Source organism: Eutrigla gurnardus (genome assembly GCF_963514095.1).
Source record: "Eutrigla gurnardus genome assembly, chromosome: 10".
In the NCBI taxonomy this organism is placed as follows: Eukaryota; Metazoa; Chordata; class Actinopteri; order Perciformes; family Triglidae; genus Eutrigla; species Eutrigla gurnardus.
The window spans coordinates 19758665-19830753 of record NC_139924.1 but is presented as its reverse complement, the minus strand read 5'-3'; positions in this window follow the sequence as shown (position 1 = coordinate 19830753).

Sequence of the window (72089 nt, the reverse complement as noted above, 5' to 3'; positions counted from 1 at the left end):
CGTACGAGGCCGCCGGTGTATTCAGCAACACGTTCATGATGCACAGCAACTTCGCTTGTGGTTGAAGAGACATGTAAATATGCAATACGAGCAAAAGTTCACATTTCATAGTTTTTTTGAAGCCTCTAGATATTCAGATTTAAAACACGCATTTAGTCACGTGGCAGGAGCCACTGTAACGGTTCCACAAAGCCGGAAAAGCCGGATTTGTTAAAAGAGACACTGTTGCGGCGCTACACTGCAAAGCAAAGTCCTTTATAAACGGTGTGATCGCAGCATTTTTTTGACTCTCCTTTCCGTGATTAGGATGGAATCTTCTGTGTAAAAAGGTCTAATGTTTCACTCGGGAGGGACTACTGTGGCAAGTGTGACACTTAGTGGTTAAATTCGGTATTCCGGTCCGGTGTTTGGCTTAATATCAAACCGGTTCAACATTTTTAACCGACCCAAGCCTAATCACCTGACACCACCTGACCCAAGCAAATGTGGACCCATGCACCAAAATATCCACTAAACGTATTGTACGAAAACACCAAACCTGTATTTTTGTTTTTCAACCTTTATTTAACCAGGTGAGTCAATTGAGAACCAATTCTCATTTGCACTGTGGACTTCTGGAAATGCAGGTTCATTCATGATGTGTGCATTCTATGTAGCTGCACCAGTTCCAGTTGGAACATAGGCACCATTTACGCTACAAATTGCATGTGTGCCTTTGTTACTACAACGCAAGAGGTCTGCTATGAAAGTACAACTGCACTACATTGTATTAAGAAGGTGAAACAGCTGCAAATGTGGTTATAGAAAGAAAAACCACCATGGTCAATACTATCATGAAAACAGCCTATGACGCGTAGCAGGGCCTATGAGACAGAAATGGAGCTGACACCATCGTATATCATGGAACACAAGGCCCTGCTGAGCAACACAAAACAAACAACACCAAGAAAAAAACATATTGACACATGCAGTGTATAAAGACAGTCAGGTGGGCGTGTTAATAAATCATAAGCAAAGATCATAGGCGGCGGATAGTCCGAGTCATCAGTTTATTAATGCTATTCAATAGAAACCGCCCCACAACAAAGCCGATGACTGTGAAGCTTTCTGTATAATGTTCAGTATTTGCTGACAGCGTGATAAAGAGATGTTGATCCACCGCTGTAGTGGGTTTTTAGCTGCAGTAAGTGGTGATGCTATCTTCGACATTATATGAAAACAGTTGCTAAAGAGTAGTTAGCTGTATGTTAATAGAGAAAACAAAAGCACTAAACCCTTAATAGATATACATTAGAGCCAATATGCACAGATAGTGTAGAAGTGCACTGTAGTGTGTTCCCTGTTGGTATAGTCATATGTCCAGGAGAGTGAAATCTTTGCTACTGGCCCTGTGGGAAATAAAGAAGTTGCCATGGGACTTATACATTAAAATTAGGAAGCACTTGTTAAGTCATTGGGCAAGGAAGTGGAGGAGGAAGAGGAAGTTACACAAAGAGGTAAATTACAAAAAACATAATTGCTTGAATAACTGCTGGAATGTAATCAGTGTCACAGGATAAACCTGGAGTGTTTTTCCTTCACAATGTCAATTAGGATACCCAAACTTGCATAAGACGGTGGTATAGGATAAGCCACAAACACACTCAAGCATCATCTCCTGCCACCAATGATTTTGGATGCAGCCATCGTTAGATAGAGATAAGATAACGATCCTAAAGTCGCCAATAGCCGATCTGGCATTTTAGGCATTTCCAACACTATTATCGGATCAACTCCCCATGTCTGCATCCCTATCAGGGACAATGACATTACAATTTCGACAATATATATTCCCCTTGTGTCACTTCCATTTTCTTAAAAGTTATAGAAGGCTTAAGTAGCATTGTCAAGAGCACTATGTTTATGTAATTACGCAGCGCTAAAGCATAAATAAGGCGTCAGCGTGAGCATGCGGGCGAGCGTTGCGGCTTGTCTAACTGTTGCTCTGCATGTAAACTGCTGCTGTAGCCAGAACCCATGAGGGAAAACAGGCATCATTAGGCTGCCTGACAGCATCCATCTGGGATGATGGGACATCGTGACAGCATGGGGAGGTGCTAAAAAAAAAGAAGAAGACATCTGCTCCCTGACAACACAGCGGTGTGTCACCTCAATATATACCATTGTCTCAAAACCTCATAATCATTTACCTCAAGGGAACTGAAGAGACACACATTAGCTAACTCATAAAACAGGGAGCAGCCAAACATGTATGTGTGTGGAAAAGAAAAAAAAAAAAACGATTTAATTGTTCTCTCATTTCACAGCCAGCCTGACCGCTTTGACTTCAGCATTTTCTATCTCCCCCTTTGCTCCTGTGTCTTTCCGAAGAGACCGGAATAACTAACGGCTGGGCGGGTGTCCCAGCGGAGGCCCTCTAACCCATGAACACACAGGCCTGTCGGACTGGCTTTGGTCCACTGAGTTCAGAGCAAATCTCTGGCTCTAACGCCCACTGGAGAGGGAGAAAGGTCAGCGGCAATAAACCCTACCTGGATCAGAGATGATGTGATGTGTTTAATCTTGTTATCTTTATCTGCACTTCATTATTCCTCCACAAAGACCTTGGAGAATCGCAACTAGCAGAGCAGCAGTGTAACTGCACTGGACAGAAGTGCATTAACTTGTTTTACTTTCCACAGTGCAGCTCAATTTGCAATCAATAGCAGTTTGTTAATAGCGCCAGCAACAGCAGGAAGAAGCATTATTTGCATGTTTTTTTCTTTTCTTGCCACCTTGTCAGGATAAACTAACAACTTTGTCAGTTCAACATATCATTATGTCCAATCCACTGCTTAAAAAACACATAAAGGCAAAAACAAATAGTATTCCCAAGGGCCTTTACTTTGTGTTTAGTTCTAATTAGCATATGTTATCATGCTTGGATGCTAAACTAAGACCCTGAACATGCTGACACATGCTCGACATCACATTGTCATTGTGAGCATGCCGACCTTAGTATTAAGCTCGATACTTAGGTGAGGCTGCCGCGCAGAGCAGCTAGCATGGCTGCAGACCTGTATTCTTCTTAAGTTCCCCCCGTGAAGTATTTCCTGACAATGTAATGTGTCAATATACAGCTGTTGCGTCTTAAAGGACATAGTACAGAAGACATTAGATGAAATGCACAGTTTCTTCTTATTATTTCTATGCAAATATGTCAGTGCTCATTTAAAGAGATTAAAAATATGTGAGAGCATTAACACCCAAGCAGTCAGTATGCATTTTTCACAACTGCAAGAAATACAAATGCAAAAACAGTTATTGCAATTCAGAATCAATGGATTTGACCACAGATTTCACTCGCTACTCGGCCAACTGGAGAGCTGGTACGAGAACAAAACAGTCATAAATCAAATGCTCTCTTCAGAGCCACACATAATCACCTCTGGGTCCAAAGTGATGGAACACGCTGAGATGAAATATACATTTAAAAAAAGGTACTTCATTCAGGGCGGACACTAACAAGGGCACTGGAGCTGTGAAATCCTTAGCATCAAAGTGGAACAGTATCTGCAAAAGGTACAGTTCTGCTGGTTACAGCGTTAAAATGGCCGTCTGCTGTGTAGATGTGATTCAATCAACCGTGTTCTGATTTTGTCATTTATTCTCATACCATCCATGACAAAATGATGAAACAATGTGCAACATGAAATCCGTACAAAAACCCAAAGTAACTAAAGTCACAGGTCAGTAATATATGCATCTGCTGTCGTGAAGAGTAGGTCATGAACCCATTACCTGAATCCTAATTGAGAAAGGAGAACAGAAAGCTTTGGATCAGCATGTGAGAGAGAACGGGAGAGAGAAAGAGAGGTTGGAGGGGGGGGGGGGGGGGGAGTCACTTCACAGCCACAACACATCTCGCTACTGCATTGCATCACGTTTTATACAATATATGTCTTTCATATCTTATGTTGCTCCTGAATGTATGGTCCAATATTGTAACCGTAAAGGCATGCCTGTTGTGTATGTATTTCAACAAATATACACGGTTACAAAAAAAAGTGGGTCTGATGAGAGGCACACTGCATCACTTAGCGTGCGTGTGCACGTATCGTGGCACACCGCTGAAACCAAAGTGATGCAAATGTCTTGGCTCTCATGACAAGGTCAATGCGGAGACATCTCTCTGGAAAAAGACATGCTGTGAGCTGGGAGTGCTTCCATCTGTCAGGGTGTCACTCTGCTCCTTATTTTCATCCACTGTTCTCCCTCTTGGCATTCTTTTGTTGTTGTTGTTTACCCTGTAACACAGTCTCACTATCTTTTTCAGTTGTTAAACCTATAGGTGGTCTGAAGATATTGACACACTTAATTCTGACATCTCCGCAAATGCATTACTTTATATCGTCATCACTTTGTGCATGATGCCATACCTCGCTTTGAGTTGCCCACGACTCAGATATGACATTCGGGGTGTTGCGAAACTGAACAGCCACGTTATGAAGCAAACCTTTTGTAACTTGATGAAAGAACATCTTTTATCTTCTTTGTGAAGCAATTTCATTTTTGTACTATTGCTAATTCCATACAACTTCACATCAAACATGGAGCAGGCCATCTCACCACGGTACATTTGTAGCTCTCCATGTTTGTGTGAATGTGCCTACTCTAAATGAAAGGGATTTCTGATGTCAGCTCTGCTTTGATGGAATATGAGCTCTACGGGGCCCAATGCCGCTGGAGTCGAGCAGCGACTGACACACTTTCTGCTTCTGAGAGCTCATTTGGCACCGTGCATGTCCCAACGGTGTTGTGCCCCCAGGGGAGCCCTGTGTGTGTGTGTGTGTGTGTGTGTGTGTGTGTCTGAGTGAGTGAGTGAGTGAGTGAGTGAGTGAGTGAGTGAGTGAGTGAGTGAGTGAGTGAGTGAGAGTGAGAGAGAGCACACAAGTGAATGAGAAACTCATTATAAATAGAAATACTCCCGTTTAAATGTGAAGCGCACACTGCTGCCTAAATCTCTGCTGCCTTAAACAAATAGACGGAGAAGGACATGTTGCTAAAATATTGACTAAAAAACATTAAAAGAAAACAAGTGGTTGCATACAATAGAAATATGATAAAAACATCAAATAATTGGAAGACAAAAGTCTTGGTTCCAATTAGAGTATTTAGAAGAACAAGCTGATGATCAAAGAGGCCCGGATGAGTCCCATTAATTCACTCAGTGTCTCTGATTCTTATTTTAGATCCAGAAGTCTGACAGTCCTGGTGTCAGAGAGACAAAAAATCATTCCTCTCTCCAAACTTCTGAATAAATTATTCAGCATCCAGCCATGAGCTCATATATATATATATATATATATATATATATATATATATATATATATAATATTTCTATAACAAAAATACCCAGTGGAAACTTTTAAATTACTTTTGTGTGAGATAAGAAAAAGAAATAAAACTAAGAAAACACCACACTGACTGGATTACGGTCTGTGATCATGTAATTTAAACTCAGTAGGACTTTTTCATCTTTGGGGAAACCAGTAAATCAACCGCTTTCTTCCCTTCAGAGCTGAAGTAGAATGACGCTTCCGAATCAGTTTGTTCCAAGGAGTCTTTGCAAATGGTTGGACAGCATGAAGATATCAATATATTTGATTTGATTTGATTACTTACATGTTCACATGCTTTGCTGTAGTTTACTAGTTGTATTTGCTTACATTTTCAGGACAGAAATCTGAATAATGGATGAAGCAACGTTAGCACTTGCTAGCACTAGTTCACTTTGACAGATCTATGGCGGCATATTAAGGCCACTGTAGGGGAAAAAATGGAACTAAGAAGTGAACAATATTCAGAGAAAAAAAGTTGCACATTTGCAAGTTTATAAAGTGGCAAATTTGTGAGTTTATAAAGTCATGTATTTACGATGTTAACAACCAGCATTTATGCAAGCTAACTTTCCCATGAATGCATTTCATTTTCTAATTAATATATCATATTGTGTGACCGTGCATTGTTAAGGGGGCATGGTTGATGATCGTTATTGTTGGTTTTATTTATATGGGCCAAATTGTCATCTTATGGGTTTTATTGATTCATAGCAACAGCAAACGTCCGGTGTTAGTGGAACCAAGCAACTTGTTTATATCGGCTACATGGACACGTTTGACATTAGAAATCATTTTCTAGTAGGCCTACATCAAAATAAACAAGTCTCATTGCATACACCTGTAAACATGAATATATGCCAAAAGGAAATGGAGGCGAGAGAGGGGGGCAATATTACGAGAGAAAAAAGTTTGCCACGTTATGAACATAACATCGGGATGTATAGCCACTTAATGTCAAAAAAGTGTGATTCGGCGAAAGCCTGGATTGTATTTGATGACATGTCTTTCTTTATTTGTATGTAATACCAACTCGACATACTATATAGTGAATGCAATGTTAAGGGCAGGCGACTAAAGGGAAGATTGGGAATGTGGTTTGTATAGAGAGTATATCGAAGGTCTGTGACAGGTGACAAACTCAATTCTGACATGCTACAAGCTCATCCATCACACCCAACTCCACCACGACTCCCTTCTGCTTAAAGGTCACACTACGTCTTGCATTGGCACCGACACAGGAGGCCAATCGTGAGGTGCAGAATTGTCCAATTAGGATGGAGTTCCTCTGCAATAGTGGGCTGCTTTAAACATGGTATTTTGACGGTCGGGCAGCCCTTTTGTCTGAATTTGAATTACAGATTGCGCGTTTTAAAAACATCAGTATCAGCATGGGATCGGAAATGCAGATTAAGTGAAGGGTAACACGGATCTAAGTATGACGATATGATAATGTGCCGCGCTGCAGCAGTGGGAGCTCTTCCTGAATCCTTTATCCTAACAAGCCCCCGAGCCGAAACAAGCCTAGGTGGAACCAGACCGTCTATTTGTGTCCCTCCCTTGTCTGCCCCTCAGTGCTTCTATTTATGTGCACGGACTTCTGAGCTTTGTATATCTGAATAATGAACCATCGATTATCTCCACTCTCCCTTTATTGCCTATGTGGTTATTTATCACCAGGCATTAATACGGTGGATGGCACACAGCGACTGAGATCATGTCACACAATGTTGAGTTTGAAAATCGTACATAAAACACACTTCATGACCGTTGCTCTATGACATACAGCCTGACAACATCACCATTGATATAAAGTTGCGACTGATGCTACTATATAAATCTACAATATCAGCGAGGAAATCTCAAACTTGACCCGTCCTGCTGCAGTCATCGATCGCCCTGCTGTGGAGAGACATTTTTCACATGGAACCATTTCTTCAAGTGAGCGCGACCCTCAGGTGACACAGCATTAACAGCACTCATTACTTATCCCTATTCCTCAAGTTTAGCAGCTCCCTGAATTCCGCTGATGGCGTTAAATATTAGACGTTTCCCTTATGGATCCATGAAAGAAGGATTATTAATGTGGCATTAATTATGCTAATGCTTCTTTAGTTCTAACTAGTGGGGAGTTTAGGCATTTAACTTCTTGTAGGCGTGTGTGTGCACCTTTAAAACATGGCAGCCAGCGATTGTATCACGCTAATCTGCATGCATAAACGGCCGTGTACGGCTTTGTGTATCTCAATCATCCAATCAGCTGAAAACATCCCGGTTCCAAAGTAAACAACGCTGGAACAAAATGCATCGCACTGGCAGCTCCACGCTTACCTGAAGGCATTCAGAGCAGACACATAATTACATTCATCAAAAGGCGAACGCAGATTGCGATTGTTTCGTTCCCCAGCGTGGCCGTGGGCTGTTCAAATCTCAGAAAGGACCATGTGTCCTACTTTGCCGAAACGCAGCAGTCGAAACTTTAGTGCTTTTGGACTGTGATTATAAAACAAGTAGATTGCTTTCAACAAGCTGACTGAAATCGCACTTCTGTTTACCAAATTCCCTGTATTCATGTACCACCAGGTCTATTTCTTCGCCTCATCGATAGTCTGACAGAGAGCCCAATGAAAACATGCAAAGTACCACACTCACAGTAAACAGGCTGAGAGGCATTGGGGTTTGTTCAAAGCTTTGTTTCATTAAAAGCCTTTTTTTTTTTTAAATAAATGACATGAATGTATCATGTAAATGTTCTTTCTTATTACTTTCTGCTTTTGGAATATATGCACTCTGCACACGATGCTCCCCTGGGAAAGCCTTCTTTGTTTATTTTTTTGTTTTGTTTTCTGACTGGTCCAATTTTCTCGGGGAAACCAGAAGATAACTTTTTGTACTGTTTTTCAGGGAGATCGTTTTATGTAAGCACAGCAGTGAACTAATGGCTTGGACAGACAGACAGCAGACAGACAGACACCCTTCCTTTCAGGGAAGGCAAATTCAAGAATAATGATCAATACCTTGCCGGCACAATATGGCAACCTCTCCACCCCTAGTTGTAAATAATAAATCGATTTTCAGATTGGAGTTCTAAAAAAGAAAAAAGGTGTCAGCTTGGTCCGATGAAAGAGCAGTATGTGAGGCTGAATTTAGTAAAGAAACTCAAGCATGCTTCTCTTCCACGTTTATGAGGTAAAACTATTAACAGTGAGTATCACTTGTCTCCCGAGAGATGAGCTAAATGGTAGAAATACAAGATGTGTGTGTGTGTGTGTGTGTGTGTGTGTGTGTGTTATCCCCTCTTGACACTCTGCTAGCTAACGTGTTATCTAGGAAATGTGCATCTGCCAGAAATGTCGCACAGGGTCCGAGGTCTCAATCCAACCGGGCTTTTTCCTGGGAAACTTTTTGTTTGTTATTTGTTTCTTTTTTTGTAAAAACTTGAAATCCGCCCTCTGACTGTGACAGAATGGATGAGACTCAAAGCAGCCGACATCACTTGGGGCTTTGCAACTCAACTCTTGGCACTCCGTTCTGCCAAATAAAACGCCCACCAGGTGCACTGCCTTCCGAGCGTGCTGCTCTACTGATTGATTTTCTGCAGGAAAACAGGTGGTGGCTGTTGGGTGGAAAAATAAACACATGCACTCTAATGCATACTTTCTTAATTTATCTTACTTTGCTCATACACCGTGTACACCGTGAGTTGTTTATGGAGACAAATTGACTTGTGTTTTTCTTCTTTTTTTTGTAAACTGGGGCCCTGATTTATTTCCCCCTAATCAGTTTGCTCTTAAAGAGCTCTTCAAAACACAGTTGATGAATTAGCAGTCAGCCTTGTTATAGCAAGACGGAGTAAGTGGAACCACTACCTGTGCGACTACAGCGATGCTCGACAAAAAAACAAAACAAACACTTGTAAAATAAATAACAGCTTATTATCCACTGTAATGAAAAGGCAAAGGAGACATGATTGCACAGTGATGCTTTACTGCTTTTTCAGTCATTTCTGAATGAGCCTTCATCACCTATTTAACTTGCATGCTTAAATTGTATCTGTTCACAGTCGTTTCAGCTGCATTTCTTTTTTTCTTTTTTTGCTCAAACTAAATTATTTTCAAGAGTCTTTAAATTAAATTGCAATATTAAAGGATGAATTGAGACTGAAGTGAGAAATTGATTCTACTCTATTAAAGTCTGAAATTATACTGACTACAATACCAAAATAAGATTAGTAGTAAACATCCTGACACCAGTATGTTCCAAACTCGGAAAGTGGTTGGACTCTCAATTAACCACAAACACCTGGGGGTCGATCGTCATACTGCAATTTATGAATCGACAAACCCTCGGTTTTATGACCCAGCCTTTCTAGTTTTTTTGACCAGATTCCTGAGGAAACTTGAAGAAGCCTCTTCTGTCACTCGGCTTCTAATATGCTGCAACTTAAACTAGAGAACTTTGAATCCTGCCAGACCTCCCTCGCTACTCTGCTGGTCCCGCCTCTAGTTCTGGTCTTGTGTTCCCGATCTGACGACTACTGCCATCTCAGGTACCTCCAGCTTCAAACTGTCATCAACCAATGTGCTGAAGACTTGTTCAAGCAGCTATAAGAGACTTAAAAAGAACACACTTTGAAATGAAAAGACATTTGAAGATGCCATTATGATCTCTGCAGCTACAAAGGAGGGTGATGAGATTAACGAGAGATGATCAAGGTCTGAAAATACCAGAGAAAGCCGAATACACTGCCTCCAGACTCCAGAGTGAGCTTTAGACCTATAGTTGGATCTTTCTAAAGTAGGAGTTTTTCCTAAATGTGTCCTGAATTTAGTTGAATGTTAAAATGTACTGTTGCTTGGACTTTTAAAATCTGAATGACATTGGGGAGTCTTATCTGATCAGCGAGACGGGATCATTGGACTGCGCCTCCCAAAACCCATCACAAAAATTCAGTCAGATCTATTATGTGACAACGCTATGATTTTATCTCGAGATTGTTGTTTGTTTAAAAAAAAAAATAAACAACTTAATTACGTTAAGGCAGATATGGTGGTTTGAGTTAATTTGACTTTGTCGCTGAGGATAAAAAGAGAATCACTTCGACACACGAGGGAACTGCCATGATGAAAACAAATAAAACTGGGAAATGAACAGCGGTCTGCAGTGTTTAAGTCTATAATACTGTCACCTTGCATTCTCCTTCATTTCAGTTATAACAACTACGGCTGACAGAGTCATTTGAATGCAAACACATGTTGTCTTGGGTGCACGACTGATTCTCAAAAAATAGGAAAAAGCACATTTTCACCTTGTCCATTACATCCAGGACACTTTATTATGTGCTTTAAATAAAAAAAACAACTAGATTGAATGGTAGGTGAGCCTAAGGTTCCTTTTACTGAGAATCAGAGCCCATTCTGCTGTCCTGATTTTTTTTTAAAAAAGCATTATGCATCGAACACATAAACCCTGAGTCTGTATGCCTCAGCAGTCCCAGTCATTTAGAGAAAGAGGTAGCAGAGGATCAGAGTCGCAGGCAAGAAACCCTCAGCCTCTCATGGCACACTCATTATCTTCGATGGATCTCGCAGCAGTAACTAGCATCACCATCAAAGCGTAATTCATTGGCCGTGGCTGTTGTGTGTGATTTGGCTACAGAATTACAAATCAAGTCGACATCTGCAGGCGGAAAATAATTTGGAAATGTAAGCCTGAGAGCCTGAACAGTAATCAGGATGGAATCAAGAACAGGAAACGAACGCAGAGGTTTTACACACAATGAGTCCCGGGGAACCTCGTGGTGCTCTCTGGGATGAAATGTGAAATGAACCGGTCTTTAAGGATCTTATCAATCAGCAATCTATTTCCATATAACGTGTAACCGGGGTTGATCTAAGGCTGAGTGGGAATCCTTCCTGTTAGTAGGGTCAGAGCAGCATCTCACTGTAATTCCCCAGGCCCGTGTTGAGGCTGGTGGAGTGTCGCTGGGTAACAAGGGTGCCGGTGAGGAAGTGGAGGAGGATGGAAGCGAACACGTCCGTTACTCTCCGGTGTATTTTTAATCAGAAGCGATGGCTCAGTGCTCACAGAACCATGTTTCCACGAACCAGATTTGAAATAATTATTTCATTTAAGAATACAAAATTCACCTTATTCTATGTTTGTTTTTGCACAACTGATATCCTACGTCTGTATTTCCATCGCAACATTAACAAAAACAAAGAAAAAATCAGAGCAGATGATGTATTAGTAGTAGCACCACTGGAAATACCGGCGTTGGAGTACTGTGCTCAGTGCAGTTTTGATGTTTTTAACGCTCCTTGTTTCATCATATATAAAATTAGACCTCACCTGGCTATGTTAACACATTCATACATAAAGACTTCAAAAAGCACCATTCTAGGAAGTAGCCATCTCCATAGTGGCATATTATATTTTCACAGCAATTTGCATTTAGCTTTTTTTCTTTGTTAAGAACTAGAGGGACCATCCTCTATGCAGCCAATGCAGAGGATACAATGGCACCTCAAATAGCACAACTGCTACTTGATCAGTGAATACAAAGACAAATCCACTTCTTGTACTTTACAGAGCTAAAGACAGCTCACGTTCCCTGTAATCATATTCACTAAGGGACACAACTGACACATTGCGCACTCATTTTACAGCCCACATGACGCGTTATCAAACTATGATGAATGGGTGCTTGAATGGTAACGGGATTTACTCAATACACATTTCTTTTAGAGGATTTATATTAGCTCCTTTACCTGCTATGGGGTATAACTCCATATGTTAATGTTCAAAGCGGGGGAGAAAGGAGGTTGGTAGGTCTCACCGGAGAAAGTCAGTTATCTGCGTGCATACAAATGTGGCGTTTTCCCCGAGAAATCCTGACACTAGATTTATCACACTGCCAGGAGAGCTGGATAAGCTGTTGCTCTACTTTTTTTTATGATTCGCTTTAGTCTGGTTATTGGTGCGGGCATCGTGCAGACCAGCTAATAGCAAACAATACAGAATGTATTAGTGTGCATTACCTATGCTGAATACTGTGTGTGTAGATGCTGATCACAAAGAAGAGTCTAATTAGAAAATCAATGCAAAGAGCAGGCTTTTCTACTGATCTGAGGCCTTATTGATTGGTGTTTTTACCCCAGATCTTCCCAATCCGTTGGGAGTAACAGAAGGTATGTTCTTTTCTATTTGTTCCCTCAGTTATTCATGAAGGTGTTTCTAGGTTGCGATGTGTGTTTGCACTGTTTCATAAGTAACCAATAACCAGATATATTTTTGCAAAACAATTTCACCCCCACTAAGGCTGATAGCAATGTAACATTTCTGAATCATGAGCTGCCGTTCTGAAAAAAAAAAAAGAGCACAACTTCAATTTGGAAATTATATTTCTCAATTTTACACATGGTTGGACTATGTATCCGACCGACCTCGCAAATGAAGACATTGTGTTTCTATATATTTTCATGCACATTTTTGAAGAATCGCATGAGAAAAGCTGAATGGAGACAGCAAACACTTCCTCAATTGCACAAAAAAGTTTTAATGCTCACTTGAGCTGGTTTTTGCCTTTAAAAAAAGAAAATAGGTGATGCGGTTGCTGCTGTCTGAGTCTTCTCACATATTCCCATAACACACACACACACACACACACACACACACACACACACACACATTTTCATCTCTGGGCAGCATGAAACATGGCCAAGATTAGCTGACATGGAAGGACAATTGAAACTTGCTCGCAACTTGTAGATGGAGCAAATAATAGATGTATAACCGTGTAGATGATCCAGGCTCTGGTCACTGGCGGATTATACACTATTAGTGTTGTCACGATACCAACATTTTGGTACCGGTACCGGTACCAACATGTGTTTCGGTACTTTTCGGTACTTTTCGATACTTTTTCAAATAAAAAGTGAACGCAAAAAATGTCATTACTGACTTTATTTTAATAGAAAATCTTAGAACAATAACATATTAATCAGCAAATAATATAAAATACCAATACCAAAGACAAGCTTTTCTAATGCACACAATTTTAAAAATGTTAAAATATAAATACAATAATATAATATAAAATATAATAATATAAATAAACCAGCTCTATTTGTTTTCTTCCAGAGCTACTTTTGTTAAGAGTGAAGGGCGGTGGCGCTTGCTTTTAGCACTGAATGTGGCTTTTTTTCATGAGTTTAAATGACCTGTCGTTCCCTGAGCTCAGTGTGGAGGTCTGGGGGCTTGTCCTTTAAGTGTTTGGCTAAGTCGGAGGTGTTTCCGCCGTTAGCCATGCATGTGTTAAACACCGTTTACACAGTGGTGCATCGGCGTTAACTGCCTCGCTTTGCGCATTTGTTTTAAGCTAAAGTACGGCCATATCGCACTTCGCGGCGCTGGTTTGTCCGCAAGTTGCGGCGTGGTGACGGTTGCAGCAGCCAGTCTCCTCTCCGTGCTTCGCTCTCTCGCGCCGCGCGCGCTCTCTCGCTCTCTCTCTCTCTCGCTCTCTCGCTCTCTCCAAGCTTTCCTCCTGCTCCGTTTGTTGTTCCAGTCTACGCTGCTCGCTAACTTGCTAGCGGTTTCCTCCGGCTTGCCTTTTATCTCCCCAAGCTGCGGCTCGCTCCTCGTCCTCTCAGCTGTAGTTACAACGCGGTGACGTCACGTGGCGAGTTCGCCGCGCTGTTGCGGGCGCTGCCGGCGGCGCTGCAAGTACCGGTCCCGTCCAAATGCAATATGGTACCGTTTTAAATGCCTCAGTACCCCGGTACCAAATTAGTACCGGTATACCGTGCAACCCTATACACTATGCAGTCTGTTTTCACTCCAAACCAGTTGATGGAAACGTGTCTTTTGTGGAACGTAAGGGAGTAAAAACCGGCTCATGCATTTATAAGGTGATGTCTACTGTATGAAAACAAAAAAAAGAAACTGTTGCAGACAGACCGCTTGGCACTTCTCCAGCTCCCACATGTGACCCCGCGATAGTGAGAACAAATGAGAGCGCAACAAAAATGTTCAATGTGTGTACGTACGGCCTTCAGGAAAGAGCCTCACACTACGTCCAACACAGATAAAGACCCTCACACCCTCCGGCCTCCACGTCTTTTATAACCAATTTATTTTATTTCTAGCTGCCACCAACAGCAGCGGAAGGATTAAGACGTTTAGATCGCTTTACAGGATGAACGGTATTGACTGATTGATACAGTTGATGCTGATATGAGCGCTAGTAGATACTCACTGCGACCGACTCTTCCTGTACATGGCAAGGTGCCACTTGTACACCCAGTAATACAGAGGAGAAAGGTTTGGGGGATCTTACTGTATTTCTGCTACCTCATTCGGTAGAGTTTACTGGAAAATAGATAATACACACAACAAATTGGAAGTGTAACGCAACAAATTATGCTGCACTTGCTGGACTGAGAGGTGTCTAATACTACAACATACTAACACTAAACATTCAATATATATTAGGTCTGGACGTGGTTAGACAACTTTGTGGTCCATTAAAATAAACCCATTGCATATTCTGTACTCGTTGTACTATTCTGGAGACTCTTTGCCCCTTCCACATCCGCTGAGATTTATAACCCTGGAACACTCATCGCTTCCCACACACATAGGGAAGGGAGTCTCAGGCTAAATGTTCAGAACGTGGGAAATACATGGGGAAAGGGAAAGTATTATTTGCCAAGCTGACAACAGTATCATGAATAAAATGTGAGTCCATGGTGTATTTGTTTTCTATTTTGCAAAAAAAAAAAAAAAAAGTTACAGCAAAGAAGGAAAACTGGATAAAAAGATGAAGAAGAAAACTTGTGGACTTGGCTGGATGGGTTTCAAATTGTGAAAGTACTGTAAAAGTCAAGGTCAGCGACTGCACTAGTGTAGTCCTGAAAAAACAGTCAAAACAAGTCATTTCATGATCGATTAGTAGTTGTCGACCCATACAACAGGCGGTGCAGCAAAACATGCCAAAAAGCAACCACCGTTAATTATGCGACTAATTATAATATAACAAACCTTTCAATCAGAGGTCTAATCCATTTCAAACCTGGCCGAGCCAAGTCAAGCAAGTCGGCAGGGATCAAAAGTGTGGGAGCCTTTCACGCTTAACACCTCCAAGAAGTTGTGTCTCTTTACCCTTGACTCTTTCAGACTGACCAGCTGATGACACCATGATGCACTCCTTTGATTCACAGCCCATATGACATCGTCACATTGCGGACTTTTTATATTTTTTTAAAAAATCATTAAGGCCCAAACCACCGACAAATTTGTTTTTTCATTTCAACTTAATTGGAAGAATAAATGACAGACTAATTACTTATCAAAATAATCGCTACATGCAGTCCTAAAGTAAGGAAACTAAATTAAAAATGAAAAATCTTCAATGAATGACGTGCAACGTCACCTCACACATTGAGCTTTTTCTGTATAATTTGTGAATAATTCTATAAAAACATAACTCCACGACTGCAAAAGTCAATCTGCATCATGGAAGAAGAGAAAGTCCCAACAGCTATTTTCCAGTTTATTCCAAACCAAACATAACAAGCACTTTAGGGAGGACATGTCTTGTTAATTCAATATGTTTTTTGTTACAATTGTTTTCTTCTCAATTTGGTTGTCTTTTTTTCCCTCTTGAGCTTTTTGCGCAAGTGTATTGTTTTTGGGAAGTTAATTCACGTTCCCCGCCCGTCTCCATCGCACAGCTCATTTGTATTTTGGGGCCCAAAGCAAAAAAGAACACAGTGCTCAGTATAATGTGCCAACAGCAATAAAAAGACAGAAACAAAGAAAAGGTTAGATTGAATCCATTCAAGATATGATGAAATAAAATGTAAAATGTAAAATGTAATGAAATATACAGTTTGCCGTCAAATACAGAGAAGATGAAACTGCTGAACACCAGTCGGCTCTCATTTGTGTCGAAATCAAACCCTGTAATGGCCATCAGACACGTTTAGGAAATGAAAATGATTCCTGCCTCGGTATGCAGCGCTGCGTACTTCAATACGTTATTCATGACACGGTACTGACACGTGGACATTCACACATTGGGGGTTTCACAAATCTAAGCATAATCGTTTCTGAACAACACTACGCGTTGATGCTTTTTTTCTGTGCGGAAATTAAAGTATATGTTGTTGCCTTTACATGCTGCTAATAAATAAAAAGGGAAGACTTTCCTTGAATAACCCAGAGAAGGCAGGGGAAGCAAATGGATAAATGTGTGAATCAGGAAGGGTATCTACACTCGTTCACATCTCCACCTCTGTCTCTCTTCAACTGTATGTACTCCCTTTTCCCAGGAATAGCCTTGATGGAAAATCCCAAGACAAGACGATTCCTCCACTCTGCTCCGAGCATTTCACCTCAGCTATCGTAGCTGCCATCAGTCTGCTCTACTCTGCATTCCTTAAAGTATGCTCTGAGATGTGATTTAAGACACGCCACTGACTTAGTTTGACTGGTTTCCTCTGGCTGTTTGTCATCAGAGCCCCGGGGGCCGTGATGACAAAGACCCCAGCAGCACACTAAGACAGAGGCAAGAAAGGCAGCTATGAGCTTCCTATAGGCCGTGAGCCTCCTGTGGACTTATCAGGCTGTCTCTTCAACCGTATAGCACAGTTCGGTTCAGCAACAGAATTATTGCTTCAAGCCTATGGGTTCATTTCTCAATAATGCACACATCTATCATATCACACAAACACTAAGCCACGTGTCCATTTAATTACAACAAAGCATGGCTGGTTCAATGGTACATCTCGTTTTGCTGGCCTTGCAGAAAGCACGGATTTGATCCTGAGCCATATTAGGAGTTTGGCTAAAAATCTCAGTAAGACAGCCAAGTGCAGTAAGAATAGCCAAGTGGCAGGTGGTGTGCTGGCTGCCGCTTCCATGTTTGTTGCTGCTTCAAATGCCTAAGAGCTCATTTCAGTGATTCCTACTTGCTCGGAGATGTAAACTCTGATAACCCACGGCTCTGCCACTTATAGATACTGCCTGTCTGAGCCACATATTACAGTGCACACATTCAATTTGATCAAACGCTGCAAAAACTGCAGTTGGGTGAAAGCGGTCTGAATCTTCACATGCCTTCACAATTCAAATTGCAATTCAACTGCCAACGATTCAAAGCGATTCAACTACGCATGTTAATGCATCCCGTTGGCTACTCTTTTAAGGATTATAAAGAGCTGTCAGATAAATCTGCATTGTAAGCTCCGCCCTCGGAGACATGATGAGGACATGTGACATAACTTCCGAGGATTCTATCTCCAAAATGGCTTTGGGGACGGTAATGTCAGTCTTTAAGTTAGTGGATCCACCACTTTGGTCCAGTCGGAAATAGCTCAACACCTTCTGGATGGCTTAGAAAAGCAATTTGTACAGACATCCAGGTCTCCCAGATAATTAATCAACTTTTGCACTCGCACCACCATAAGGCTGTATTTTAGAGTGAAATGTCAAATATATAATTTAAATATTTAACATGGTAAATAGCGTACATGCTAAACACTAGCCCCTTAGTATGATGGCATTGGGATTTAGCTCAAAGCACCCCATGTACCATCCTAAGATAGTCTCTAGGGTGGCTTCAGACTCTTGTTAATGACCGTAATCTGACGTCACTTAAAACTCCACAAAGCCAACTTTAGCAACACAAGAGTCCACAGACCTACCACAGAGCTCCACGGGACTCTGGTTTCCTTCCTGCCTACTGCACTGCGACATCACTGGCCATAATTAACTTTGACAGGGCAGCTGACCATGGCTTCCAAGACTCCAGTTATGCTTAACGACTTACGTAGCACCATGACAGAGGCAGTCCAGCTGTGAAGCCGGGGCGCTTGGTTCACTGCTGTTAAAAGCAAAAGACAGCTTTATTCACTGCAGCGCATGAGCAATTAACAGTGTTCAACTATTCTGCCCTACTGTGCATTTCACTTTACTCAGCTTTTTCTTCAAAATTGATTACGTCTCAGTTATGTTCTATTCACCCTCGTTTAATACTGCTTCCCCACATCAAAGTGCTCCATCTCCCCATGCTAATACATTCTGACCAGTGACATCTACAAACTCACTTTAAAAGTAAGCATTCTCCTCTGAAAATCACCTGAAATCCACTATGCATTGATTTGTCAGTCAGACACATCTTTGGTACCAAAATTGTCATTACTGGATACATCATATGCAAATGGTAAAGCATTTCATACAGAGACAACAATATATTGTTGCATTGCACGTTGATGGTCTTTGTTTAAATGGAGGACCTCCAGATGGCTGGAAGCCAACAACTCTATCATCCACTTTGTCCATCTTCCCTGCACTCGCTCGTTTCTCTTTCTGCTCTCTGTCAATTACATTTTGAAGTCATCTTCCCCAAGGAAACTTGCATACACGACTAGGAGACAAGACAAATGTCTCCCCAAGTGGATTTCATTAAAAACAAATGAATAAACAAAAAGGGGAACAAAATTATTATTACGCCGATTCTTTGCTTCCACAACAACAGATGGAGAGGCTTTAAAGGAAAATGTGATTTATGAGCTTGAATTGTTTTCCATAACTCTGACTCTTCTGTGTTAGTTATTTGCTGTGACCTTTCTGGTGTAGAGAACTGCAGTTTATCATCGAAAACTGGGGGGAAAAAATGCATAAAAATTATTCTTAGAAAATCTTCAGTTGTTAAAATAGTTTTCTGTTTATCACAACACCAACTGCGATCACAAAAGACAAAAGAAAGTCCACTCAGAGTCCAAGACATCAATGCAGTGTGCTGTGGAAATAATAATAATAAAAAAAATGCTCAATTATCATAAGTTATTACATCTTAGGTTTGTGTTTGTTGTTTTATCTAAATGCCAACATCAACATACGGACGTGCTTGCAATGACTATGCTGACATAGTGATGCTATCATTTTAACCATGTTCACCATCTGAGTTTAGTGTCTAAGCAGTAGCCTGGTAGCCCTGAACAGGAAGAAAAGGTGGGGCTGATGGGAGCACAAAACAGCTTATGTTTTCAGAAGGTTTCTGTGACATCGGCAACTGAGTGAAACCAAAGAAAATGTGTGTGTGCGTGTGTGTGTGTGTGTGTGTGTGTGTGAAATGCTGCTGCCACTCAATAAAATATGCACTTCACACTCTCTATCGAATTGCAATTTGCTCTTTTTCAGTCTAAAACCAAATTGGAAGGACCAGCAGCACATTATTATGATGATAATGAACATATATATAGGAAATCTGCTACAACGTTGGTGATTTTACGAACGTCAACATGTTAAGGGGTTTGATTAATCTGATGAACGTTGTGCATCAAGGATCACCCTTTGGGCCCCTGCCTTTTCTCATTTCTATTCATGGTAAGTGTGATCTCTCTATGCAAATGCACACATTGACTACACACGGTCCAGCCGGTTTAACCTAGGCTTGTTCTACCACATCTGGAGAAGTCAGACACATTGATCATATTTCAAGGGTAAAAACTGTCTTCTTTCTCTGCGTGACTCTCTTACAGTACCTCCTCCTCTTCCTCCTCCTCCTTTCTGTCTCGGATAGCTCTGCTAGATACCCGATCATGACAGTCTAAAGTCTATAAGAGAAGCTCCACAGAAAGCTTTTAACTTGATTAAACTGTCACAGCAGCATTCTTCATGCAGCTCACTGACATCCAGGGTTTAACATGGAGGCAAGAGGACTCTCTCTCTCTCTCCCCCTCTCCCCCTCTCTCCCTCCCTCCCTCCCTCCCCTGGTTTACAAATTTTCCATTCTGTGTCACACATTATCTATCTCACGTGTTCTGTTAATAGTCATTGCTGATATATTACGCCATGATGACATTAAATGCCATCATCAACCAAATCACTGTCATTTAATGCACAATGTTGCACTAATGTATGTTACAATAGTTGCTGCTTAGACAACTTTTCCGGTGCTTCTGAATCTGACTTCATCGGCTTGAGTCAGCAAGAATCTGGTGAACTCATTGGCTAGTTGCTGATGTTAAAATTATGAGTTTGTGTTTGAACCCTTGCTGTTTTCCATACTTCCACGATTTGACACACACACACACACACACACACACACACACACACACACACCCACCCACACACACACACGCACACACCCACCCCCTCTGAGAAGAAGTTCGGATTACAACACACACAGAGGGGGGGCAGCATTCCCTCTGCTCTGGTAGGTATTACTCCACATTATCTTTACATTAGGCGTAAAAATAAAAGTTGGTTGTTGCTATATTGGTGCTGAAGTGATAAAGGGCGCTAGACAGCAAAGGGTGCTAAACACTGTGGGGTCTATGTTGGTAAGGCATGTCCTGATTGTCCAGCTACACTTGGAAGTGAGTATTGCTCCTGACTGACTTTGGACCATTTGGCTTATCCTGTTTGTGTGCTTTACCTTGACAGTAAAGCTGCCATGGCATTTTTTTTATGCCGCAGAGTGTCCATAGGGAAAAAAGGAACGACAAATTACTGCAGACAGAAAAAAGAAGAAGAACTCGGAGTGGTGGAGAGAGAGTGTTTGTTTGCCCGCCACGTGGATGTAAACCTTTGATAAGGCCGTTTTTAATGCAACGGTGTAACACATCCCTGGGCTAACCCACATGAAAGGCTCTCGGTTCTCTGAAGCAGGAAAACATACACCTGAGTCTCAAAACCACCTCTGACATGGGTTTGAATCACAACCACCAACTTCCTCAGAGAAGATCTAGCTTTTGACATATTGCTTTTGCCAGGTATTAGATGTATCTGTCGACGAGCTGCACAGAGTCACTGCTGTGCATATTGTGAATGCAGATCTGTCAGGTTTGAGCTGCTGAATTCTCAACGGAATAGAAAAGCTGTGCAGATCTTTAACTTTACACTCTGAGCAAATAGACAAGCCGATGGCCCCTCGTTCTGTTCTTTAAGTTCAGAAAAAGCTTTGCAGGCAGACGCCAACCTTTTATAGTATTTCCTTCTGCCTACACAGGGCCTGTCTCATCTTTCTCTCTCCTGCATCCAGCTGCAGGATTCAGCTGGATTTCTTGAACTGACTGAACAGAAAAAAAGGAGAGAACCTCATCTGTTCCCCCGAGGGTTCTCCTGCTGAGTCTCTGCAGACTTGTTAGCTTGTTCAGATCCACATTTCCTGTCAAGCCGAGTCCTCCCTCCAGATTGAGACCATCGACGATGCCGGTCATGTCAGCCATGTCTAACTGTGTTTCTGATGCGTGGTGTGCTGGGCACCGTCAACCAACACATCTTTTCTTTTCCAACACAGGTAATAGTCCTGTGGTCCACAGGATCCTCTTAAAGGAATATGATCAAATATTATGTTTGCATGCAGAGATCGCCATGTTATGAATAGTGCACTATTCTAACTACTATAACCTCACGTGTCCAATTAAATCAATACAGTTGCAATGCAGGTACTGTAGGCAAAGAATGCGTACAGAGTAGAACACAATGCATTTTTCCCATCCCAATACAGACTGCTCCGCATTCATACGCCAGCTTGTTAGGCATCATATACAGAGGCAAAAATCAAAAATGCTTGTTGACCAAAAAAAAAAAAAAAAAAAAAACTAAACCTGGCCTCCTCTCATGAATAATGACAACCTGCTGCGGTGGCGCTGTCTGACTTGAAACCAGCTACACTGCAGCAGGAAACACACAGACCTTTTAGCATTCTGACAATGTGGTCTGGTGTGCAGCCGCTATTATGATCTTTTGGTTCATGCTGTAAGCAGCTCTGCCACCAAGGCAGCTGAACCTGACAAATGCAATTCATCAGCAAGCAAAAACTAACCATATGGCCGTCCCTCCATGGGGCGAAATGCCACAAACAAAGAGCGGAGAGTTAAAATTGACACAGTCCAATGTGGGAGGAAGCTGCAAGGACTGCAATGATTCAGCAAAGGGAAGCAGTCTTTTTAATTCCATTCCTCAAAACAGCTCCTAGCAAAGAAGAGCCAGTGGGGACCAACTCTGCCTTTAGCAGGTTGCAGCACTGATCAGTTATACACAGCTCAACTCACAAGTAGACCCTCAAACACACACAACGGCTCATCTGTCAGTTACATAAGAAGTAGTTGTGTTTTACCTGAATTTCAAAATCCACAGATGAAGGTCCAGGACGGAGGCGGTCAGGAAATCCCCAAAGGAAAACAGAGAGAGAAAAAGGCAAATATTTAACAACCAAACACCATACATGAGCCGAATCATCGGAAAGCCAACACACAAACAGAACAATTAGGTTCTAGGCTTCGCCCTTAAAAAGCTGCCGCTACTGGGTTTATCCCTGCACATGTCATTTATATATAGCTCAACATAACATAGCAATTGAAGTGCTTTTTGTTGGAACATCAGTTTCTTTTAGTCTTTATTCCCAGTTGGATGCATCTCTGTGTCTTATCTGCTCCCCAGGAACGTAGATAGTCATGAAAGGAGAGAGGCGGAGACATAAACTGAGGATCTCTGACTTCATAAATCGATCCGAGTGTCTAGATTGACCCTAACTTGTGGTGTCTCCGACCTGTGAGTCTCTCAAGCAAAGTGGTAAATTGAGAGTCCAACCACTTAGTGGCCTGTGGAGGTCATGTAATAAGTTTATGGAATGACTTTATCGGTTCGAAATGTAAGGCTTAAAAATAATTTAGCACTGTGACTATGGGTTCGATCATCATCAGTACCAAAAGAGCCAACAAATAGTCAAATGAACACATTACTGTCTATACAGATACCTATTCTCTCTCTGACTTTTGTTCATATGTGCTTATCTGTGAGAGACCACAGGACAGAGCCAGGCTGCTCTTATCTCTTTATCCTTCTCTCAGCCTTTGTCTCATTGCTTATTGTTATTCAGTCTTCATTTCCCTTCTGTTTTCTCCCCGTCATGTATTAACATGCTTCTTTCATTGCGTTTGTGATCCTTAATCTACAGCATGTCCTTCATATCTCACTATCTCTGAAGCAACCTCTTCTTCCTCCTGAAATGTCAAACAATTCTGTGGACTCCCAACGTCCCACAGCACAGATAAAATCCACAACAGATGATTAATTTTGTTCCGTAGTTTCAAACAAAGCCACAGTCAAAGACAGTCAGTCCTCCTCTCCTCTTTTGTCTCTTTGTGTGTTCTCTTTACAATCAGCAGGCCGAGTAGTCAACGCCTGGATGAACTACTTACTGTGACCTTTTTATTCACTACTGGATGTCATTCGCAACGTGTAGAAGAAACTGATGAAGAGCTCGATGAACTGATCTCAGAGCCGTTGTGGGATCCATTCTGGAGACCGGAAAACAACAACAGCTCAACTCGACTCAAACGGCTGCAACCAGACAAAAAGAAATAACATCATCCATTGTAATCCATCACGGGTCGTTCTTCGCATGACATCAGCGTGATGTGTTTCACTATTTTAAGGAGGACAGTGAGACTAGTGGAACATGGCAATCACCCGAAAACTCAATGATGATAAATGAAGCACTCTGAAAATATCAAGGCTGGTAATAGAACAGGTTTTTAGTCTGCGGTATTAAAGGTCTTCATCATCTCATCCAGTCAAGCACGTCGTGCAAACAATCAATTTGAATAGGAGTACTAGAGTCAAGGGAAAGTTTGGATATCTTAAAATGGACACAGTCTGTGTTGTTACCATAACAATGATGCAACCAATGTATAATTTAAATCAGGGCCAACTTTAAAGTGCAACAGTGGATTTCTGTGTTATGCTCAGTTCATTGTGTGGAAGCTTCACAGAAGGTAGTACCGCGTCTGTTCTGTCGCTAAAGTAGTTCTGCTAACAAACTGAGCTGCTTTGATGTTTAATGTAAATCTCATTTCAGCTTCCATGGCCAAAAAAACATTCAGTCAACTCGGGAAGAGATCAGTTCACATCAATACACTCATTTACATACACATGCGAGTGCACGTGCAAATCCTGACAATTCAAACACTACATTCTGGCACAATCCAACACTCTCGATCATGGAAGTAAACAATATTTAAAGGCTGAAAGCTGCTTTTAGTGAACGTGAGACGCAGAGAACTGCCAGCCACTTAGTTTCCTCTGGAGCTGGTGATTACAACATTCATCTTTGTTCCAGATTCAGAGAATTCACAAATAGTGATATATGGAAAAAGCACATTGTGGATAAAAGTAAATTTCTTTCCATTTTCACACTACATTATAGCTTCTCATGGGCCACTGCGAGACAAAGTATCATTCAAAAATCATCATCATGGTCAGCAGCTATAAAAGAGCACGTTGGACTAAATCTTTGACTTCTTCTGTCATGCATCTCTTTCTTTTGCACAGTTGTTATCTAAGTGCAGATGCATATTAATCCTACAATCTGATTAATCTAATATTACAGCATGTCTCTACCTTGAGAGCGTATTTAGAAATGTGGCTTAGATGTTTGATTAACAGCAAACACCGGGTTGACCAGTTACGTGATTTGAAAGTGTTCCTGTATAAACACAACAGAAAAATATGGATTTCAGACCGACTCCAATTGGGTCAGCTGTCTCAATGCATCTTGTGACCCTCCCAACTTCCTGTTTGTCAAATATTTGACTATAAAACACTGAATAGTTTTGGGCCAAAATTCATTTCTGCTCTGCTGCTCCATTATGAACCATCCAGACCTCTTTTAAGCACTAGACACTGTCTTCTTAAAAAGGTTCTATACAAAGGAATTTGCCTTTCCTTTGCACATCCACATAGAGGGGAAATAAAATGATAAAATATGTATCACATATTACTTTGATTTGAAGAAATGATCAAACCCATTATGTCTTTGAAGATAACGTGTGTATTAATATTTAAATACTGTAATAGCTATGAGACGGAGTGCACAATAGGGGACTCATTACAGTGGAAATCATACATTTTATATCCAGTTTGATGTTTTTTAGCAGAGACTATCTTTGAAGTTAATTAAATTGTTGTTACCTACATCAGTGTGCATTCATAGTGACACGTACCAAGTTATTATTTCATGAAGAACTAATTCTATTGAAATACTTTCACAATATAACGGAAATGTGTGATACTATTTCAAGTACAATGTAGCATGTCAGTAACATGATACCAGACTACACAATTTAGTCTTACTATATCGTGAATAGAGAATGCGCCTATCACAGACATATTGGCATTGGAGCATCTACTGGCCAATATGCACAGCAAAAGAACATGCATTTTTAAGTTTCTAATATGGAAAGTGCTGCTAGACTAATTAGGGAGTGGCGTCATAACAGGTTGTCCAGAAGAGTGTACTGCTGTGTACTACCATACAGAGTCAAGGAATGTAACAGCCACCTTGCTAATGGTCAAAACTATAAATCAGCACAAAAAAGAGGCAGCCACAGTGAGGCCATAGTAGACATTAAACCCCATTATTTAATACCTTCACAAATGTTGAACTACATATCTATTTAGAAAGAATAAATTGCCTATCTGACATTAATAAATGGATGATTAATCCTTAATTAATGTTTCAGAGAGCAGAGAGGGCATCTTTTAGATTTTACACTACTTGTTTGTGGAGAAACACCATGAAAACTTCCGCTCAATGCCACAATCCCATACCCACAAAAGAACACAGACTGGGAGGCTGCCTGTGGGATAGCCTCAAGCTAACCTGGCATAGATGGCACCAAAGCAGCTTTGCAGGTAGCCGATGCGAGGGGAGAAAATTCTGGTAGTCAGTACACCAACAAAGACTACTGCTGCAGGTTTTGTTCTTAACTTGTAGACTGCTTGATGCTGGAGGAAAAAATGGTCACACGGCTGTTATACATTGCAAATGTGGATGCACAGTGCAGGGCAAAACACAATTGTGCATGTGTTTGGTGATAAATCCGATGGCAAAAACTCTACAATATGTAACCATTATGTGTGTGAACACAGCATTTGAATTATTTAACAGCCAGCCAACACCTTCCTGTAATGTTAACCTAAATGTAACTCTGTTTGCCCATTATCTGTCGAAGCAGAGAAAGGCCACGTTTGCAGATGATGCATGTACAATTTCCATTGTCAGAGACCATCAGTATCAATCAATGCACAACAGGTACTCTCTCAGTGGAGGAGTGCACCAATGAAAGATTTTTTCAGGCAGGATCAGGATCCACGATCTTATCACGATTGTTTTTCATGTTGATTTGTAAGACTATTTTGCAAGTTACTGAACAGTACAACCAAACAAATTACCCTATTTAAAAATATACTACAATAATATAATAATAGACCTACAAGGTAACACAACTGAAAGAACAACAGACCATTTAGGCCAAAGTAACTTTTCGAACAGATTTTAATCAAATTTGCAAGTGCAGTTCTGCAAAGTATGAACATTCAACAAGAATTTTAAAAGGTAAAACAACACTATAAATAGCTAATTCTTTTTAGGGACCAACTCCTCTGTGTTGTCCTCCATGCCGCTTGCAAGCTGTAAGCTGTCCGTGATCCTTTTTAGCTCAGCGTAGTGGCAGAGGTGTGAATTAGGCGTATTGTTGGACACAGCAACCGCATAATTTGCAGGTGAAAAAAGGTTATAGATTAAAACATTGCAATATATCTTACCACAATAGCAAGCATATTGCAAGATTGTGACTGCAGTTTCATGATAATAATGTAAAGAGGGTCATCCAGTGATTCCCACCCCTTGGAACTTGTAACTCAAAGATAATGCTATGTTGCAGATTGTGATACTATGCAGTTGATGCAAAAACAATACAGCTAAGTACCATGTGATGGCAAGATTATGAGGACTACGTAGTTAGCGGGCTCAGATCTGACTTTAATTCTCTTCACCTTCATGTTCAGCCACACAGATTAGTTCTTCTAGAGTTCTTGATAATATAGTTTTAATGGGAACATTTAATGGTCCATAGGCTATAGTAATGGACCTTTACTGAGTGGATGAACTCTATGAAAGAATAGAGATTAGAGAGGACACAAAGGAACTGAGAGTTCTGGATGGACTTTTATAATCCCAGTGGCAGTGCAATAGGATGAGAACAGACCGACTCAGGGAGGAGACTATGGAAGAACACATGGGAGAGGGAGGCAACACATGACACCAATGCTCAGTGGCTAGTGGAGTGTCGACCCCTCGGCGAGCCAGATAGTGGAGCCAGATCATCACTAAGAGCTGCTACAGGTACAGGTTACATTGGAACGTCATGTGGGATGGTATCCAAGAGAGGCAAGATGATCACGACTGAAGTGTTTGCATTACCAGAAGGCAACAGAGCACATGTCCAGTACAGCTACAGATACCTTGGAGTCCCACAAGCAAACGGAAACCATAAAGAATCTGTAAGATTGTCAGCCAAAACCACATACCTAGACAGAGTAAGGCAAGTCCTGAAAATGATGTCTCATGGAAAGAACGAGTTCAGAGCCATCAAGACATACAGGTCATCAGATACCCTGCTGGTATCATAACTTTGCCAAAGGAAGAGATAGAGGTCACTGATATCAAGACACAAAGCTCCTCACAATGCAAAGTCCAGCACTCCAGGACATTTTACACTTAGTGGAAGGTTGAGGCCAAAGACTAGTGAGTTTTAGGGCCACTATCCAGAAAGAAACAGCCAAAATCCAGGAGTACATCAGGACAATGGCCCCAAGTGGTGACCTGCTAAGTGAATATCTCAGACAGCAGAAACTTGAGGAGGAGGAAGAGGACATTCTGCAAGCCCCTGCACAGCATGTACCACCGACAGATAGAAGAAGTCGCTGATATGGAGAAATCACTCCAGTGTGAAGGAGAGAGGAACTAATCATGGCAGCACAAGAACAGACTCTGAGCACAAGGTCCGGGTCTACGACACCAGACAGGACCCCCAGAGCAGGTTGTGCAAAGATGCATCTGAGACAGTCCAGCACATAACAGACATGTATATGAACAGTAGCTATCCAAAATGACAGCAACATCAGGAAGAAGGAATTTGTGATGTTTAAAAGATACCAAGGGATGAAAGAGGAGCTAGAAAAGATGTGGAGAGTAAAGGCATCAGTGGTACCGGTGGAAATCTAAGCACCCGAGGCTGTAACCCCCTAAACTTGGACAATGGCTGCAGCCGATTCCAGGAAAAACATCCCAGATCTCTCTCTAGGAGAGCACAGTCCCAGGAACAAGTAAGATAATGAAGAACCCTCAGGCTCCCGTGCCTCTGGATCTCCCAGAGGACCCAAGCTTAAAAGGAAGAAAAATAGGGGATATATATATATAGATATATACTGTATGTATCGCCCATAAATTCCCTACATGCCCCATGGGCGTTCTTGTGATTCTTCCTTCAAGCTCGGGTCCTCTACCAGAGGCCCGGGAGCCTGAGGGTTCTGCACAGTGTCTTAGCAAGCTGTTCCTTTAATATATTTAAATATATATAAAGACGATATTTTACCAAGGAATTCAGGCAGAAAATATTTTATTAGTATGATACACCTCCCAGTGAACTTCAGTCTTGAGCCAAACAAAGTTATTTATAAATATGCTATTTGTAGCTCTCTGACATGTTATTAACATTTCCCATGAATGTGTTGTACTGGTTTTGGGATACTGTGCAAATTATCAAACAGACAAACACCGGGGCGAGAGCAAAAACACATCATTGGCAAATAAACTGAGACAGACCATTGAGCCATGCCATATGGGAAATTCCAAAAAGTCAATATAAACAACCATCAATTCCATTTAAAAATATGTAATTTGGGACATTCTCTGAATGCAACATCACTCCTTACAATTTGCATTAATTATAGTAATCATGGACACATATGTACAACAGTAAATACTGTGTGATGTCCATTTTTTTTAAGGGAGAAGTGGGAACTGCAGTGTGATGTTTTAGTTATTGGGAAGAAGAAAAAGAGGAAGGCAGTCTGTGGGGAGAAAGCAGAGACGCTGGAGAGGAGAGAGACGAAAAGAACTGAGCTAGAGTTAAAAACAGAAGATGAATAGCATCCTGTGAGGTGGAGTTAAGACCAGCGGCTCATCTGCATCAGTCAGCCATGCCGCTTCCCATTTTATCCAACTACGTAGCCTGTGTCTCACACACACACAGACACACACATAAACCAAGAAAGCACCTATTGTGTGTATTTCATCCCCAGCAGCTCTCATTAAGCACATGCAGCTCTCTCCAAAGTCCAACCTGCTCCAGTGTTTCAGTCTGATGGTTTCTGTGTAAAACATGACCATCAAGCCTCTGCTGCAGCATGAGTGCAGATGACTTTGACAGCGAGACAATGTGCTCGTCATTTCCTGCACTTCAAAAGATGAAATAGTTGCAACATGAAGTGAAATATTTCGATAGGATTGAATTGCATCTCCCTCTCGACTGTTGAGAGCCATATTTGACATTCTGCAATACTATTACATACTACGGGCATGCCAAAAATGAAAAAAAAAAAAAAACATTAAAAGGAACCCCGTCCAACAAGAATAGCAACATGCCTCCTGTGATGTTATGTGTATCCCTGTGCAGACAAAGAAAAACATATAATATATGATCTGACCATCTATCTGATGACTGGTCAGTGTTCAGCCAGTGGAGAGACATACAAGAGTGATTAAAAATTTGCCTTTAGAGGCTACTTGAACCAAATATCCTTTTGAGGGTGAACTGAAGTTTTTTTTTTTCTTTAAAGCAATAAAGAATTTTTCAATTTCTTTTTCAATTTCTTCTCCGGAACTCACTGCAGAGTTAAGCAGAGATCAGGGGTCTGTCCGGAGGGTTCCAGTGGGATGTCAGAGAGTCAGCCGTGGTCGACTAATCTAATGAAAAGCCTCTCAACAATAGAGGCATGCAATAATCGGTCTTCACATCACACTCCAATATAATGAGATGATTAACGAAGCAGCTTTAAAAACAAGAAATAGAGAGGTTGTTAACTCAAATGGAAGAGTCGAGAGAAATGTTGAGGGTCCTTGCAGAATGTGAGCCGTGTTGCTGAGAGCTTTTATCTACACAATTATTATAAATGGGCAGGATTTCAACCACTCAGAGTAATTCTAAAATTTGCATTTCACTCATTAAGTGATTATGAGTTGAGATTAGATTAAAACCAACTTCAACTTTAGCTTCAGCTTTATTTGGATTAAGAAGGGATTTGATTGATGCAAACTGCTGTTTGACAAATTGTTCACTTGATTTCATATAAATACCAATTCTAACAATTGTTTTGTCAGCACAATTTCAAAAGCAGCTGCACTTAGTAAACCAATGTGATCCAACTGGAAAAAATGAAAGCTGAATGGAAGAGAAATGGTTAACAAAGCTGAGGAAGGGTTTCACCCTTTCTACATCACCCCCTCCATGTAAAACACAGAGAGCACAAAGATATGTAAATCAGAAGAAAAACTGTTTTGACTGTTTACTATTTATTCTCAAGGAGCGAAACGGAGAGAAAAGAAAAACTTTCATAAACCTGACTTATAATTGGATGATAAAAAAATCACCAACATTCGAACCTACAAGCTAAATAAACAGAGTCTATTATTTCAATATGTCCACAACACTATTGGTTATTGTTTATTATGGGGGTTTAATTAACTGACAGCCATCTATACATTTGGTGCATATTCAATGACTGTAATTGATTCCACCAGGGAGGACAAGGCCTCTGGACTCCATCACATATCTCATATGCAGACATACTATAGGGAACATAATGATGACGCTGCTAATATAGCTTAAGGTCATGTGTAAACAAGGAAACTTATGTACTAAGCAGACCGATACAAGCCCTCTCTGATATTTATTAATGTGTTTCTTTTTTTTTTTTACTATGTCAAGTGTGTATGGCTGGATTGTTATCAAACTGCATCATGGAGATACAGAGCAACACGAGCAGAACTGAAGTTGTGTGTCTGGTCACATGACAAATGCAAGTCAACATCTACTGTTCACTGAAGCTAACCTCAGCAATAAAGAAGGCCTTTGATACAACATGTCATACCATCATTCAACTCAAAGGTGAATGCAATTTAGCACATGTTGTAAACCTCACCAACTGCTTTCATGACCCCCAGGTCAGGCAGTGGTTGGACTCAGCAGAGACCACAAATGACGCTCAAACCAATTTATGAATGGAGAGACTCTAGATTTTATGACCCCGCATTTCCATTTACAACCAAGTCCAAAGTCCTGAGGATACAATTGGATAGAAAAACATAGAATTGTGAATAAAGGGCTAAAAACAAACTAATGTTCCAACAAAATGAAAATCCGTATATAATAAAATGAAGATCAGTGTATAATAGACAAACGAGTTAAACAATTAAAAACAGATGGGTTGAATCAGACAAAGAATGCCACGTCTAATAAATATTAACATGAGAGAATCGAGTAAAATGAAATGCATGGTTTTGGATCTTGTGTTTATCTCCTCTCTCCCAGTCATAAGCCGTAGATCAAGCCTATCCTTATATATCATTACAAGGTGCTGACATGGCTATTTGTATACTCACCCAGGTATCATAAACAGTCATTTAAATGCATATTAATGCATGGTCTTGGTTAATCCTTGTATTTTGAATAAACAGTTTTAATCTATTTTGTGTTCCCGAGAATTAATTCAGGTTCCTGGCTCACAACATATAGAATGCATTTCTGCATGCAGTCGAGGTTGACCAAGTCCCAGAATTTGAAAATCTTCCAAGTTTAGATATATGTACAGCTACGCCTCATTGCTCAGTTTATAACACAGAAGCACTATAGTTTCTCTCACCCAAGACACTGATTTGACATGTTGAGATTTATGTTTTCATTTATTTTGTGATGCATATAGGTTGTTTGTATAGCCCATGTGAGGATAAGACAACTGGCATATGATGTGTACTTGTGTAAGTGTTAAAGTGTTTGGTACCGTTCTGCCAAGGAGATAGCCCAATTTTAAAATATGGAAGAATTGAATATTCAAAAAGAATATCAAAGAATCAAGACAGTTCGTTGAGATGGGAGCGGTTAGTTGTCCGCGCCAAGTAAACTACGCACCGTCTCTCTGATGATCAAAGCAAGAAGAAGCCAGGAAAAAAAAAAATATTATTTGACTCAGGACATTTGATACTGAAGTGTGACCTCTGCATGCCTCCCACCCTGGCCTGCTGGAGGCTGGAAAGAGGCAGTTCAATCTATCTGTGGGCTAAATGGCCCACTGCCAGCAGAGACATTTCCACATGCTGAGAAGATATCAAGAAGCTGATTTTTTTTTATGTGTGTGGCACTGTTGCATACAAAGTCAACGCAAGGATGAGACTAGACATAGATGATGTCGTGATTTTAAAACCTATTGAGATTGTCCTTCTGTCATCACTCAGAAATGTGGATAACACATCTTGAAGTTTTCCCTATTTTTCCAAAATTGCTTGGTTTCCATTTAATCCAGGTATGCTACTCAAATTAACGATTTCTCATAGCTGAAGCTGAGTGCCTTCACTCCTTAAATTTGCCTGCTGCACATTTACTCATCGCATGGTACACTGACATTCAGTTATAGCCAAGTGTCTACAAACCAGCCCACTCTAGCTGGTTTGTATTTTCCATTTTAATCTGTAGTGGAGGCAGAGGATCAGTGACTGTATTGATTAGCACATATGTATATACAGTATATATATGCTAATCAATACAGTCACTGACCAGAACTGCAGCCGTTGTCATACTGTAAGCAACAGAGTGAATATAGAGATGTTGGAGGAAAATGGTTCAAGGAAGCTAAATTGTTAACTATCAACTATAACTGACAACCGAGTCCATCTCGATGATCTCTGGAGGATTCTGATGTGCATTTAGGATTCATCATCATCTACTGCCCGACTTTCCCGGTTGACCTTCTAACTCTCAACACATTTGCCTCCAGACAAACAATATGGTGTACCGTTTCCAGCACAGAATCACAATATCCAAATGTCACATTATTCAAATTTAAATTTGCTGAGAAAAAGAGTGGGTGTGTACAGATTTTAAGTATTTTTATTCCTCATTGTGTTTGCATTAAGATTTCCTCCAAATTTCCCCCGTATCATCAATCTAGTGTTGGCATGTTTTAGTGGAATGATGCCTCGGCTCAGGTAGAAAATACGGAGCTACTCATCATATTGAGACGACAAACCACAAGCAGTTTCTAGTAGTTCTTCTGTTTATGGTTGTGTAAGGCATATTTTAAAGCAGAGCAGTAGTACATTTCATGCACATTACATTTACATGTCATGCGGACATGGCATACATAAGCAGCGAGAAGTAATGCATGAGGAAGGGTTGACAGAAGCATTGACAGAACTATCCCTACTCCTCATTTCCTCCCCCCCTCATCTACAGTAGCTAACATCTTTGCTGTAGTCATTTTAAACCTCCATCACTGACTGTGCCAGTCTTGTATTTCACCTTCGGGACAGATTATGTCTCTTTGCTCCCCCGCTGTTCCCATCCTGGCCTCTCCTGCTGTGGCAGGCTGCTCCTTGTCCTCCACCACGGCTGGAGGCTGCTCATGCCATTCAGTAGATTTAATAGTGGGAATCTTTATGCCAACCAACTGAGGAGCCCCGAGCTATATGGCCGTGTGTATTTGTGTAGGTGTCTAACCTTGGCAGCAGATTGTGTTGTGTTTCTATCTCCTGCCTGCTGTGTCTCTCTTCACCTCTTTGTGGGTCACAGGCTCTCCTGGATTCTCTCCTGATACTGTCAGCATGACACGTGACGATAAAACCCCAGACCCTGATGTGATACAACCTGTGGAGAGTGAACCTCGGGTGCTACAAGTGTGTCTATAAACCTGTCACTGTGTCTAGTCCCATTTCTCCTCTCAGCCACTTACAGCAGGAACACATCAGAATACAAAAATGGGAGTCAGCCAACCCGAACACAACAACATGATATATACACCTTGTTCTTTCACGTAGGAAAGAACATAATTTGGAGACATAATGTTGAACGGGGATAAATAGCAGATAATTTGCATCTAAATCTGACTATAAAGAAACATAATGGGACATGTTAAAGAGTTAAAGCAGAGGCATATACTGGATTTATGAATGTTCAGCACCTTTTTAGAGACAGCAGATACATGTATTAGGGGTGGGAGTCACAGAGTAACTCACGATAAGATAATATGATATTCTAACGATGATATCACGATACTGCGATTCTACGATACTCGGTAGATTGCAATATTCTCATTTACAATATACATCACGATATCTGTGTATCTGAAAATGAAAAAATACCAGTGAAAAGTTAGTATTTATATATAGTATATTAATCGTACACTGTTTATTCACTGCATTGTGGTGTCAGTTTCATGGAATTGAGCAACTGAGATTAAACAATGTGTGAAAAAGTGAATAGTCTTAGCTTAGTCCCTCTTTCGCACATACACACACTGACTGAACAACATCATTCTAAAATAGTCATAAACTGGCAAAAGGCCAAGAGGAGGCATTACTCTGGTGAGGCGAAATGAAAACATATCGATGTTTGGTGCCAGTGTATCAAGAACGTATCGCAGCAGGGAATATCATGATTTATCGATATTTCGATATATTGTCACACCACTAGACTTTATGTTTAAACATTTCCACTCCTCACTGCTAAAGCAACAGCATGTGAAGCCCTCAGGCTGGAAGCTGCCAATGAGTCAGGAACAATATGCTGCTGGAAAACTCTCAGTGTGTGTGTTTGTATTTCACATTAAGCTGTTTCATCTCCTCCCACCTCTCATCCCTCCATTGTTAGTGTGAACTCCTACCTCCCACAATCCCTCTCTCCACCCCTGCTGTCCCTCTCTCCCCATTAGGGAGCCGGCAGCTCTGATCAGGTGATGCTCTGCTTGACTCATTTCCTGTGGGAATCGATGGCCACATTTTATCAAATGGCAGGAAGCTAATGACTTCAGTGAGGCTGGGGGCGGGGCTAGAGTGCACTGACTCAGGTCAGCATCAGACAGAAAGGTGAGCGTGGACGTCCCTCCCGGTAAAAAAAAAACACTTGAAGGGCATCATTACAGAGAACATTTCCATCACTATTTGTTGTGGATTAACACGCTCTCGTGGACTCAATGGCAACATAACTCAACTGCAGGAAACCACCTTTAGTTGGGTTATGTCTTCCTACTGAAGAATGCCGAGTACATTTATAAAGTTCAGTTTAGTTTTTAGATAGTCAGTTCAAGGTCATTTGGTCATCTGATTGACTAATGATATCATCCACATTAGGCATTTGAACACATACAATTCCTGATCACCAATTTCAACGAATCAGATTGAAAACATCCCCATACGGCCCCACACATCCACATCCATCCCCCCAATGAGGTGTCATGTATGGGAACCTGTCTCTTTCCCATGTGCCCATCTGGATGAACCACACCTTCCAGACTAAACAATTAGCTAACTGATGACTGCATTACTCCTGTATATCCTTTTAAAAGAAAATAGCTAACAATATATTTTTTTACTCCCTCAGTAGTGCCCACATTCACAGTAGCAAGAGAACGTTAGCATAATTTCAGAACAACACAACAGCAGGCTGACATCACGGCAAGAAGGTTTTCTTTCAGCATACGCAGCGATCACAGTGAAGCAGTTACATGAAGGCCACATTAGTGAATGAAGGGGAGCCCTGAATGAGCAGGAAGGGCTACAGTACTGTCCTCCTCACACTAACTGATAATGAATCTGCTCCAGGGTTGATGAACGGATGGATGAACAGACAGGATGGGTGTATGCAGGTCATATGAACTATTTCTAAAGACAGAAGGAAATGCACTGATTTAAAAAACAAGCTCAGATGTTGGTCCTTGGACAGAACTGAATGTTAACTGTGCTGAGGACTAGGATGTACTCTGTTCATGTGGTACTAAATCTGTAAAAAGGAAAAGCGTCATCCACATGCATTGTGTCACCACTGTTAATCATTACGGGGACACAGACAGGCTGGACAGCCTTCACACACCTCCTCAGCACTAATGATAGAAGACAGATGAGAATCAGAGGAGGTGGGAAGTGGAGCAGAGGGAGAGAGCAGGACGAGATGCAGGACAGATGACAGATGAGGAAACTCACCTTCATCTGTCTGATCCACAGAATGTTTCTTGTCCGGTAATCAAGATTAAAATATTTCCTCTGACCTTCACATCTGCCGTCTCTACTCATGTGCATCACCACTCTCTGTTTAGCCACAATTTGCTGTGAAGCTGCAAAATCATCATCTGTTATATACAGAATTAAACTTTCTTATATGAAATGTGTCCACACAAAAAGGGATTATGAAGGAGGATGACTTTTAAAGCTTAACAATCATGAAAGGGGCTAATTAAAAGCCAGAAAGATTCAGGTAGTCAAAGGTTCAGATGAATAAGGTTGATTGGGGTCAGCAGCTGGATTAGACTTTTGTTAAAACAGTGAACCGCGTCACACTGCCCTGTGAGGTAGGAAATGATGGACATATACACTTTACATACTGCAGACATTGCACAACCTACTAAAGATTACCTGGTTAATACTTTAAAAGATAAAACACCCCTTTTGGTTTTGTTAATTGTACTATTTGGCAATTCAACACCTATACAATAAATGCAAAAGTTTGTTTGATCAACACACTTTATTGAACCTACTGACTTTCTGTGTCGTTGTCTTACTTTGCCCTCTGTTGAACCTGAAGTAAAGACAGAGAGGACAGTGGGATGGGACTGAGATCCCTGAGGGTGTGGTGATTCTAAAGCAGATCGATGAATGTCAGAGGCATTTTGTACGAGGTTGCAGGTCAACATTCAGAATGCAAATGATGCCTCTGAGAAGCCAAATGTTTTCTCCTATTTCCACAATGGAATAATCCGAACCCAATATGAGGCAAAACAAACTTTAAAAGATATTCCATCATGTTAAGATTCTGGTAGAAAACGCCCCCGCCGTATTACAGTACAACCATTCAGGTTGCACTGCAGACACTGATGGTAATTAAACCGGTTGAATCTCTCAGCCTTGTGCTTCAGGTTCAAACATCTTTAAAAGTTCCTCTTTCACAGCTTCCATGTAACAACATCAGAAACATCACAACCACAACAGATTCAGCATTCAGACAAAGAACTGCAGTTGACCCCCCAATCTATAATCCTCGGTATGAACATGAATCAGTCTTGATTATTATTGAATGGAGGTCCTGTTGAGATCAGCAACTGCTTCTGAAGACTTATCTCTTTGCCATCGACTCCAATAAATGTAGTTGGAGAAGTGCTGCTCTGTCAGCTTGTTATGTTTGCTCAGAAGAAATCCTTCTCTCTTGTCTGCCGGCTTTGTTGTGGTCAGAGGAAAGTGAGTGGTTTTAAAATATATTTCTGGATTCAAACTACCATAAAAAACAGCAGAATGCTGAAGGAATGAACCAACCCACAGACCAAAAACTATCTGACCTCCTGTATAATTATTTGCTTGGGTGTCTATAGGGTTTGTATAAACTGACAAGTGAGCTGCTTTGAGAAACTCTGAGTTGGCCTGACAGGTTTATTAAAATACTAAATACGGATGGACGAACGGAATATTTTGATGCCAATACTTTTTTTGTTTTATCATTTTAAAATGTCAACTGAGAGAGACCGCCCATGGGGCGAGTGGGAAGTGATGGATGTGAAACATTTTTTTTTTTTCTCAAATGGTGAAACAGTTAGAATTGGAGATTTCCAGTATAAATGGCAAAATGTCAGAGGTTGAACGGTTTAGCAGGGAGAGAAAGCTTAGTCCTGCATGGCTGAGAAGAGAACATCTTGGCATACAGATGAGACATGTACTTACCAAGTGGGATATTCTGCCATATTGATATTAATAATGGAGTATTTTAGGGGCTGTGGGGATGTGCAGGATGATACACAAGACAGGGGAAGCATAGAATGCATCCATATTTCATTACTATACTACATACCTGAATATACAGCTGCTTCCCCGGGACTATATAAACAAAGGAGCGTTCTCCTGTATAGGTCAACAACTCTACATTCTTTGTAAATGTGACAATATTATCCTCCAAGGCCAGGACCGAGGATTTACCTGGCAGCATGTACAGCACCGTGCAGTTTTGGTGTAAAACTTTCAAGTCAATGTGACGGAACAAATAGCACATGAGACCGAAAGAGCAGAGCACGATGTTCAGGAGCTCCGAGTCAGCCTCGACAAATCTTCTAATTTATTTATTACTTAGACTGATTACTTGGAACGTGGTAATAAAAATGGCACATAATCATTTTCTAATCTCAAATATTTAACTGATAAACTGCCTCCTAAATTCCTCCTACAAAAGACAAAATGGACTTTAATTGATATGTCATGAGGAGCTAACATGGTAAATAATGAGATAAGTGCTTTGCTGGTTTTTGACCTTCTGTTGACCTCTTGTCTCCCATAGACTGATCCCTTGAGATTAAATCCACATCTGTTATTAAATTGGTTTTCTATTTCAACAATCACTAGCTGTAGATCAAGCCGAAGTACTCTGTGCAGTTGTTCATTCTAATTCAACTGATCTAGATTCCTTTCAGTGATTGGTATCAAACAGTTTGGTAACATCCTGAAGTGCCTGCAGCAGCAACCTGCGATGCATCGACGTGCTGAAGACTAAAGATAAACAAACGTAAAAAAGAAAATAAAGTAGAACGAAAGCAACATTTAAGGCGGGTTAAGATGATTTTACATCCCGCTGAGAGACAAATAGATGGGAAGGAAGAAAACTGGGCGAAAGGTTTGAAAGGTACCAGACAACCAGAGCAATTAAATATGCTGTGTCATCCAACAAGATCCAATTTGTCATTACAAACTCAATAGAAATGAACATACTTTCTCCCTTAAATTAGATTAATATTAGATTTCTTCATAATCTTTCCTAGTTAAACTCTCAACTGCTGAACAGTGCATTCATTTGCTGAGCTACACTTAATTGTTACACTTCAAACAATACATTTAGTTGACAAACTTAAATCAACAATATCAGTGAGTGAATACACCTTCACATCTAATTCTTACATTGTCATACATAGTTTATAGTTATTCATTGTTCATTGTACTCATTTATATAAATATACTTCATTCACTTCATTCATATTGCTCCTCATTGGTTGATTGTATGTGGCTTCTTAGTAGGTAAGTGTGCCGTTATGGAACAATTATTTCACTTACAAATAAATTGTTGCCTGTTTTTCTACAATTTGTGCAGCTTGGCAACCCTTGCTCTTTTTTAGAGTGATTCAGTTCAAATAAACTCAGCTTTTAGTGCAGCTGCATTCTTGTAACAAAACTCAAAATTCAGAAAAAAAGAAAAAGTACACGAATGGTTTCACCTTCAGCTTTAAAAATAACTCCTTTTTTTATATCTAAAAGATGGCTGTCACCTCTAAAAACAAGCCTCCTAATGATTATTATTCAAACTCTCAGCTACTTGCAAAGCTTTGAAAGTCAACTGATCAGAGTGGTGGATGGCATTCACACTTATTAGTGGATTATTATCTACCTTTGCCAACCACCACCAACACCACCATCATCATCATCATCACCATCATCATCGGCATCCTGAAATAAATACATTTTCAATCAAGACTTGATTGAGCAAGAGGAAGGAAAACTTAAAATAATTTGCTCAACTATTCTTCTTGTTTCTTGATCAAGCTTTGATGGCATCATGAAAGACGGAGACCATAAAGAACTGTTCAGTTTTCATGAAAGGATTTTGACAAGAAAACATTCAACCAGTCAGAAGTGCATCGCAAGCGACTTTGCATCTGTGCAATCTCTTTTTGATAAAGTCTCTGTGGAGTCAATCAAAGAGCAATGGCATGGCCACCGATGGCGTCCAAGAAGAAAGGAGTGAATTATGGCTAGTCACAGAATTGTAAGAGTCGTTGACAAATGAGACCTTGATCCCAAGTTGCTTGAAGATGAATGTGCATATTGTAAGAGAAGAATTGAAGAGCAAGCAAAACGCAACGGCCACTTCGGAGGAAGTTGCCGGGATGAAAGTACCGAGGATAAATTTGGAAGATGAGAAAACATAAAAACCTGAAAGACACCAGGATTTCCATCAATATAGATTTTACACAGAGTGCGAGACGGAAGCAAAAGGAGCTGCAATCTAAACTGAAGCAAGCATGTGAGGGAGGATATGCTGCATATCTTCATTCAGATCAACCCATTATTCACCAACTACATTCTTCATTAACAATTGGATGAGTGGAAGGAATAACAGCAATAGCATAGTCATTCGTAACAACAACCAACTTGTTGTTAAATGACAAAAAGTGGGTGACCATCAGTTACATCGTTATCTGCTTGTGACATTGCTGAAAAATGTATTCCGGTAAAACAAACGGTATTTCTCTATATTTTCTTCCAGACTCTGATATTTTATCTCATCTCCAACTCATTCTCCTCCTCACACATTCCCCCCAGCGACAGTCTCGTTTGTCTTTTGCCTTTAACAAAGGTTTACTTATAAAAAACAATCTAAATGCAGTGTAATGGACGTGACAAATGAGACGGAACTTCAGCGAGACTGAAGGAAGTAATGGAGCCTTGATGCATCTATCGATCACTGCAGGCAGGAAGAGACAGAGGGTAAATAAACTGCCACTGAGCTCAGTTTCCTCCGTCCGAGTTCATAAAAAGGAAGACGGTTAACTTTATACGTCGAATAAGTGTATGCTAATACATGAAATTATCCGTATTAACAAAACTAAAATGCTGCATCTCTACAAAAAAATATGGTAATGACGTAAAAATGGCGAGTCAGCATCGTTCCAGCAGATGACAGCAGATTCCAGGAGGCAAGTGGATCGGCAAAGATTTTTGAGAGGGGATCAGTATTCAATAATATGTGTGAAAAGGGGGACCACTTGCTAATTGGTGTATCACATAGACCAGTATCATTGATTCTCAAGTCAAAATAGTAGTGCACTGCAACTCATTTCTTCTCTCTTTTCTCCCCAACGTGCCTCTCCTCTCAATGTCTGTCTCTCTGTCTGTCTGTTCCTGTTGTCGTCTCCACTATTGACACACAGTTTCACCCTGAGACTGAAAGCTCTCCTGGATTTTACAGTTGTCCACCACAGTGAGGAGCCCCCACTGAGACCGCAGCTCTGCTTCCACAGATACCAGGTCTTTGAGCCAAATCTCAGGTCGTGTTCTATGTTGCCTTATTAATCAAAATCAATGAATAGTTGTGGTTTGGTACATTATCATCAACCACCACCTTCTGTGATTGCAAAACTGTTTTTCAGCATCTGTTAAACTGCTGGAAGCTTGCGGTTATGGTTTTATTGGCACATAAATATAATAGCAATGCCATCTAAATCATTCTAAGTTGTAACTCAGGTTTCTGTTGGTCCATGTTCCTGTTGCACTGCTTCAGATTAGAATGGTCTTCTAATAGTACTTTACATTAATGCTATTCCATGAGACATCCACAACATCAAGTCTTTCATGAGCATGTTGTGGGATTCATTATTACAACGAGCAGGAGTTTTTACTTCCTGTTTCAGTCCATCAATCTGTCCATTCTCTGAACCACTAGTTCAGGGTTACAGAGGGCTGCAGGCTCTGCCAGCACGCACTGGGCACTTTCTGTGTGGGCTAGTTGAAATCGTTCCTTCTTTATGTAAGAAAGTAAGAGTGAGAGAACACCAACTTTGTTTAAAAACGAATGGCACTCGGCTTAAGCTACATGGTACCATTAGTTTAAGTTACATCACATTTCCTCAGATTACACTTAGAACGTCACCCAATTTTTGGTAAAACGGGAACAACTTGAAATGCTTGAACTAACAAAAAATGAGGAGCAACAAAAATGGAGTGAATTATGAATAAATACACGAGAGCAATGAATAATGAAAAGATGTGACCAGGTTGGTTCCTTGACTCTTAACATAGATTAAATGTATTTCTTGTTGTTGTTTACATCATTCAAATATGGTTAAACGTGTGAGGTGACAATTTACGAAGAACCAGGTAAGATTGAGAATCATTATTAATAATAATAATAATAATAATAATAATAATAATAATAATAATACATTTTATTCATATAGCACTTTTCTAATTCAGTCTCCCTGCCTTAGTTTCGACCAAGTATTCACCACCTTGGTGCTTCAGTTTGGTGCTGCAATGACTTCAGATGAGGTCAGGCAGCAGTAAACGGGTCAGGAAAACAAGGCTAGAACAGGTGGGAGAACTTGCACAGCAGAGAGAAAGAGAAAAAGAGAGCTGACCTACAGTATTCAGAGGTTTTTTGTCTAAATTGTAGTGCATTAGAGACCAAAAGAAATAGGAGGCTTCTTGCTTCAAGGGTCAGCTGGAATTACTTTTGCTCACTGTTCGAGCTTCCAGACAGACAGACGTGTCTGCTTCCCCCCTCCTGGGAATGGAACAGTACTCACTCCCATTGTTGTACTTATCTGAACCATGCCTATTAACTTGTGTAGTCTTAGCTGCAGAATGGCACCAAACTGTTTCATTTTTGCCACTGAATGTAATTTCAAATTTAGAGACTTGGCAAACATCAAGCTTGCTCACTTAATGTATGAATTTTGTGAATCAATAACACAAGATTTATTTTGTATGGTTACAAAACATGTTGTATGGTTACAAAACAAAGATCATGAACTTACCAAATCATTATTTATATAAACTGAATTGACAAAAATAGGGACGTAATAAATAACATGAATCTGGATAGGTCAATAGGAGTTTCACAACCAGTGTTAGCCCATCACTTCTCTTCTCTCAGTCTTTTCTCACAACTGGATGCGTCTCCGTGTCTTTTCTGCTCCCCGGGAACGTAGACAGTCATAAAACGAGAAAGGTTGGGTCGTAAACTAACTTCATAAATCGGTTTGAGTGTCGCGATTGACCCTCGGCTGCGGTGTCTCCGCTCTGTGAGTCAATCCAGGCGCGTGGTGAATTGAGAGTCCTCCCACCCGGTGACCTGGGGATCATGAGAGAAGCCTCTGGAAGATGGATAAATAGCCAAAATGTGTCTCTCCAGGTTTCCTTCATTTACTTCCACCCGTGACTAGCATCTTCTTCCCAGTGATAGAGCACCTAACCTCAGCCTTAGCGGAATAAAAGTGACCAGTATAGAAAACCCGCTGCAGTCTATAAACCTCCACTTTTCACTCCTGGCATCTTTGAAAACAAGGAATGGCACAGTGTCTCTGATCATGGCCATTTGGTCATTAGCGGGTGATCTCTATTAGGTTTTCTATTCCCCTGGTTTATGATGTTTCCATTGTATCTCCTCCTCCTGTTCTCTTCTTCAGTATTTACGACCAAGTGTGCACCTTGTGTGAAGAATGAGAGCAATCCAGGCTTTTCGGACATCTAAAACGACAGAGTGGGCTACTGGCAATGTGTCAAAATAAATGGATCTAACGTGCTCAATCTCTGATTGCTTTGAGGGTCTCAGTTATGAGCAGGCCAGACATGTGAGACCAACCAGGTTACGTAAGACACATCATTCACTCCAGATTCCCTTTAGTACGGACATTTAATCAACACAGCAGCTGCCCTCAGTTTGCAGGTTGCAGTTTTTATAGTGGAACGTACTTTTATGTTCTTGCTAGTCAGCAGCCCTCATGAAACAAGCTGCACACGGCCATGTGTTTGTGTTGTGCAAAAACACTGTGTTCCTGAGAGCATCAGTTCCTTGTATATGTGACAGAAAAATGAAAACGTGTAAAACTAAACCACAAAACAGACACATTTACCAATTTCACTTGTTGTGGGACGAGAGAGAGCGATAGAGAGCGATAGAGAGATATGAGAGTTGACAAACAAGAGTGTAGATGATTTGGTAACGCAAGTCCTTTTTTGGCATCAGGTACCCTGATTACGTTGATAATGCAATCTATTCAGTTTAGGTATAAAGACATGCAGAGGATGGAGCGGACGCTAACCGGGGACACATATTTTCTTGTAACATAACCGGTAACAAGGTGTCAGGGTCACACACACCAAGGACAAGATCAAATCACTTGCAGATTTGTTGCCATCTCAGTCTGTGTAAGGAGTCAGTGAGTGTCTTCTCTGTGAATGAGATACAGAGACGTACAAATAAAGGGAGATCTAATGGCGCTCTCAGCTATTCTCCAGATAATCGAAGGGTCAACACAGACCATCTAGGCTGTCAAGAAACACAGAGTACAACAAGCAATATCACACGTGTTGACCTTGCAGAAACAAGTGGGAGCTGATATTGATCGGCGACCTTCATGGGGAAACTTACAAACCGACAAAAGGATCCTTTCACTGTTAATTTGGCCTTTTGTTCGGCTGGGATTTATGTTTGTTGAGCCCTCTGATAACAGACAGAAAACACAGAACTGTGCTGCCTCTAAATAGCTGTTGATGCTGTAGTTTAAATACATTGTAGAGTAAATGGTCATACAATATACTGATTTATTCTAATATAATAGGTACATGTTAGAAAATATATTTTGATTTATTTCCAACTTGAACAAGCAGACACTCAGCTCTGGGTTTTTACTGACCGGTTAAATAAATTTTCCTGAAGTGGATCGTATATCTATCGATCCATCTATCCATCCATCTATCCATCCATCCATCCATCCATCCATCTATCCATCTATCCATCGTCTACTGCTTATCCAGAATTTCAGGGTCACGGGGGGGCTGGAGCCGATCCCAGTTAACATTGGGCGAAGGCAGGGTTCACCCTGGACAGGATGCCGACATGAAGAGACAGACAACCATTCACGCTCACATTCACACCTACGGACATTTAGAGTCATCAATGAACCTATCCCCATCCTGCATGTCTTTGGACTGTGGGAGGAAGCCGGAGAACCCGAAGAGAACCCACGCTTACACGGGGAGAACATGCAAACTCCACACAGAAGGAACCTGAACCCAAACCGGGAATCAAACCCGGGACCTCTCGCTGTGAGGCGACAGTGCTACCCACTACACCACCGTGCAGCAATAATATTGGGAACAGCCAAAACAAAGACAACTAGCTATCAAGAGATTATTGTAAGGCTATAAAATCACCAACAAAACATGAAGCCATGCAAAGAAGGATGCTTTTGACTTGCTAGAGATGATCTCTGATCGATATGCCATGCTTAAAAACACAGAATGTCTTTTGTTTGTTTTTTTTTAGAAAACAACTCACCAACATGGCACATATTGAATGAAGTCCTTAAATATTCCTTCAGCTTCCCACATAGTCAATACTGGTGTTCTATCCTGAATCCAATTACTCCAGTACTACTCTCACTGTGACTAATAAAAAAACACGCCCATATCATTAGCAAGAGTGGAAACCAAGACTTTAAATCAACTGTGGTCAATAACAGTGGTAGGTTTTTGCTTTGGAAGCACTTTCACCAGCTGTTGACTTAAAGTTGAATTTGCTTTAAGGAGGTGGAGGAGCTGGGCTGAGCCTCCAGAAGGTTTTTTTCAACCATCTGCGCCGACTGAACACACTGAACAAACGGCAAACATAATTCCTTCTATGACACAGACATATTTTATTGAAACGATATGACTGGAAGTAAAAGTTTCCCAACTCTCATTACTAAAGTGTACAAGGTTTCCATCTATAGTAACCAATAGTGGTGATAGCTGTGGTCGGCCATGTTAATTTATTACATTAAAGACGAAGAGCCGGTTGGAGCTGTGGAGCCGTGAGGTGTGTGATATCAATTTATTATACTGATTTAGCTGCTGTATTCCCATAGCTGAAGACCACGTGAAGGGTGTTGAACTGAGATGTGTGTGTAAGCAAGCTGCAGGTGTGTGTGTGTGTGTGTGTGTGTGTGTGTGTGTGTGTGTGTGTGTGTGTGTGTGTGTGTGTGTGTGTGTGTGTGTGTGTGTGTGTGTTGATGGTTTTCTTATTGCAGAGTTAAACATGAAGAGGAGAGAGAGGCTGCAGAAGTGACTATCAGGCTGTGGACTGACTGCTAATGTTATCATTACAGTATATCTCCTAACTGTCAGTCATCCACTGGTATCAGAGAGCTGAATCCCCTCATGGAGGACGGTGTGTGTGTGTGTGTGAGAGGACTGACAGCAGGGAGGCTCCAGAAATGGATAAATGAAAGTCAGGTTGTGGACAAACTAAGTTGCTCCGTTCATGATGTGACCCAGTAAATCCATAACTGTGAAACAACAACATCACTGCAGTTAGCGGTGATACATCATGATGGCAAATAGCTGCTTTGACCGCCATTGTCTTTGCTCTAATATCACACTGATGACTCCCATAACACATTAGACAAAGTGTGATGAACAATCAGTAATCAGTGCAGTGCTTTGGTTCAGAGATCAAACTCTTGCCCTCATGTGCGATGTTAAAACTTTCATTTAAACATTAATGATGTTATTATTCTAAATAATTTAGAATCAATGCCAGTGTTGGTCTTTCAGCTGTTCAACATCCAGACAAACCAATGTGTTGTTCAGTTATGTGTAATGAATTCATTTTCACCTTTGATGAAGATAATAAATAAATCAGAGTGTGAGAAATAAGTCAGAGGAGATGAGACCATTTATAGCAACAACATGTTACAGCTGTGTTTGACTGATGACACTCTGCTCTCTGGGAATCGCTCTAAATGTATCCAAGCAGCATGAAATAGATTATGCATGAAGTCTCCACTACGGGTATATAGAAGAGCACAGAGCAAACACAGCAAGAGATGCCAGTGGAATTATAATTATTATTATTCAAGGAGGATTGTGGGGGAGAGAGAGAAATAAAAACGGTAAACTGTATGTAGCAGCAGTGGCACTGATGGACTGCAAGTATCTGCTATCAGTATGTCAGCATGTTCACCTTCAATTTAATTCATTTGATTTATTCAATGTTGGAAAAGTCACGTCAGAGCACTAATGTGGTTCTCAAGAGATGGGAGAGAGCATCACTTTACCTCCTCTTCAAAAACACAGTCTGATGAGAGCGATGCTGCACAAATAAAAGGGATCAAAGAAACATCTATTTTCATCTTGAACAGCTTTTCTTCTGGCGAGTTTTAGTATTAGAATAAATCAGCAGCTAAAATAAAACATCAAATATGTGATTAGAAAACGGTTCACATGGCTGCAGCAACACAGTCTGATGGAACTAGGGCTGAAACGATTACTCGAGTTATTCGAGTAACTCGATTCCAAAAAATGCTCGAGGCAAAAACTCTCGAAGCTTCGTTAAATTCCTATCTCGGCATTATGCGGCTGCTCAGCAGGGGTCATTGTTCCACACGGACCGTTTTTGAGGAACTCAGGGCTCCAGAGTGACCATTTAGGACGCACATCCGACAAAAAATCAGTGAAGTGCGGCTAAATAGGTTCGTTGGTAGCACTGGTGCTCCATTCAGCGGGTCTGTTTATGTGTGTAGCATGTTTTTTAAACTATTTAGGTTATTTTGATTTCTTGTTTGTGTTGAGATTTGAATAAAGAAAAAAATCCTCATTTATCTTTTGCTCTTTTTCCCCTTCTTTCCCATCTTTATTCCTGTATAACGTCATTGACGATACAATGTTAATTTTATCCAATTACTCGATGGAATAATCGGTAGATTACTCGATTACAAAAAGATTCAATAGCTGCAGCCCTAGATGGAACAAGTTATTATATTTAAAGACAGCATGCAGAGTGTGAATGTACCAGAAGTGATTCGATGTGATTAATAATCAGAATATTAGAAGCCCAGCCATGTCTGACAGCAGAAGTACAGAGCTAAAAAATCAATGGAGCAAAAATATCCTGTTATTAAGTTACAGAACTGTAAATCTGCAGAGCCTGAAATACAACTGCTCTGTGGAGAATATGTGACTGTATTAAACTCTCTGCCGTCTCATTAAATATTAATGTGATTGGGATGTTGCTATTGCTTCAGATTAGACACAAGTGAGGCCAAGACTGGCTCCATATTGTAATAACATACATGTGTATGTAGATAAACTACTTCCACAGGTTGGTCCATGACTTGAATGCATTCTTTTGTTAGCACCTATTGTACAGACAGAATGGTGTATACTAATCATTTATTGTTCTACTGACTTTATCTTTCTACGAACAATTATGATGAAACTGAAAACAATATTGTTAAGCGGATGAATACTTTGTCAACAGCATCAGAAGGCAGAGACATGGACCAGCGAAACAAATGAAACAGCACATCAGGAAACACGACACAGCAACAATCTCATCTAAAGAGACGGCAGTTCTGCCCCAATCAGGTTCATTCCATCAAACACAGACACAAGAAGAGGAAAAGAGGGACTCTGTATCATTACTGTCCAGAAGCCTCCCATCACTGTCTGATTAGAGAGCAATCAGTGACCCTAATCTAATTCTAAGGCATCTTCCTCATTGAACTGCATTAGGAGGGAGACGTGATGGTAAAAACACATGCATGCCAAAGAGACCAAGAAGAAAAAAAGAAGAAGAAAACATAGTGAGAGAGAGAGAGAGCAGGGCTCCATCTTTGTGTCTCCATGGTGTGTGATCAAGAAAGGCAGCCACTGTGATGGAAATATCAATGTAAAGTGCCACTGTCTACCTCGGTCTCTGTTGGAGTCTGGGTCAGGAGGTGGTGTCACACACACACACACACACACACACACACACACACACACACACACACACACACACACACACACACACACACACACACACACACACACACACACACACACACACACACACACACACACACACACACACACACACACACACACGTCACTCTTACCTGAAAGACATAAAAAAAGTAGACTATGAATGAAGGTTTAACTTAAGGTGGCTCGTGAATTAACTCACAATGTGAACAGTTGTACAAGTTGCTTATCTGTGTGAAAAACCATTTCACTCCTGTTGTGAGTCTGTTTGAATTCACTGCATGAGTAAGAAAAACAAACAAGCAGTGCTACAGCAATCCGTCAGTCAGAGACGAGTCCGTGTCAACAGCGATGTGAACACAAGAAATGTGTTCAAGAAATGTTTTTTCTCCCAAAAATTGAATTACGCTGCACTAAAATGTAACCTTCTCAAGAAATGAGACCGTTGAGGCAACACCAGCCGTGTTACTGGTCCCTGTTGCATTGCATTTCACTCGATAAAGTCTCCTTGGATGTTTATCAAACCCTTAATGTCACAGCAGATGTTCAGAGAGTTTGTGGCTCAACTCAGATCATCACATTTCTTCACACCATCACGTCAAATATCACACATTACTGACCTCAGTGCAGAGGTAAAAATAACTCCTGAACCACCTCATCGCTGTCAGTCTTTTAACTGGTAATGACATTCTGCCCTCACTACAGACGAATCACCATGGCGATGCGACTGTTGCTTCCAATAATGAACATCCAGGGAACAAGAAGTGATCCATAAATACACTAGTACAACAGGAAATGTAATACTGTAGTTGACACAATGATTGTGCTGATTTCATGTTAGGATGTCTGCCGTGCTACCACCCAATACAAAGGGCATGAGGTTGCTTGGCATAGGAAATAAACTAAAACAACTCTAAACTGAGAGTAGTGGAATACATTATGTCTCTTAACAGAATAAGTTTACAAAAACAAAGGTCAAAAGTGAAACCCAGGATTTGCAATAGAACTAAATGAACACTTTCAGTGGATGATCTAAGAAGCAGCTTTTCTGCGAATATGAAGCTCTAAACTGCAACAATAATCTGCCAACATCGCAAACAGTGACTCCACACGGCGATTAGCAGCCTCCTATAGAGACTGTGGCTTCCACCTGGCAGGAATCAGCAGCATTAAACGGCTCACCTCCAAATAATCTATCGGTAGGGAGAGAATTACGCAGCTAAGCTGTGAATAGCAGCTAAGCTGTGAATAGCAGCAACACAGCTACAACATCTGGAGATGTTGTGCAAATGCACAGTGATAATCGTGATGAAGGCATCAGCATTATAAGCTATGAACCTGGAAGGGAAAAGCAGTAATTAGTATAGATCCAAACCGAGATTTAACTGTTGGAAAATGTGTGATTTTTAAGAAGAGATTGATTGAAGAAGAGATCATTCCCTGGTTTTCAGATAATCTTCCCTGAGGCTGTGTGGCTGGTGTGATGCCTTCAGGCTCCTTTGTTGCATTTCAGCCACTGTTTTGTCAGACAAAATCAGAGACGATACAATGTCATGCTTCTCTGCTGTCTAACCGTGTCCATCCCTCATCAATCCCCTGTTGTGTCACACCTCCTACAAAACCAGCAGACTCTGGATGAGTCGAAAAAACTTTGTACAAAATACTAAAATCAAATCTGAATAGCAGTCTGTTTGACAGGTGGACAGGAAGCTCACTTCCTGTCCACCTGTCAACTTTTATTTCTGAACCCCGGGCTGTATTTTGGAGAATTGTGCCAGTTACGTACCTTGAAATCCACTTTCAAATTGCCAAAAAATAATCTTGATTGAGCTCACAATGTAGCTCATTCATCCATCCAGGGCAACTGACTGATTAAAAATACATTCAAGCCGTCAGGTGAGTTGTTTGAAGGTGAGTCCGCATCTCCAGTGGATGGCCTGCTTGTTAAAGAAGCAACACTGTGGAATAAATCAACTGGTCAGTCATCATTAGAGCTCTCTCTTTCTCTCTGTGTGTTTGCCTTCAGTGGTCTCAATTTCATCTAGCTGGCGGACATCAATAGAACTAAATACAGCAGCACTGTAACGCACTGCTTTGACTGGAGCCTTTTTTAAAAAAGGCACAAATAATTAACTCCAAGTCACAGCAGGCATGCATGTCCCACAAGATCAGGAGCTCTGAAAGAAACACGCACCTGCACACACACACGTAGACACGCTCAAAGTAAGCGAGCGATTTAATAACATGAGCGCACAGTGATGGTAAAAGCATGAGAACGCGTGCCTCCACACACACTCGGACTCCCACGCACAGCTTGGAACAAAGCTCTCTTCGTCCACTGCCTTCAGTCAGAGAGCTCATTGGGATCCAACTGTAAACGGACTGAGTGAGTAAACACACAACCGTTGCTCTCCTCAGTCCGTCAGATTTATCACCTAAATACTGGAGGACTGTGTCCACACTGAAGTGGATTAATCCCACAATGCTGTTTACATGTGAAATTGACTCGATTTCAACACAATGTTTCTGCAACACGACAGGCGTTGTGGAGAATACAGTGTGGAAGATTCTAGAAGACTTCAATACACTCTCTACATCCCTCTTTAGTATGAAATCAGTCTCTCCCTTTGATTCCCAGAGCAGAGAACCCATTGGGAGTCGGAGTTGATGTTTGACTGCAGGAAGCAACAAACACCTTCAGCAGCCGGCTGATAGTTTCTTTTTATAGGTGGGAATGTGCAGGTTTTCCCCCGTTCGGTTGACTTAACATCAAAACCAAAAATGTCACTGCAAACATTCGACGATCAAGTCCGGGGGTATTATTCTGTCCAAACCTCAGCTTTCTTCCTCGCTCTGCTTCTCTGCTGTTGTGTTACATGTTGTCTTGTGTAAAATAGCAAGGTTGAACTCGGAGACAGAAGTGATGCAGCACAAATGTTGAATGTTACATCCATGGACATTGAAGTGGACTTTATGTCTGCACGTAACTTTGTGTGTGTGTTTGTGTGTGTGTGTGTGTGTTCATATGACTTGACAGGCATCATTAAGCTGCTTGACAGCATCAATCTGAGCTGACAGGACCCCCATACTGGATGGAGCAACAACACACACACACACACACACACACACACACACACACACACACACACACACACACACACACACACACACACACACACACACACACACACACACACAATAGACAACAGAGTCTATGCTCATCTCCACTGACAGACAGCTTGACTCAACCATTTTCTTTCCTTCCTCTGTTCTTTAACTCCAGCATTAGCCGTCTCTAGTAGTGCTGTTGATATAGAGATACTGGTCTATTGTGTGTGTGTGTGTGTGTGTGTGTGTGTGTGTGTGTGTGTGTGTGTGTGTGTGTGTGTGTGTGTGTGTGTGTGCGTGTGCGTGTGTTAAACACAAGATGATTTATTTATACTTAAATGCAGAGACCCACTGACGGAACACCTGCAGGACTTTGAAACGTTTCAGTCAGTTGCTCAACTTAGTGCCGAAAATTAATGGAGCCCAAACAGCAAATAATAACAGATAGGAAATATACTGTTGGTTTAACCCCCCGGTGTCTTTTAAAATAAATGTAATTCACTGAAAAAAATGACAGCGTATCTTCATTCTCAGAGATTCATTGAAATGGGAATCCGCCAGCACGACACAATATCGGAGGTGTTTTCTCCAATAGGATTACCTGTTTAAATAAAGAATTAATAGAAACTGGATGTGTGGATTTATTTAATGAGTGAACACTTAAGTCGAGCAAAAACCTATAATCCTATAATCCTATAATAAACCCTCACCTATGATTTTAATTTACTCTTGTGCAGAGGAACAAACACTCAGCCATTTCAAAATTAAAAATGTAATGGCAGCCTGGCTTTAACTGTTTGCAGGTCATTTCCTGTCTGTTCTCCTTCCTGTCTCTAAGCTTTTTTCTGATTATAGGTCTCTATTATGGATACTTGTGTGAGTAATGTACATTTGAATAAACATTAAAAGCAGTAAGTAAAGAAAGCACTTAATACAATGCACACATCTTATGCAACGATGTGTCACTCATGCGTTCAATCAAATCAAACTAAATGCATCACACTGGCTGCTCCACTCAGACCTGGAGGCATTGGGAGCAGACACATAATACATTCATTAAAGGCTAAATGTTCTCTCAGAGCGACTCATCCTTTAAAATGACAGAGCACTCCAGCACATCTGAAAAAAAAAGTACTTCATGTGTTTCCTACTTTACTCCAAGGAAGTGGAGCCATCCCATTAGTTCATACAATGACATTAAACTACATGGAGCAACACAGACAGAGACTTTACTGATGACTGTCCTCGTTTCTGTTTAGAAGGACACCACTTACATCTCCTGAGTGGCTCTTTGATTAACAAGGCCGATCAGATAGTCTGTTTGTAACTACAATACAACAAAGAGAGAAAATAAAACACCAAAAACGCCTGAATCTCATCAGGCACTATGAGCTTATCTAAAAACCTCCAGCAGAGACAGAGGAAGCAGAGCAACACGATGAATGATGGAGCTTTCTCCCCTGAAATAACATGAAGTCCTCCGCTGCCAAAGAAAACATCACATTTTCAATCTTTATATTATCAGAGAAATGCCCAACTCACAAAAACTGAATCACCAACATATGTAAGGATCACTGAAGCACAACTTTTGCAAATCTCACCGATAAAATATATATATATATATATATACACATATATATATATATATATATATATATATATACATATACACACACACACACACACACACAAGATGATTTATTTGTACTTAAATGCAGAGAACCACTGACGGAACACCTGCAGGACTTTGTTTGCAGATGCACAAAAACGTTTCAGTCAGTTGCTCAACTTAGTGCCGAAAATTAATGGGAACCCAAACAGCAAAAAATAAAGAAAATTATGATTCACAGCTTAGCAGCTGGCGTTTTGAGAGGGAGAGCAGATGGAACAGTGATCTTACCTGTGCGATTAAAGCTGATGCTAAGTAGAAGATTAGTGCTTGGATAAGAGATGCACCTGAGCTGATTAGGTACTTTAATAAGAAGGTAAAACAAAATATATTAGTGAAAACCAAAATCAGTGTTTCCTACTGTTCTGTCAGACTGCCTGAGTATATTAATGTTTACTTGTTTCCATCCTCCGTCTCTTGGTTGCACTTTGAGCAGCCAGCAGCAAACGGGGTCAACATGCAGATGGATGGGATTTAAAGAAGCTCTGTAGGTGAGAAGGCATCACCGCTCCTCTCAGAGGAAACAACGGTTCAGCCACAGCTTCACTGTCTCACTGTCAGTCATGTGCAGGCAGCTTTGGGAGAATTATGCCAGGAGAGAAATCACAAGAGCCATAAAATAAGAGGTGAGGGAGGATGAAAGTAAAGTGAAGAAAGTAATATAAGCCTGGTGAGGAGTGGGGGGTGGAGAAGGAGGGTTTACTGTATAATTTAACTAATAGGAGGAAAGTTAAAGGGGAGTGAAATTACTTTAAAAGCTCACTGAGAACGGATTTAGTGTGAGAGGCAGTGATGGGAATCTTAACTATGGATCTTCCATTCAACTCTATTATGTTCCCTCTCTTCTTAACAGCTGACGTGCATAGAAGGCATGTTTTGTTTCGTACTAGGTGAAAGAAATGCACGAGCAGAAGCCGAGTGAGTTCAGTCATCACCTGGAAAAAACCCTCAGTCCTACTGAAGTTCACCAAAACATGCCTAAAAGTTATATTTGGCTGGGGCTTTGAAGGATGATATAACATGACATGTAGTTCAACCAAGCACCAGCCAGACAGCAACAAAGTGTGGCTTAACTATCCTCTCTGGATATGCATTTTATTTTAGCTGTGAAAACGTATCACCATTGAAATTAACTGTAACTGACTGCAAATCAGCAGTTAGTTAGGAGGAAAATAATATAGTGACTATTCAAGCCAAGCAGGGTTGATGTTGAAAGAAGCAAACTCATTACCCAGCTGGGGCAACTTATGGATCATTTGTAGGTGGATAAAAAAGGGGGAACGTTTCACGTCCGTGTTTCAGGAGGGTTCAAACTGACGAGCTGGTCGCTTCCGCTTCCATCACTGACCCTGAAGATCTGACAGTGTTTACTCACTTAAACAGAGTTCCTCATCAGGTCAAACTGAGCGGCTGATCGATCACCGTGTTGCTTCACTCCATTACCAAACGTTCACTGCTCATCTCTTTGCTGCTGTACTTTCAGTCCGGAGAGCATCATTACTTACTGCTGACATTTAATTACAGAAGTAGACGTAAGAGATGATATGGAAACTATTTATTGTCCTGTCCTCCATCCTCCTCATCCTATTACTATCTCTACAATTTCTTCCTTCCCCCTTCATCCACGTGTATCTCTCTCTCTCTCTCTCTCTCACACACACACACACACACACACACACACACACACACACTCTAACAGGCTCCTTGCCAGCATAAGAGCAGAGCCAACAGAATCCAAAAGGTCAAGACTGACTGATCTAATCTACAATGCAGACATCACAGGTCAAAATGAAAAGAGACGTGTGTGAAAATATTTAGGTATTTTAAGTCGGTTTTCAAGATTGAGATAAAATGTTCTCAGCTTTCAAGGAGAGAGGAGACTCTAGTGAAGCTGTCAGCTGGACCATCAGCCTCTGAGGCTGCTGCTCTCTTCTCTGGCTCCCACACTGCTACTGCTACTGTACATGAAGACTGCTCTCAGATCAGCTGAGCTCCACTCACCACTAACTGGATCCACTACTGGACCAGTCAACAGCACAGAGTCACAGGCTTCACCACGAGTGCGTCCGTCACGTCAGCTGTTTTCAGGAAGGGAAGTCACTCACTTCACGTCGCTTCACAACTCGAGTCAGAATCAGACGGACAGACGCGCAACAAACATTTCCATCTCAACTCCGTGGTTTCCCAGAGGGAAACGTCCGGACATGAACTAAAAAAAAGAAAGAATTAAACGATCCCTTGCCTTGAAATCCAAAGAGGAGCGCGACGGCGGGGATCCACACGGTGTGTATCCAGAAGTAAAGCATGGTGTCCTTGAATGAGGCGCAAAAGCTCCGCGCTTCTTCCCGACGAAGCTCCGTCTGCAGCGGTTAATTTCCAGAAGAGAAAGCGCTGCGAATGAAGCCGAGCGGAGGAAGAAATCCCAGTCTGAACGGTGCTGAGGAACTCAAGAGCCGGAGACGCTGTCACTGCTGCTGCTGCTGCTGCTCTCACACGGACGGTAGCGCCCCCTGGCGGCACCCTCGTCCTCAGAGAGGGAGCGTCAGTCAATCTCTATCTCTCTCTCTCTCTCTCTCTCTCTCTCTCTCTCTCTCTCTCTCTCTCTCTCTCTCTCTCTCTCTCTCTCTCTCTCTCTCTCTCTCTCTCTCTCTCTCTGTGTGGTCAGTGTGTTTCTATTGAAGCAGCGTTTCGTGCTTCGGCACTGACAGCATCCAACAGATTCCATTACCAGCAGGATGTTTCACACGGAGGCTCTCACTCCTTCTGCCTCTCAGCATGGGGAGAGGGGGCGGAAGAAGGAAGCAAATCACGTGTGTTTGTCAACAATGTGTCACTTAAGTTATTATCTGTCATCACTGTTATTCAAACTCAGGTGGAGTGTCAACAGTGTATATGGATGTCTATGGTCTGGATATGTACGTGGCATCCCTCGCGACCTCTTAACAGGTCTACCTATTAATATGTAACTAAAACTTGAGTCTAAAAATCCCTACATACCCGTTATCTGTTGGATTCCTGAAGAGATTCTAGTTTGTCTCACTGGAGGAAGTCAGCTATCTACATACCATCACAGTTGGGTCTTTTACCCCAAATATTAGAATATTGGAATTGACGGTCCCAACATCAATGCTTTAACAAGCATCACAGCAGCAGACATCTGCAGATACACATGACGTCTCCTAACTACTTCAGTTGGAAACAGATGCAAAGACAACACCAGCGCTGCTCACATGGGTAAACAGCTCTTCAGTGATTGAATTATTGGATACGCTTAAATGACGGTTTCATGAAGAAGATAATGGCTTGTAAAACAGTGTTGAATCGTATAACTTAAGGCTGTGTTTCCACTTCCAAACACAGCAGCAGCTCCGGTCAGTAAATAGCTGTTGGCTGCAGCACTAATGATACGTTTCACTGTTTGACTGTTCGGTTCAGTAAATGGCTGCGCAATTGTAACTCAGGGAGATAAACTGATAATATAATGCTAATCCAGCCTGGCACTACATTTTCTACTATGTTTTTCTTATTGTTCTTAGTTTTTTTTTCCTGTTTAGTTTCCACCAACGGCACCCTGTGACACAGTTGGACTGTGTTTGGTGGGAAAATTGACATGTCCCACCTGTTTCTGCCACAATGCTCACTTGTATTTTAGACTCTGAGGAGATGAATGCTGTTTTCATTATAACGTGCCAGCAGAATATTGTTGAATGCCACTATAACGTTGCATATGATTCAGTCATCTCTACAATTTTTAGGTTGTTCAAAGTCGAGTAGCATAATCATAATGCCAACATCATCACAGATCATCTTAGTCCACTGTGGGAATTATATTCACATAACGAACGCGTGATAATTCATTTAAATGCAGACTGAAATGTAGATACAAACAAAGGGTCTTCATGCAACAAACTGCGAAAACATGCAAAATGTCCACATTTGATTCTGTAATGAGACATTATCTCTAAATCTTGTTAATAATGGAAGGAGATTTTAACATCGATGCAAGAACCAAGGCAGATGTTCCGGTTTAGGTCAGTCTATAATGTGTGATCCTTTCTCCAGCTTTCACAGTTCTGCATCAGAGACATCACTGCAGGTGAAAACATGTCCTCCTAATTCCATTCCTTCATTAGAGAGAACGATTCTGATTCATTTGACAGAGTGCAGTCCACTCATGTCTTATCATGCTCAACACTGAGTTCAAAGCTCTTGACCTCTAACTGTCTTGATTCATAATTAATTTCCAGCCAACAGTGTGTCTTTGCGCCTGCAAACTCAAAATGATCTCATGTGTTAAGGAAATAATTAGGGCCGGGACTTTAAATGCGTTAATTAAGATTAATTTATTACACAAAAATGAACGCACTTATTTTTGCACTGCGGAATCTTTCTCACTGGATGAGTTTCAGGCAGACCGATTATACTGGAGCACCAACTAGCGTTCATGGCTTCAGACAACAACAAACCACAGTGAACATGAACGAAGAAGCTGATGTGAACGCTTTGGTGGATGGGAAATTTTGTTGTAAAAACCGAATGGATTTAAGAGTCGATAAGAGCATGGTTGTGTGCAAGCTATGCAACAAGGAATTTGCATATCACCGCAGCACATCGAGCCTCAAGTATCACCTCAAATAGCAGCTAGCGTGGACGTTAGCACGACTCCGAGTACAAGGACCTACACCCAACCCACACTCCACCAGATGCTATTGCTACACTTAATGGCAAAAATTGCACTGGTCTGTTGGACTGGGTTGAACAAAAATAAACAATATTTTGTTGCTTAAGCTTATGTATTCAGTCATTATTCAATGGTATACTAAAAATCCATGTGAAAATAAATTACTTCTCACTGTTCTCAGGTCAAATTTATATGCGATTAAAATGCGATTAATTTCGATTAATTAATTACAAAGCCTCTAATTAATTAGATTATTTTTTTTAATCGAGTCCCGGCCCTACAAAGAATATGAGTTCACCATGACGAAGAAATATAGGAAAATAGATGGGAGTGGCACGAGACAAGGTAACTCGTTCATTGTCCAGGATACACTCGGATCATGTGGTATTCTGGGAATGCAAAGTAGGCTTTATGTGTCTGTAGATGAACACATGATATATGTAGTTGTGTCAACATTTTTGTCAATAATGCTGCTACTTTTCAACACTGTTTCATTTAAAGAGTTAATGAAAAGCTGAGTTTAGCTGCCCTCTCTGGTTCAAAGTTCCAAGCCTGTTTCACCTCTGACCACACCCAGCATCCCTGGAAGGTGCGCTCTGTTGAATCTGTAGCCACACCCAAATGTGATGTCACCAAGTCCTGGAGTCCATGTGTCCATCACTGTAGCATGGTGGGATGTTAAGCCACTGGAGGTCAGCAAAGACGAGATGCTCAGGGAGTTTTAAGTTACTCTTTAAACTCCACCGTCAGACTGGAGTCCAGTGAGTGGATCAGTCAGCACCATGGACAGAGACAGAGCAGCAGCAGAGCAGAGAGCTCAGTTCACTGTGGAGACAGAGCTGCTGTTCTCTCTACATGAATGAGCTACTGTCAATATGAAATATAAAACCACTTTGTTGCAGTGATGTAATTTATTCCGTATTACTTAATTGTTGAATTAACAATGATGATTTGTTACTTTATATTCATGCACCATTTAAGAACAAATGTAATTGGTTGTATTCTTATTTTTTCACTTTTTGCCTCATGTTTTGGACTGCCCAGTTCTCCTGCACTGCAGTGATGGTAACTGCTGACTACAATGTTGCCCCAAATATATTCCTCCTTTATCATTATGACTCATTGAGTAAAATCATCTCCCAAAATCAAGAAGTCAGTTGTCGGGACACATTTGCAGTGTTGGCCTGCATCTCACCAGTTACTGTAAGATGTTATGTCCGAATGTGAACATTTGCTGCTTGACTCTCCATCCATCAAGTATCAGGAAACAGCTCAGAAAAGATCTGTATTGATCGAACATCTGAATGTGACACCACGTTACGCAGCTCTCTCTCCACTCTGAGCTGTGACCTCCAGCAGTGGATCATTTACAGTGAAGCTGCAGACACTCTGTGGTTCTCTTACTCTGATGACTGTTGGAGCTCTAGTTTCCTCTGCTGTTGTTCTCTGCCCTGAATAAAGAGCTCCTCTGTATGTTTCTTTGAAAAAAGAAACTCCCAGTGGTTTCCATCACACAAACACAGCTGATTACCTGCAACTCTACAGTGAGCGGCTGTTTTGTTCTTATTGTGCTTGAGCTCTCTGCTGCAACACTGAAATAGTTTGCCTCTGACAGAGAGCCACATGCCTGTAGAGCAGAGCATCACTCTCTGGTTCAGATCCAGTTATAAGTGTGTTGGTCTCCATCACTGGGTCTTTATTCCACAGGGAGAACTGAGTCTCATTAATAACAGAAGTCCTGCATATCCAGGCAGGGAGAAGAAAAGCTAGACTATATCTATACAACTAAAATAAATGAAGGAGTAAGATGAAAGCAGTTATTTCACTTCACCACCACTGGAGTTCATTTACTGGGAACTGACAGAAAGCAGCCGTCACATATTCATAATGAGTGTTATGAAAGACACTCGCCTGGAAAGACAATAAATAGAGAAAAAATGTGGTGGATTATTGACAACAATTATATATGTATGTATATATATATATATATATATATATATATATATACATACACACACACAAACACTACATTAGAGCAGCAGATAAGGAGGTTAAGGAGATGCTGGTGATCACCTGTGTGTTGTTATAGCAACAACACATTTGCTGCACACTAATGACATGCTAATTGTTCTCCCACTTTACTGAACTAATTGCTTCACTTTTTTTTTTCATTAATGTCTCTGACTCTCAGGAACCGACAGAGCAGACTAACAGTTTATTCACCGTGTACGGCATCACATGTTTGATCAATCAGACTTCACCGTGGCCTGTCAGTGAACACGACATCACAATCTCACTACTATGCACTGTTTCCTTAGCAGAGCTAACAGAAGCACACTGTGTCGAGCTGCTGACTGATAGAGACGAAAAAATAAATTACTCCAGACCTCAGTGAGTTTTTAAGAGTCCTGTGGAGTCATCTTCCCTGATCCATCCTGTCTGTCTCGTTCGTCCTGTAAGACTTCCTGCTCGTCAATACCTCCATCATCATAAATGATGATCCCCCTCCTTTACAATGCTTTCACTCTAAAAACAGCCTGTGACATCAGGATCCTCAGTGAGAACCGGACATGATGGATCGCTTTTTAATGCATTTCAGGAACAAATCAGGAAACAGCAACAGTGAGGGACAAAGACATGATGTTCTCACCAGGACAGAGAAGCTAGACGACAAAGAGGTAGAACATCAAAACATAGAGTATTATCACAAGTCTGAGTGGAGTATTTCACATGGATGAAGAGTCAAAGGTGTTGGGTTTACTTCAGTCCAGCTAATCCAGCTGCTTTCAGCTCTTTACATCACAGTTTGATTCCCACTCAATTTTATTATGAGGAACACTAATCCCTTCTAATGGAGAGAAGCGGAATAATCAATACATAAAATGAAAATATATATGAGTAACAAAGAGAAGAGGAGAGCGCAGGACTATAGAGAAAAACACATTTTGTACAAATATCACAAAGAAAACCTCTTCAGACTTGTGAGGACAGTGAGAACTAGATACCAGAGGCAGCACAGAGAGAAACGTTCAAATCCAGCATGATTAGTTCACACTCCCTGATGTGCCGAGTGTTCATAAAAAGCTCTCCGACAAGATTATAATTGTACTGAAGGTGGTGAAGGTGGTAGTCTGTACAATAAAAAAAAAAAAAAAAAAGTTTTTGCAAATTTGGATGATGAAGGAACACTTCTGAACAGTCTAAAAAAAGAAAGGTTAATATGTCTATGGTGTCATGTAAGCCATCCAGCGTGATCTAATTCACTGATCCTCTGAATTATGTTGTCCTAAAATGAAATATCCACCCAACATTAAACACATGTAACTCTGCCTTGTTCTTCCCCAGACGTTCTTCTTCAACACTGCAGCTGACTCTCAAGTGATTTATAAAACACAACCAGTTTAGGCTGAGCCATCATGCATCGCACTGAAGGAAATTAAATATATAAGTAGAGCATCACACGACAGACGGCCACAAAGTTCTTTAATGCCCCCAACATGTTCAATAGGCGTGTATACTTCTGTTCTTACATTTCAAAGTAAGTTAAGAGCCCTGAACATATGCACAGGGACTTGAATTACAATAAATTATCTTACAATATGTATGTATTACAAAAAAAATACATGGCGGGTTTTTGTCATGAAATTATTTTTTATTGTTTTTCATTTTTCCAATTAAATCAGTATATATTCCTCTATGTGGAACTCCCTTGATAGTGAGTAGGGATCAGTGAGTGAGTGAGCGAAGGACTTCGGACACAACCGCAGTGTGTGTGAAATACAAAATCAAACAGGAAGTGCAAGTTCAATCCTGGCGAGTCATCATAAATTTGACAGAATACTGTAAATCAACAGATGGCTTAATGATCACTAATTAAATCACAAAGCCAAATCATATAATTTCATCTGCTCATACAAAAAAAACATATGAGTGATTTTGATTAAATGTGAGGGAAAACAATTCAAATCATCATTTAAATGACAACCTCCACACCCAGAGGCATTAGGTAATAAGGTAATCAAGCATATTTTCAGAAACATATCACCAAACAGCTGTTAATCCTCTTTTAATCCGGCAGGGCAAACAGCAGGGTGACGCTGACGTGACTGAAGGAGACGTGGAGCTCTGTCCTGGTTTGAAGCACAGAAGATGAGGTCAGTCTTTGTGTGGTGGATCTGTCGGTGGAGTTTTGTGGAGAAGAGACGGAGAGAGCTGAGATCCAAACTGACACGATTCTAGAAAGCGTCTCCAGCGTCTGGCAGAAGACAGGCTGGGACAGACGGCATGCGTCCAGCTTTGGATCAGATAAAGGACAGCAAGGAAACATAGTAGAGGACTTGACACTGAGGGGACACCATCCCTTCTGGTTAACACCTCCACACTCACTCCATAGTGTCACAAAGTCCACATCATATTCAGTTGGACTGAAGACTGCAGGGTTTCTGGCCCACATAAGACAGAATTACACAGAACTGCTTTGTTATATTCAAAGGAATTAAATCTAAACGATAAACCCCTCAGTGTGATCACACTCAACACAGCCTCTATGGCCACTAATTTCCATTATCAGCTGATTTAATGTTCATTTTCTCCATTATCGTCCCCAGCAGCTCACCATCTGCTAGACTACAGTGTTGATCTGCTCAGCAGACGTGTTGTGATCTAATAGGATCAGACAGCTGTGAGACACGCAGGATAAAAACAGCTCTCTCTGCTCCGACCAGTAACTGAACTGGGAACAGCACGTAGAGATTCCTGCTGTCTTGATCTCATGAACACTAAATGAGAAACAAACTGACTTGCACAGTGGAGCCCAAACATTCATTGTCAACCTAACAAATGACACAATAACAAAAATGTGAATCTCTGGAGGAAATCCACACTGCCCCTGAGCGACAAATCCATCCTTACGGAAAGTAGAAATTAGACGAAAGTCCAGCTGCTGATGAAGTCCATGTGACATGGTTGGTCCTGTCCCTTGTGTTGGGTGTTTTGTTAAACTATTACCGAGGTCTAGATTGACCTTTCATGCTTAATTATGATCTCCACTTCAAGCTTAAACCAACTGTATCTATCAGACTTGGTGTATCCATATTTGCAAACACTTCCCAACTCCTCCTTCCTCGACCCATGTGTCTCCCTCTCTCTGTCTGTCCACATGAAGACTTACTCCTTCCACACAAATGAGCAGCTCCCAATTCTCGTCTCTTATTTGCATGCCGGTATACAGATACATACACACTTCACAACACAGACACAATGCCATTTCTGCCCCCACTGCTGCTCTCTGAGCATCCGCTCCAAATATAGCTGTGATAAGTAATTTTTGCAATGTGATTGACACACATAATGATCCACCTGCTTTGTGGTTGTGTTTGAGGCGACCGTCACAGTGACTGACTTCTCCTCTCTGCTTGGTTCCACTCAGCTGCCTGTCACTGACTCTTCATGACAAAGTGTTGCAGGTTAGAGATCTATTTACTGAAGCTGCAGCTTTTAACAGTCAACATTATGACACACTGTACGTCCTTTACAGCAGGTGGTGAAGAGTGTCAACAATCTGAGAAAGACTCTTCAAACCTCTCTGAGCAAACGTCATCAACAGCCTGAGTGATGGAGATCTCTTCCACTCAAATGTGTGTCCTTCAGAAAGCTGAGAGGACTTCTGCCTCAGTTGTAGACTCTCAACCAGAGGTGGAAGGATCAGCACACTCTGTAGATGTTTGATGTTGTTCCATGGTGACCTCAGAGATCTCCTTATCTTACCAGAATGTCTCTGGTGCAACTTCTTCAGTATCTTCAGTAGATCAGATCCTCAGTCTTGGAACCTATGAGCAGTTTGATGTCACACATTCTCTAAAGGCATAAATAGACACATGCCGTAACCTCAGTCATAACCATTATTTCTACAAATCCCAATTCTCAGGTTTGTGCTAAAACAAATCACAAGTCAAGTGCAGTCTGATTCTTAAAAGGTCGCTGAACTTAACAAGTCAACAGGTTGAGTGATGAAGCTCACGTCTTTGTTTCGTACTTCAAAAAGCAAGAGAAGACTTGTTAAGGATCGACGGGAACACGAAAAAGCACTTCACAGTCATTTCAAGCAGCAGCCAGCAGACACACAGTCATCAGAAGGCCTCTTGACCTCACTCTGTCAGAGAGATGCAACTCTGAAAAACACAGGACTGGAACACTGCTGTGATGGAAGTCCACTCAACCACATCAAAAAATAGTCAAATCAAAAGCTAGAATTTAATCACATTAGGGACTATTTTTTTCAAATGTTTTAGAATAATATTGCATATAACACATTTATAATTCAAGCTGAAATAAGAGTTTTCTTTTCTCTGTGGAACATTAGTGTTGGATGATGCCGTTGTTGGTAGAGTCACAGATGTTATATTAGCAAGCAAAACAATACATTGGGATTGGTAGGTGTGTGTGTGTGTGTGTGTGTGTGTGTGTGTGTGTGTGTGTGTGTGTGTGTGTGTGTGTGTGTGTGTGTGTGTCTTAGCGTAGGGGTGTTGGGGGTAAATACCCCGATGATAAATGCATGTAGTTATGTAAAATATAGGTTGTTGTTCTTTGTTCTGGTGCATAAACACAATTTGAGACATCTCCTCACACTGTCTGCTGTCACTGTATTCTAATCAAACTAATAAATAATTGAACCACTCTTGTATTGTGGAACAAGTGATCGACACACTACATACCACACACACACACACACACACACACACACACACACACACACACACACACACATATATATATAGTCATTTCATAAACAGGAGGACACGACTGTGGCGTGTAACTCCTGCAAGTGTATACACTTACTCTCGCTTAGTAGTGCTGCTGTAATTACATGGTTGGGTTTTAACCCTTACTCGACCATTGCTGCCATCAACGGTGTGTCTTTGTGCCACTGGATAGAAGAGATCAGCTGGTGAGAATAGCTGATATCATGATTGACAGGCCCAAACTATGACAGGAGGGAATTATGAATGAGCATGCGTGTGAGGAGTGAATGACAGGATGTATGAGAAATAACGGCTGGTCTCAGCGTGCAAACTCCCATTATAATAATACCAGATTTAACTCAGAGCTTCATATTCTCTTTGTCTTTCTCTGCATCCCTCTGTTCACTGTTGTCTTCCCACTCCTACACTCTCAGCCTCTGAGTCCCTGCAGCTCTGTCTTCCTGCATGCTGGGTCACACAGTGCAGCGTGACCTCACAGAGCTCCCAGCAGTACAGGAGGTCATTATGCAGCCTACAGGACCCGGTTCACAGTGAGACCAGCAGGTCTGCCCTGCTGCCAGCAACCAGAGCTGGAAGCTACTGATGATCACCACATTCAGAGTTACAGATCCTCAGCAGCTCAACATGACCTCTCATTACAGATGACCAGCACTGATGCCCTTAAATATTACTGATGTAATACTTGTCCTTGAAGTTTCCTATTTCCTTTTGTTTAAAGAAATGGAATCCCCCAGACAAAATCTGATTATATTAAGGTTGTCCAAGACCTGTTCTGTATTAGGATTATCATCAATTATTTGAAAGGAACGAAAATAACGTTACAAGACCCAGTTCCCCAAAGTCTGCTGTCATGTCTGATTGTTTAGAGTCTGCGAAAAGTAGTATGTAGCAACACAAATTGCTAAAGCATTTATGCTAGCTAACTTCCCATGAATGTCACTTTTATCTTTGTAATTAATCCATCCCAACGTGTGACAACACTTTGCTAAGGTCCTTAGGGTGATGGTTGTTGATCATCATTGTTGGTTAATTTTATATGGGCCAAATTGTTATCTTATGGGTGTTTATTGATCAGGTGGTTTGGCTAAGCTAGCGGTAGCTTTTACTACGTGATTACTTCCTCTATGACTGACCGCTAGCATAAATGCCGGTTGTTTGCATCGTAATAAAATAGCAAATATGACACTTTAAAGCTAGCAAATATGCCACTTTAAACTAGCAAATTTGTGCCTTTTTTCTCAGAATATTGCCCACCTCTCTCGGTTCCATTTTTTCCCCCTACAGTGGCCCTAATATGCCATCATACAGGATAGCCAACAGTTTCACACGTATTTTATTAAGGCTTCTACACTGCCTGATATTTTTTTCCCACAAACATTCAGCGAAGAAGAGGTGGAAGGATGTTCTCTGTAACCAGCATCATGTTTCCACATAGATTTACTCCACAGTTTAACATTTAGATTTGTCTCTACATGTTTCTGTTCTGTTGACAGAGGAACATGCTGAGGCAGTCTATGGTGGTCAGTGAGATCAGGTTCATAACGGAGAACAATATTTGAGATGCAAATAAATGCGGATGTGAGTCTCAACACCCTCATCAACACTAATTGGATACACACTGAATTGGACATCATACAAGACTGGCACTAAATCCCACAACAGGGAGTGAGCTGGCATTCAGTGAAGCACGCCAGGTGGCCGGAGAGCTCACAGGAGGAAGGTGGAATCACTGCGTCAGTGCATGAACATGTCCACTGGGAGCCCACTTCTGTGCTATACAGTCACCAGTGATGACAATGCTGCTCATCGTTGTGTGGACAGGAGCACCCTTACATGATGGAGAGAGGGAGGAGGAGGATAAGTGCAAAGTTGTTTCAAACACAGACAAACTCAGAGGGGCTTGCATGTATAACCATCTCAAAAAAGTGCATAATGCTGCCCAAATGAAAAGAGGAGAGCAGCACTTTAAGCCTGCTGTAAAATGAGGTCCACATTTGGGCATGTGAGGTCATCTGAAGCTGTTCCGGAGACTGGAGCATTACATGTAAAAGAAGCTCCCCAGACTTCACTTTAATCCTTTTAACAGGCCTGTGTGAGAGGACCTGAGAGACCTGTTTGGCTCATAAGCACTGAACATGTCGTGTGTTATGAACTGAGAGCATTTATTGCTTTATAAACAGGAAGCAAAGCCTTGGAGTCACTTCTAAAGTATCATATAAGCTGATGGGGGTGTTCTAAGAATGCCCTAACCCTGACACTCTTTTGAAAAAAGATAATAATAATACCCTCGAGACAAACATAGAGGTGGATTATTATTATTATCACGTGTCCTTATGTCATTCCTTTCTGCATGCTTAGGCTATTGTTTTACTTTGTTGTCCTTCTCTTCTTTGGCAACTGCTATCTCACTTAATCTCCCTCCCTACCAATCCTCTCTTCTCCCGGTTTTCTTTATTTACACCACACCATTTATGTATGGAGAACATTTTCTCCTTAGAAGCTTTTGTTGAACAGAAACACACGGTGAAAATCAATTTACGATGTTCTTGCTTCTTGGGTTTGTTATTCCATTCCTTTACTTATTTTCCTCCTCCCATCTCTTTTCTTTTCTTTTTTCTTGTTGCTGTGGGTGATAAGGAAGGTCGATCCAGCTGCTTTCAGAAGGTTGGAGAGAGAACAGAGATTCTGTGACTAACACTGAACCTGATGAGTATCTGAAAAGGAAAACGTTGCTGTTGCATCTGCTCTGGACTGCAACATGCCAAGGCTGTTTGCCTCTTTGGGACGTGAGTATGTGAATCCTCTCATCTCGCAGATCCTCTGATTAGAGAGAAAGTTTAACCAACAAGAAACTTTAAAGGGGATTTCAGACTTTTAAGGACCCTCATGGGATTTAGGGCAGCTCGCAACTTGGCTGCAATGTGTAGAAAAGAATCTCATTATGAGTTCTGTGAAAATCTTCTCTGTCACTCTTTTCTTGCTGATAATGTGAAAAATCTCACACTGAGAAAGTGATTGGATAATGATAAGCTGTTGTTTATGTTTTATGAGTCTAATCAAAGTTGAATTAGGCCTTCTCTCTCTCTCTCTCTCTCTCTCTCTCTCTCTCTGTATGTATATATATATATATATATATATATATATATATATATACATACATACATACATATATAGCACGGCAGCCTGAGGAGCTCAGAGGAAATGAAGTGAGGCCGGACTGCTCCGAAAAAATGAGAGCACCGGAGTTGCTGCGTGTTGAAGATGCTTCGACTCCACTTTCACTAAGATAGACCACGCTGATAACAATATGTGTTTGGTATGGTTTATCATGTGTTGAAGATGGAGGGGACCCACAGCGATGTAGGAGGGGTGGATTGTGGGACTAGAAGGAGAGGGTGGTCATTGTGGGTGAATGGTAAGGGATGGAGGGATGAGAAGAGGAAGGGATGGGGTCAGGGAATGAGGGGGTGAAGGAGGAAGGGTCACGGTGAGATGGGTGGAGGGATGGGGGAGGAGGGGTGAAGGGTGAGAGGAGCAATGCAATTAATCGACATTTGAAGAAATGTTTAGTTTCTGCTGCACTTATTAGACCTGTCGTTCAGATATCAAGAATGATTTACATTAATCACACTAAATGATGGGAGAGGGACGTTTGGGGACCCCTGCTTGAGCTGTTGCCCCTGCAACCTGACCCCAGATAAGCAGGTAGATGATGATTGATTTGATCGACACTAACTGATCATCTTGGTAGGTTGAAATCATGCCGCACAAGCTTGTCATTTCCCTTCCTCCTCCTCCTCCTCTGTGCTTCACATTGCATTTATTATTCAACCGTCTGATCTTGTTTACAAGAACAGCAGACAGCGATGGAGGACGCCCTCTGTGTTCATGTTGAACATCTTTGATTCTCAAACAGCAGACAGATTGTTGTCTTTGTTTCGTGGTTAAGTTGTAGCTGTGAAATTGTCTGTGTGTGTGTGTGTGTGTGTGTGTGTCTGTGTGTGTGTGTGTGCTGTTGAGGTCGAGAAGTTATCATAAAAGTTCAGACCAGAGCTGCTCATAAAGCAGATAAAATGTCCTTCATTCTTGCTGTGTGTCCTCGTCAAGTCAAACATTATCGAACTGATCTGCAGACGTCACTCTTTGCCACCAAAGGTTGAACAGACTGTCCAGTGAAGGGTCCGACATATCACACTATCTCTTATAGAAATAATATAAAGTTGTTGGAGTGGAAAATGAGAAAACACTAAAGGTATTAAAAAAACCCTACTTATGGAAAATTCCATGACTAACAGTCTAGTGTATGTATGTATATATGTATGTATACACACACACACACACACACACACACACACACACATACATATATACAAGTTATCATTACTTGATTATTTTACTATCTATCTACTATAATTAAACAATCTATATCTGTAACTGTCTTGATGGTGATGGGAGAGCTGACCTTGAACAGATAACGCTGCAGTGAGCTGCGATGGCACCCCACTGAACACACAGTTTCACCCTCCTATTGTCTAATGAGATTATCAATACAGCTGCTTTGAATGTGAAACAGATGATCTGTCAGTGCTAGAAGAGGTGTGTAAACAAAGCGAACAAAGACTCTTCTGATAGAGGAAATTAATCTGATGAGAGATGAAGCATTTAGCAAACGAAACTGTGTGATGTTGTTATGATACATATTGCTAATGACTTACCTTCTTATGAAACAGGTGCAAACTTTATATTTTTACATGTAAAAAGTATGCATTGTTTTGCTAGCAGTCTTCTTCTTCAGAGCCTCTGTGTTTAACACCAGTGGACTAGCAGTCTGGATAACATGATGGAGTATTGCAGAATCAATCCAGAAAACCCCACCAGTTTTCACACTGACATGGAAAGTCACCAACTAGATCCAGAGTAATAATACAGGAGATCAGTGGACATGAAAACAATGATACAGGCCAAGTTATGCTGATACATTGTAAACTGGCCAAACATCCATTGATTTAGAAGTAAGGCTGACATGGTGACAGACCTACACTAATACTTTCTTTCCAGCCTCAGACAGTTTATCTTCACAGCGCTGTGTTCCTATTTAAATGTAAATTATCTGTGACTTTGTTACACAAATGTAAGGGTTTATAAACAGGAATCCAAGAAACCGGTTTACTCTTTCCTCCATTTCAGTTTCTGTTTGTGTGTGTCTTTCTCTTTCACTCTGCTTTTTTTTTTTTTACTCTCCTACCTGTAGATGGAGAAAACCAATTACTCAGAGCGCATTGGATAAACCTGGGCTTGAGCTGAGGTAGGCTGAGACAGGAAAGAAAAAAAAGAAAACAAAAACAACATACGTATGTTTCCCATTTGTAAGACTCAAAGCCCATACTGATCCTTTTTATTTCAGCCTAATTCAAACATGTAAAACGAAAATGAAGGACATTTCACTCACGTGTGAGGGAATGGATTATTCCAACATAACAACATTGCGTATCTTACAGCAGATACAGAAACAGACACATGTATAATATATATCTGAATCAGGTTCCTGTACCTACAATATCAATATTAATCTTTAGAGTCTGCTAATCAGTACAACAGATGTTTTAGAGCTGTGTCGATGTGATGCAAGATCAGCCAAAACTGGAGAGTTCTTCTTTATTTAATCCATTTTTGTTGTACATCAAGAAATGATTCAGCATGTAAGAGTTCTCCCTGATGAAAGGTAGGATTAATGATGATCTGAAAACACACAGAAGACCACAGCAGATCTTCTACTATTATCTACACTATTTCATGTTCAGCAGGATGCAACTGTTTTCAGTGCAGTTTAACAAGCAGTTTACATGACTGTAGATGGAATACACTTTGTCATGCTAACAGCACAAACATCTCAGAGGCCATAACTATTTGTTCATATTGATTTATTGGACTCGTTTACACTAATAACACTGAACGAATGTCAGTATCATCACATCTTACTCTGTCAGTTTGAATAGAGTCCCTTCTATATCTGCAGACGCCACTGTCTCAGTCACAGCTTTTATTTTGAAAGCCTATGCGTGTCCTGTAAGGTGCATATCAGGGAGGCTGTAAGGCCTGTTGAGCACAGCACAGCCTGTGCTTAGTGAAGCGACTGTGGAGGCTTTGACACCAAAGCTGACTGAAAGTAGCGGATTAACTAAAGAGCTTGTTCATGGTTTTCATGGGCTTCAGCTGCAAGCTGATCATTCCAACCAACATCTAGCATAAAACAGTGTGAAGCTGTTTTATGTTTGCATTGTCACATGGAAATATTTCCACATGGCGATATGCAGGATAAGCTTGTATATCACTTCCTGTGTGTGCAGCTGACAGAAGGAGATTGACATTGATGACTGAACGCCACTGCTCCTGCTCATTTGATTGACAGCTAATCCAGTTGTGCTAGTTAAGCAGTCACTCTTAAATTCCCCTTATAGACGTTGTAGCATAACTTCCAACGGTGTAATGCTGATTATTACTATACAATGAAAAACTATTATGTGTTGAAAGTGCGGAGCAGGGAGCAGTTTTACTTGAGTTGATGTTTACACATCAGCACATTATCGTTACACTATGTCAGTCAGGCAACACATCAACATAGATCATGATATGGATGCTATTTTTCTGTGGTGAGGCTCAAACAACTGTTTTTAAAATGACTGTGTTGATTTGGCTGTGTGTGTGACTGATAATATCAGTCAATATAAGTTTAGTTACTGTCCTCTCCTGTTTCTGAGATCCACCTAGAAACAGACTCAACTGAACACACAACAATCCCTCTGCAACATCGCACACCTTTGTGACGCCTACCTGC